We start from the raw sequence: 51,539 nt of genomic DNA, 5'->3' as shown, positions 1-51,539 counted from the left end.
GCTTTCTTATGAGTATTTAGGACGTCAGCATGTTGTAATAAACTACAGTGTTCATGTTCATGGTCAAAAAAAAGAAAAGAAACTAAAGTAAGAAGTCAAAAATATTTGTTGTTTGTAAATTAAAATTATATCCATTAAGAAAAACTAACGATATGTAACAATACTGTAATGTTAGAACAGTGCATGGATTAAAAATAAAAAAAAGAATAAAAATAAAATTAAAATTAAGACAATCTCAAATCAGTATTTTCCTTTTTAGCTATACCACTGCCGAAAAAAGGAGACGTCACACTGAACAACAGAGATTGAATTGACCCTAAAGTAGCAGAAAGATTAAACATTATGGCAATTCATAAACAGATCTTCAACCATGCATGTATGTACAACTAAATGTGCTGACATGCTTCTGAGACATTATACTGGTCCCAACAAAAACACACTAAAACTAAACATATAAAAACTAAAACTAAATATTTCTGAGAAACTAAAATAAGATAAACAAACGTAAGAAGTAACCGACACCTAACTAAATTAATTTTTAAAAAGTCAAAAATATATTTAAAAATTCTAAACTATAGAAAAAAACCCTGATGGAACGTGGAAAGAATTATTAGATTTAACATTTCTTCAGTTTTTATATCGAATAACTTGGGAATTAACATGCAGATATTGTAATTAGGATTATATTTTAGGAATGTATGTATTTAATATTGTATGTCCTCTCACACCAAGAGTATTAACACACCTGACAGCAGTCTAGTAAAATATCATGCCACCCCACGACTTCAGCTCAAAGTGACAAAATTAAATTAATAAATATATGTGTCCTGGTACAACTAAAGGTATATTTGTTTGGACAAATATAATGATGACGTCAAAAATAGCTCATAAGAGTTTAATTTAAGCTGATATCTAGCCATTTTCCATGGTTTTCTTGATAATAACCAAAATCATTATCAAGAAAGCCATGGAAAATGTCTAGATATCAGCTCTTAAATGAAACTCTTATCAGCTATTTTTGTTGTTTTCATCATATTTGTCCAAACAAATGTACCTTTAGTTGTACCAGGCTTTAAAATAAACAAGAAACTGAAGAAAACAAGGGTGGCCTAATATTTTTTTCCATGACTGAATATCAGCCACCAGTCATTAGTTATAGATTAATTTCTCCCTCTAAAATCAGTATCGACATCAGTCTCAAAAATCTCGGTCGGGCTTTTTTTTCCATGACTGTACATCTGAGACATTATACCAGGTTCCAACAAAGACAAACTAAACATATAAAAATTAAAACAAAATATTTCTGGGAAAAAATAAATAAACTAAGACAAGCAAGGAAAAATGTAACCAAACTAAAATTAAATAAAAATGTAAAATAAAAAAGAATGAAAAAATTCAGGTGGAGGTGAAAAGAACAATTAGATTAAACATTTCTTGATAGTTAAATGAAATAAAAATAAACATGCAGATACTGTAATTAGAGGATTATATTTTAGGATATTTTGGATGTTTTGCAGTGTCCTCTGTGCGATCTCACACCCAGATACTCACACACCTGACAGCAGAGCCTCCTGCCACCCCACGACTTCAGCTCAAAGTGACAAAATTAAAAATGCCACACACTCCAGACGCTGCGCCTCCAAAAAGCGGGGTGATCGGCGGGGTGAGTGAAAGGTGAGAAAACCTCAGCGAACTGGGTCACCTGTCTCAGATGCATCTCTGCACTTCCACTGCTCCCCCCCGAGGGACCTGACTCGGGATCCAGGTGAGGGTTGTCAACAGCTTGTGTGTAACTGGGAGCAGTGTCCTGTCAGCTCAAGGTGTGTGTGTGTGTGTGTGTGTGTGTGTTCTTGTACTTCCTACATAGTAAGGACCGGAACATGTTTTTAACCAACAGAGTGAGGACATTTTTGCAAAGTGAGGACATTTCGGCCGGTCCTCACTTCTTTAAAGGCTTTTTTGAGATTTCAGACTTTGTTCTAGGGTTAAGGTTACAAAAAAAAGATAATTAACTGAAACTGTATTGTGTGGTTACAAAACTAACAAAAATTATAGTGAAAATGTCCTTCATTTTCGTCTTTGTCAACTTTTTTCATACTTAATAAAGATGGATAAGACAAAGGAAATAAAGGCAAAATTTACTGTGACCTCTTTTAATCTCCCACCCTACAAATACCCTATTACAAAAAACTAAACTAAAACGAAAGCATTTCAAAAAATAAATACTAAACAAAAACTAGCAAATTCACTCTAAAAGCTCTTTAAAACCAACTGGATTTGAAAACAAAAATTCACAACAAAATTAAAACTAAAACTGATGAAAAATAAAAAACTATTATAACCTTGCAATTCACTGTATTGCATTCACTGTTCCAATGCGGGTCCTCACAAAGATAGAAGTACAAGAATGTGTGTGTGTGTTGGTGTGTGTGTGTGTGTGTGTGGTGGGGTGTTGCGGTTTTGTCTTTTTCCTTTACTTCACAAAGCACTTCACACCTCAGAGGGGGTCAAAGTCCAAACTAGCCTCAACCTGGTGCACCCACTGTGACAGAGCCACATGGGACTTGGATAATGTAACACACATACATATTCTTGAAGGTGCGACAACAGTTCAAATCCAAGCGCAAATAAAATTTACCGGGTGAATAAAGCTGATTTAATTGGAAATGACGAGGATCAGTACGTCAATCGTTGCCTTTATTCTCAAGTGAAAAGAACCATTTAATCTGCAAGTTATTCCAACAAAATCTTTTATTATACATTTGTGTGCATACCAGCCGATAATGAATGTGTAATTGCTTAAAAAAAAAGAAAGAAAGAATTTCGTCCCCTTTAAAAGTACTTTTAATCAAACCACTGAGAGCAGCTTTTGTCCCCGACACACACACATGAAATCATCATTGCAGAGGTTCAATCTTCACAAGTTTTCATTTGTCGTCTGGTGTCGGGTTAACTAGACAATCAATGTACAAAAATCATTCTGTTATTATGTTTGTGAATTTTTTTCTTTTCTTGTAAAAACAGTCCAAAAACACTACAGCGCTGGTGATTAATGACTTTGTAGATGCAAAACAAGAAAACAAACGTGTTGCATCATTTCTCTGGGTCACTTTAGTTTAAGGGGGGTAAAAGTAAAAGTAACCTTTTCCAAGTGCCCTTATTAATTACTTTTTATAGAGGTGATGAGACAGATCAGAGTATTTATATATCATATCACATTTTGACATCTACAGTCATGGAAAAAATTATTAGACCATTGTTTTTTTTTTCAATTTCTTGTTCATTTTAATGCCTGGTACAACTAAAGGTACATTTGTTTGGACAAATATAAAGATAACAACAAAAAAAGCTCGTAAGAGTTTAATTTAAGAGCTGATATCTAGACATGTTCCATTGTTTTATTGATAATAACCAAAATCATTATCAATAAAACCATGGAAAATGTCTAGAGATCAGCTCCTAAATTAAACTCAACTCAACTAAACTTGTTGTTATCATTATATTTGTCCAAACAAATGTACCTTTAGTTGTACTAGGCATTAAAATGAACAAGAAAGCAAGGAGAAAACAAGGGTGGTCTAATACATTTTTCCATGACTGTATGTTGATCGGAAAAAGATTCCGAACAACTTTAACTGCTCTTTCTCATTTAAAGTTTTCTTGTCTGCCACTTTTAACCCCTCCTATATCACTTCACGACACAATTTCAAGCTAAGACATCAGGATTTAGCCATAAAGTACCTTTAAAGAGATAGTTTGGGTTTATTAAAGTGAGGTTGTATGAGGTACTCTATCTTTCTCTATAGTCAGTAGATGGTCTGCACACCCCCAGTCTGGAGAAGCAGGCGTACCGACACAGTGAATCTAGGGCTGGGCGATATACATCGATACAAAAAATATATTGATATATTTTTAAATGCTAAACCATATCACATATATCAATATAGTTATTTTTTTTTCTTTCTTTATATATATATAAATGCTGCTCTTACTTGGGTTTGTCATATTTAGTTCTTTTGTAATGTTCGTTTTTCTTTTCTCACATGAATATATTTATTTCAGAAGAAGATTGGCCTATTTGATTTCATAGACTATTTATATTTAAGATATTTTTTTCATTTAAATGTGCACTTCATGAAGCTTTCATTTTTAAAAAAAGGTACTCCTGTTGTTATACAGTATTTATGTTAAAAAAACGATTTGAATAAAAATACTTGTGACATGTCAAATTTGGCTTTGACTGAACATTTGCTCTCACTTTGCGATAAAATGTCGGGATATATATCGTATATTCAGCCTAAATATATCGGGATATGACTTTTGGTCCATATCGCCCAGCCCTAAGTGAACCTGAACAATATCGGTTTGAGGCAACTTTCACTCTGTGTTATCAAACGCACTAAGCATTGTAAACAAATGTCCTTCGTCTGTTGGACGGAATATGTGAGAGAAACTTTTTCAAAGCAAGTCGGGAACTTTAATGAGCAATTGAATCCATTAGCCTCCATTCTGTGGCCAAACAATTTGAAGACTGTTGTTTGTGTGTAGCCACAACCAACTGTGGTATGATCGTCTGACCATATTTCTAGGACCTTGACTTCATCATTGGACCACGTCTGTCCACGAGACATTATTTTAAAGCTTGCCACTTCCTTTCCTCGTGTTGATTCTCAAAATTCCGTCCAAATTCGACCCAGCTCTGAGTTTCGGTTCGGACCGCATTCTGCCCTGAACTCTGGTGCACTCAGAAGCGAACCGAGACCCCCAGAGTCTTTTGGCGGACCTGAGTTCAACTCTTTGGTCCGCACCAGAGTTAGTTTGAGCGTTCACACCAGCAAAAACTAAGCAGACTATCTGACAAAACGCACAAGTTGGTTTTAAGCGGAGCAAACAGCTCAGGTGTGACAGCTCCCTATAGGAGTGTATGCTATATTTAGAATATTTTGAGTTTTACTTTGCCTTCAGACAGCCCTGTTGCTGTTATCTACTCTACCAGACTCCATTAACAAAACCGCAATTTTAACCTCACAGAAAACAGAATTTGCTCGTCAACCGCTGCCTCGATCTGTTAGCCAGTTCCTGTTATCACCATCTACTGTGACTATTGATAAGTAGAGCCAGACAGATACTATCGTGCCGCTATGAAAACGTTTTTTTACACAATATATAATGCAGAAGTAGAAATTGCCTGGCGCGATTTAGAAATGGAGTTAGCTTCATTTTTTCCATTCTTTTATCTTTTTAATAGTAAGCAATTGACTGAAACTGAACAGCAATGATGTTTATTCAGCTACTTATTTTATTCCTATTTCTTTATTTTATCAGTTATCATTTATAGAAATTGGCTGACAAAGTAATTCATGGTTTGTGTAATGTAAAGCTTTATTACATATATATAGTTAAATATTAGATATATCATTTTATGTTTGAGAAAGTAGCTGAGTGGTGAAAAATCAGAGCGAAATCCACATAAAAAAGGTCTATTTTTATTCCAGATCACAAAAAATTACTACAGTCGCGGAAAAAATTATTAGACCACCCTTGTTTTCTTCAGTTTCTTATTCATTTTAATGCCTGGTACAAAGTAAGGTACATTTGTTTGGACAAATATAATAACAACAAAAATATTTTCCATGGTTTTCTTGATAATGATTTTGGTTATTATCAAGAAAACCATGGAAAATGGCTACATGTCAGCTCTTAAATTAAACTCTTATGAGTTATTTTTGTCCTCATCATTATATTTGTCCAAACAAATGTACCTTTAGTTGTACCAGGCTTTAAAATGAACAAGAAATTGAAGAAAACAATGGTCTAATATTTTTTTTTCATGACTGAATATCAGCCACCAGACATTAGTTATCGATTAATTTCTCCCTCTAAAATCAGTATCGACATCAGTCTCAAAAATCTCGGTCGGGCTCCATCGATAAGCACCTCATACAACTCCACTTTAATAAATCTAAACCACCCCATCAAGCCGTTTCCTTTTATCTCCAACCCAAAAACACAAAGTTTCCATTGTTGTTTTGTCTCCTAACCTGTCAGTCTTCAATGCTACTTAGTGTAGTACGCGAGATCTACGACGCACAAATGACAGCAGATCTCATCTCAGGAAGAAAAAACTGATGATTTATCTGCCAAAGTCAAAACTTACAGGTATTTGGTGGTTGTTAATCTCCGACCCTGCACATACATATTTTTAATACCAAAGCTTAAAAAATGGAGGAGTCCAACATGACAATAGGAAAGCATTGCGCTACGGACAAAGATCCCCACAAAGAGGCTCCTAGTAGGTGTTGTTGGCAGTCAGTACAGACAGACAGAAAACAAAGAGAGGAACATGGCCTGTGTAAACTCGTGGGCTCGTCCAGCAGGAAGCTCGATTCTGTTCATTGGTCCATCCTCTTCGTGTGCTCTTCTTCCACTTTGGCCTCTGTTTCGTTTTTAGTCCCATCCAGAAACAAAATTCCAAAGTCCTTCCTGCTTCCCCTTTACTCTCCGACACATACACTCACTCTCACGCCCCCTGACCCCCCGAGTCCGAGCCCCTCAGTACATTTTCTGCCGGCTGGGCAGCACTGCCTCCTTCAGGAACGAGAACACGAGGAGGATCCCAGACCTCTTCCCCCTCTTCCCCTTGGTGAAGTAATTTGACACCACATCATCTAAAACATAGAAAAAGAATAGGTTTTTATACTGAACTGACACCTGGAAGGTAAGACATTCAGGACTGTAAATAATGAAGCTTTAATCAACGTATTATCTATTAAAAGAAGTCTTCACTACTTTTATCAGCATTGTAATATGTGTGGAATTGGACTCCAGCTTGTGTGATCTAAACATTTCCAATAAGTCCAAAAGAAAAGTATATTAAAAAAGATAGTTGTAATCATTTCATTCATAAATTCACAAGATGTTTTTATCTGACAGAATATTCTGCTGCAATCCATATTTGCTGCCACATAATTTTCTCTGCCATCAAATAACTAACGCACACAAAGGGAGGCGGGCACCTGTATTAACTGGAAATTGACGAGTCATATTCATTAAAGAATTTTTTTTTTTTTTTTAAACCCACTAATTTAATGCGATCAATCACTTTGTTCAAATCAAAGATTTCTATAGCAACAGACAGTCAAAGCTTTATTTGAAAACATCATTAAAAGCCTCAAATGCTGAGAGGGAAAGAGAAGAAGGGATAAATAATAATGAATAAAAAAATGTAATCTCCTTTTTTTTGTTTAATGTATTTCTCTGTTCCCCCTGTATTGACTTATAATACTAATAACTTACAAGTGACAAAAAAAAGAAAAGAGAAAAAAGCTCCAAGAAAATGTAATTAAAATCGAAATAAGAAGAGACTGGAAATATATACAATATGTAGAATATATATATATATATATATATATATATATATATATATATATATATATATATATACACACACAGTATTTAAGTTGTGCCTAAGGACAAATTAAATAGAGTATAAAGTTCCACACAGCAACAACAAATAAAGCTGAAAAAGTTATGCGCCCAACGTGGGGCTCGAACCCACGACCCTGAGATTAAGAGTCTCATGCTCTACCGACTGAGATAGCCGGGCTACATTAGCCCAGGGGCTAGTATTAGCCAAGCGGCTAGTATTACATAAAGTGCTAAACTTGACCCTTTTTCATTTAAGGACACAGCTTCCATTGCCATTACAATAAACTTCTAACATTACAGGTACAAGTCAAAAAATTAGAATATCATGAAAAAGTTTTTGTCCATCATTTCAGAAAGTGAAACTCATACATTATATAGAATCATTGCGCATAAGGTGAAATATTTCAAGCCTGTTTTTCTTGTAAGTTTGATGATTCTGGCTTAGAGATAATGAAAACACAAAACTCAGAGTCTCAGATAATTAGAATATTGTGAAAAAGTTCAATATGTGAGTCCTGGGTCAGTGGTGGTTTGGGGCCATGTCCTCTGCTGCTGTTGCTCCACTGTGTTTTCTGAAGTCCACAGTCAACATAGCAGCCATCTAGCAGGACAATTTAGAGTCTTCATGCTTCCACAAGCTCTTTGGAGATGCTGCTTTCATTTTCCAGCAGGACTTGGCACCTGCCCACACTGGCAAAGGTACCAAAAGCTGCTTCAGTGACCATGGTGTTACTGGGCTGGACTGAACCCCATAGGAGTCTATGGGCTGTTGTCAAGAGGAGGTCAGAAACACCAGACGCAGATGACCTGAAGGCTGCTATCAGAGCAACATGGTGCCGTATTAATGCAGTAATTCATACAAAAGGAGCCCAACCAAGTACTGAGTGTATAGAAATGAAGATACTTTTCAGAGGCCTGACATTTGAGTTTAAAATATCCTTTTTTTTTTTAAATTGAACTTATGTATGATCTAATTTTCTGAGGCAGTGAGTTTTGTGTTTTCATTATCTGTAAGCCAGAATAATCAAAAATACAACAAAAACAGGCTTGAAATATTTCACTCTATGTGTAATGAATCTATATAATATACGAGTTTCACTTTCTGAAATAATTGACAAAAAATATTGAACTTTTTCATGATATTTACATTTTTTTACCTGTATAAAATGGGTTTTGAAGATGTTTATTTTCATAAGAAGAAGAGGTCTAAATATTTCCTCCATTCTTGAAAATCCCTAAGCTGCTACCAATGCTCCAATCACATCAAAAACAATATACAGCTGAAGAAACGACAAGCTTACCTCCTTGTTGCATGGTGGACGGAAGCACATTTTCTCCCGCTGAGAGTGACACGAAGAAGGCGAAGGGGATCACCCACAGGCAGATAGTGAAGTATGCCAGCACCTTGATGCCAAATCAGGATTAAAGATGAGAACAGGAGACATTATAATTGCAGAAAATCCTTCCCTTATTAAAAAAAGCACTTTATTAACCCTCTAAACCCCTGAAATTTATGTTTTCTTTAAGAGATTGTTGAAAATTCAGTTTATCATAGAAAAAACAGGCACTAGTGCAACATTTGAATTTTCCCGACAGCCCTTAAAATTGAGATTTTGTCAAAATCCCTTCATTCTGCATGTCTCATTTTAAAATATCGCTAAAAATAACCCATTTGGAATAACTAGACTTCCTTTTAACTTCCTGATAAAAAAAACCATTAAATTCTGCTCCTCAGCTACACTGTGAAGCCATGATTGATTCTGCTGAGACGAACAGTCACGTGACAAATATTCACTGAAAATCTGTTTACACAGAGCTGAGGAGGAGAGGACAGGAGAGGCTGGAAAAATTTAAATAGTTAAATATGTATAGCATTTGGAGACCCAAATTTTTTCTCCAATATTAATGACACTTTTGAGTTTCTCACACTTCTAGCCATGATTGTGCTGATTCCATACAGCTGCAGGACAGAGGATGAAAAACAGTACATAGGATTATAAATCTGAGATGAATTTACCTCTGAGAATGGATAATACTCTTGTGCAAAGTATTGGAAGGCCATATAATGGTTCACCACCACCAACACTGGAGAGTGAAGACAAGGAGAAAGAAACAATGTTGGACAAGAAATAACAATAGGGGTGTTTCCATTACAGTCCAATACCCGGAATGAGGCTGGTCTCACTCGCCGAAACGCCCCTAATTTGAATATGAGCTGCCTTGAGCGGTCGTTTGACCGGACTTTTTTTTTTGCCCTGTCGTAGAGCAGGGCCCATTTTCTCCCCTGAAAAAAACCCGGTTGCTGATTGGACAGAACGCTAAGCAGGATGTGACGTAGTACTCGACACCAAAACAACACGCCATTTTTAAAAGAAGGCGAAGTAGCGAGTAGTCACAAGCGACAATGAACATAAACTGGAAAGATCTGCGCCGGCTTTTCACCTAGGGCGTTCATAGTGATCCCGCAAAGGCGTTATTTTCTGCCCTTTCATAGTGCAGTCCAGCATCGCAGAACGAGGTGCACAGTAGCACAATGCTAATAGGCTAACATTTAGCTCTATAGCTACTGCTGCAGGAGGTGTTCACTTAGCGATTCCTGTTTGTTTACAACAAGCACTGGACACTCTGTGCACAGATAGTGATGCCGGTTAATTCACGATCAGCGGTGGACACTTTGTGTACCGTTAGAGATGCTGGTTTGTTTATGATCAGCGGCGACGCTGTGCATAATTAGCCATGCTGGTTTGTTTATGATCAGCGGTGGACGTTGTGCACAGTTAGGGACAGTGGCCACAGTTGCGTCTCCCGTGTTTAATTCGTTGCGTATGTGACGTCACAGTCGAAACTGTCCCTAAGTGATTACGCGATGATCGAAAACCATACGTCACCGTAAATCCCTCTGGGGCCTTTTACTGTAACGGAGACACGCTGCGCGAGCGTCCATTTGAGAGGGCGTGGCCTAAGACTTTCCCAGCAGCCACTCTTTCCCCGAATGGAAATAATAAAAAGACTTTTATGTGCATGTCACGGTGCGTCACATATTTACCACAGGAGAGGATGAAGTTTGGGGAGCTCAGCAGTATGTAGGGGAAAGTCTGCAGGAGGCCAAAGTACACCAGGTTGGTGAAGAGGCCGACTCCCACCATCAACACTGGGAAGCCTTCAAAAAGATAGAGACATGCCAGCACACCTGTCGAGAACTGGACACATTCACACAAACAGAACACAGGAGCTGTTGTTAATATATTTCATTAGAGTATATTCTTAAAAACAGGTGAATAAAGAAAATGATGCAACGCTATTCCCACTTACTCACCATTATCATGTATTTTATTATTCGACTGGTGGCTACTGTATATTCTTCTATTAGTTCTGCCAAGTAGTACAGGCCAGCAGCTGGGAGAAGACAAACATTAAGTGATGAGCAACTAAACAGGAAAAACACAACAAAAAAACCCCACAGAATTCTCTGTCAACACAAATAACAGGTTTAAACTATTGATATTTTTTTTGTTTACACTGGTAAATTTATTTAACCTGATAGACAGTTTCAAACATCTATTTTTACAGGGCAACTTTAGGTGATTTTTGCATCTTATAATTGAAGTTTGAAGGCATTTACATACACAACCACACAATTTTATTTGTCCTCTTTATTGTGTTTTGTGTGTCACATACCTTTTATTTGTGAGCAATTTTATCCTCTGTCCCTGTTTTTTTCTGCCATGATTAACAATCAAATGTATTTATTAACATACAATTTCCAAAGGTTTCATTGAGCAGCTTTAAGCCGTTCATTTGTTGGTTGGCTGTGAGTAGGCCTGTCACAATGATTACCATATCGTTAGATATATTAAAAAGGGACAGTTTTTTTCTGGACTCGATATATTGACTTTTTGTGCTTTTTTGTGTGTGTTGTGTTTAAAGTAATGGTGCAAATGTTTGACAGGCAATACGAATTGCCAAAACATACCTATATTGCCCAAGTAGCCATTCCAGCTGTTTATGTGTTATTTCTCATTGCAATGTTATGTGAACAGAGTCTGAAAGTCTATTTTATTTGGTGTGGTTGTAGTTTATTTATGTTTTATTTATCTAAGATATTTTAACATTTCTTTTCCACATTTCAATTCCAATGTTTAATATTCTCGAGATTTAAAAATTCTTTGCTATGGAAAAGGATATACTTATTATGCTCGAATATCATTATAAAACTAAAAAAACATCGATACTATCGTTTATCGTGATAGTTTCTGGGAAAATATATCGTCCTAAAAAATGTGTTATCGTGCCTGGCCTAGCTGTGAGAAACCCTTTTGGAATCTGTTTGGAAAAGGGCAGACACTTTCAAAATCCACCTGGCAGGTGACTGGAAGAACCATCTGGCTATCACCATCTGAAACCACTCGGCATAAGAAAAGCCCTCAGTTCCGTTCTCTGCTCTTCTTTTAATGAAGACATACTCTTCTGTTGTGATAAAGCCGATTGTGGCATCTACGCCACATTTTCAGAAGTCGCCACCGCTGTTGTTTAGAACGAAAAGTTGCCTCTCTGTGTCCTCAAACAAACCCAAACAACACCTGTTCACGCGAGAAGCTCCTCAGACTGATCGGTCAGAACCTCTAGTTGTTTAACTCAAAGGTAGGAGCATATTGTGATCCTGCCATCCCAAAATATCACAAGAATGCAAGTTTAAAAATATTTAAACTTAATCTGACATTCATCTAGACTTAAATGATATTTAGGGTTCCCAAAAAAACTAAATGTGATTTGTTAATTTCAATAGCATGGTAGGGAAGATATATATGAAATATGCCACTCATTGCTATATTATGTTTATTACCAGGATGGTGATTTGTATGATATCTTACAGTAAATACCTTACCAAGGCTGCAAGTCACAATTAATTTTAACATTGATTAATCTGCCAATTGTTTTCTCCATCTTCAGGAAACATGTAGTTTCTCAAAGTCCAAGGGGATGACTTCATATCTCTTGTTTTGTCAATCCAAAATTTTCAGTTTAATATGATATAGAAGAGAGAAAAGAAAGAAATCTTCATATTTGAGAGGCTGAAACATTGCATTTTTCTGCCATTTTGCATGAAAAACTACCCTTATTATTACTTGAATATTGAAGTAGTTGGCTAGATGACCAATTGTTGCAGCTCTATACTTTGCTTTGAGGCATATCAACATTTTTCTTTAGAAATATCTTAGCAATTATCAGAAGATAGATGTTGCTCATCTTTATTAAAAGCAACTTTGAACTAAAAGTGGTATCAGAGGAAAAACTGATCAAAGAAGTAATAAAGAAGAGTGTGAATCTGACCAGAAATTCAAGGCCATACTTGACAGTTTTAGTGCTAAAGACGAATTTCAGTGTGCACCCAAAAGCTTCTGAGATTCAACATCATGCTGTAGTCAACAGCCAAGGCAAAGCAAAGAACACAGGACAAATAATATCTGGTCAGTTGAGTCACTCCAGTGAGTTCTTAAAAAAATACATCTGAAACACGGACATGACCCACAGTTACTGAGCCCAAACACTGAAGGCCAAACACAGAAAAAAAAGACTGTATGTCAAAACATTTATGCTAGGCACAGAGAATGTGAAATCTCACAGAGCAGAGGCTCATGGGAGAGTCAGAGCTTCATCATGCAAAGCCAATTTTCACTTTCCAAAAGATAGAGACAAAAAGAAAGAAAGAGGGAGAAGTGAAGTGACAGCAAACTGCTTTATGCGTGTCTGCGAGCTGGAAGACACTCGCCATAAATATGATATGACTCATTGCTGCTTGCTGGATTTATGAAAAAGAAAAGGACTAATAATAACACTGCCTTAACTAAGAATCTGATGAGTATCAGCTGATAAGAGGAGAAGAGATTATTGACAAGAAAGCAGCAGTGATTAAACATGCTCTTTCACCTCGTTTGATTACAGTATCAAACTGTTAAAATGTTACAAAGCTTATGGGAGGTAAGAAGATAGGGAAAGCTGCTATGTAATATAGTCAATGGTAATAAATCATGTCCATACACCTTTCTAATGAGGCAAATTACAAAAGGTTGTCAGGGGAGGAAATAAAATATACGTTTAATGGGGCAATTTTGGGTGATTTTCTTCCCTCAGGTAATTGACATTTGAAAGCACTAGAATATACAATCACAATTGTATTTGTATTTTGACAAAAAGGGTGTTTCAAAGCAGTGTAGAGATCAGAAATGCAGTTATTCAATTAGCAAAAATACAGATAAATACAAAAATAAAATAATCTCCAAAATGTCAATGGTTTTTCAAACCAAATCACAGCATGGATTTTCTATGTTGTTCCAAAGGTCTTGTTGTATTGATGCAATATTCTGGAGGGTTTTGGAACATTTTCATCAATTCTTGAGTTAAAAAAAAATACTAATAATGCAGCACTTGTGTAACAAATGTTATCAATCCAAAACAAATATGGGACATATTCGAACATGGAAATGAACTTCAGAAAGCCAAACATTAATGCTCTGAACCCAGAACTCATTCATAGGTTTACTTAATTATTTAGTCATTTGACCTGAACAACTAGGCCTGTCATGATTATTACTATATCAACTTATCGTTCGATATATATAAAAATGGACATGATGGTTTTTTAGACTTAATATATTGTTGGTTTGCATGTGTGACTTTTTGTGCTTTTCCTTGTTGTGTTTAAAGTAATGCTGCAAATGTCTGACAGGCAGTACGAATTGCTGAAAAAAACCCTATATTTCCCAAGCAGCCATTCCAGCTGTTTATATGTTATTTTAATAATAAAATAATATAATACATAATGATTATCTCATTGCAATGTTTTGTTAACAGAGCCTGGAAGACTATTTTATTTGTTTTTATTGTAGTTTATTTATTTATGTTATATTTATCTAGGATATTTCAATATTTCTTTACTACATTTCATTTCCAATGTTTAATATTCTCGAGATTAAAAAATGAATTGCTGTGGAAAAGGATGTACTTATTATGCTCCAATATCGTTCTAAAACTAAAACAACATCGATATTATCATTTATAATGATAGTTTCTGGGAAAATATATGGTCCTAAAAATTTTTATTATCGTGACAGGTCTATGAACAACTTGACACAGTACTGAGCTGCTTCTAAAATTAATCTTCAGGCTCACGCTTTCAGATGACGTCCACCACCTTTATGTTGCACATTTATATTTATATTGTTGGCCTGCTATCTCCCCCGAAACATCCACTGCCAACAACCCCCAATTCTCAATAAAAGCGGTGACACAAAGTGACACAGATAGATAGAGGTTGCCATATTAGAAAGCGCTCATACAAGATCACTCTCATCACCCACCTTTGCTTCTACAGCAAATAACACCCCGCAATACCTCAAAGACCTCCTTCCTACCCCTCACTCATCCACCTGTAACCTCTGGTCCCAAAGTATAAACCTCCTCCATCAACTCAGCACCATGGGAGGCCGAGCCTTCTGCTCCGCTGCCCCCCACATCTGGAACTCCCTCCCTGAACATTTACGACAACCCCAGTCTGTGGACACTTTAAAAAGGGCTTAAAACTTTTTCATTCAGGCAGGCATTTTTAGGTTGTCCCTGGATGTTTTTATGATTTTCTTTGCACCTTAATCTCCTCCTTTAGCTGTTTTCTTTAATGTACTTTATGACCTGTGTCTTTTTATCGATTGCTGATTTTAATTTGTCTGATTTTTCTCTTAGTCTTTTGTTTATTTTGTTTCTGGTTTCTGTAGCACTTTGATATTTCTTTATGAAAAGTGCTTTACAAATAAAAATAATAAATAAATTAAAAAAAAATAAAAAAGTGCCTTTTCTTGCTAATGCAGAGAATAAACAGCTAAGAACAAACAAACAGAGTGAGAGACCTGCCGGAGAGTGACTGGCACTAACACAGTTTGACAGCTGACAGGTGCGGCAGGTGTTACGTGGCCAGGTAACAAACTTGCAACGTGGACGGGTGAAAGTTTTAGCACATACTCCATAGATTGTTGCCACTGCTTGTGGCAGGCAGGTGGACCACATGTTAGCTCGCCAACGTGTCAACTCGACTGTCTAATGTAAACAAACCAAAATGCCTCCATGCTTGTTAGATTTGAAGATTAGATCCATGCTAACTCTGCCTCCTAAACCTGTTGCTGGATGCTACTTCATCTAGTAGTTGCTACACAACCAACATTATGAGCATATTAACCTTTATTTCCTGAGGCATTAATCAAGTGATTAGTTTTTATCGATAAAAGAGCTAAAGAGAGAGAACGCTAAATGCTAATTAGTAAATATTACAATCAGGAGAAGTATCACTTATAAACCATTAAAACTAATTAAAATGAAGACATCTAACCATAATATATCATTGTGAGTATATGGAATAGCTTGCATTATTTAAATATGTGCAGTAATTATCGTTGAGAAGTAAAAAAAATAAATAAAAAACAGCATCTTGTATTCGTTGCACAGAACTTCCTGTGCTGGAAAGCTAACGTTAGCTAGCTAAACAGGCTACCAGTATTCCGGCAAACTAATGCACGTAACTTTACTTTTGAGGCACAATATTACCATTTGCATTTGTATGTAATAGTTAATACACTCCCCAGTGCTAATACAGTCGCTAATTTGTAAAACGGAGCCCGGTTTAACGGTGCAACTTCAGCTGCTAACTCTGCTAGCATTAGCAAGCGAGCCTCCAGCTAACAGTTAGCTCTCTCAGCGGACACTTACCTATTGCTAGAGTGACGAAGGATATCTGGATGACTAACGACAGCCAGCTGAGCAAATAAATAAACCACATCTCTCTGCATATGAAACAACACACACAAAAGTATGAAAATAGTACAGAAAACAGCTAGCGGGCTGCTAACGCTAGTGCTGGAGCACCGGTCAAAGTTCCTGCCCGGTGTTTTCAGGAGGAGGCCCCGTAGGGAGAGGGGGGCTCTGTCTACAGCGCCCCCGGTGGCCGGAGGACAAGTGGCATAAAATGATTATTAACCCATAAGAACCTAGACCCAGTTAGCCTTAACCCTCCTGCCGTCCTTCCGGGTCAAATTGACCCAATCTGTTTTGACTATTCCTTCTTTCCTCCCTCCTCCTGCCTTCCTCTCGTCTTTCCTCCTTCCTTCCTTCTTTCCTCCCTCCTCTATCCTCCTTCCTTCTTTCCTTCCCTCGCCCCTTCTTTCTTTCTTTCCTTCCTTTCCTCCCTCCTTCCCTTCTTTTCTTTCCTCTTTCCGCTATCTCCTTTCCTTTCTCTCTTCTTTCCTTCCTCCTGATTTCCCCTCCTTTCCTCCTTCCTTCCTTCTTTCATCCCTCCCGCCTCCATCCCTTCCTCTATCCTCCTTCCTTCTTCCCTTCCCTCACCCCCCCTTTTCTTCCCTCCTTTCTTTCCTTCCTCCTTCCTTTCTGCCCTCTTTCCTTCCTTCCTCCCTCATTTCTGCCCTCTTTCCTTCCTGCCTCCCTCCTTTTCTCCCTCCTTCCTTCTTTATTTTTTCCTTCCTTTCTTCTCCTCCTCCCCTTTCTTTCCTCCATCCTCCTTCCTTTCTCTCTCCTTTCCATTCTTTTTCCTTTTCCTCCTCTCTTCTTTCCTTCCTCCATCCTTCTTTCTTTCCTTCCTTCTTTCCTCCATCCCTTTTTACTTCCCTTTGCGTCCTTCCCTCTTCTTCATTCCTTGACCCGAGGACAACAGGAGGGTTAAAGGAAAATGATTGGGGATATACTACAGACCAAGTGGACCACATAGAACACATTTATGATGTTTTAGAAAAAAGTATTACCACTAAATGTCAAAGATCTGTGATGTGACATAAACGATACATTGGGCGTTTATGGTATTTAACGTCACCCTGTTAAAATAATCGCCTAGCTAAATTTTTCAAGTTTTGCAGGAAACACAAAAAACTTCACCAAAAGTGTAACATATGACATTTATTGATCATTTCACTCAAAAAGGATGTAACAAAGGATGGCTATTGGCATAGTAATAACACTGTGTGTAAATTATGTAACTTAAGAGAAATAAATGACTTAGGCAATTTTTTGAACATGCCTTTGTGACTTAAGCAAGTTATGGTAACACTTTAATTTGTCTACATAAGAGTCACACAAGCCTGTCAGAAACATGACATGACAAGTATCATGAGCATTAATGTTACTTCAAAGTGTCATAAATGTTCATGACACATCCCATGTCATGTTTATGACACGCTCATGTCACTCTTATGTAGACACCTTTTAAATAAAGTGTTACCATATCTTGCTTAAGTCACAAAAGCATGTTCAAAAAATTGCAAAATTTTTTTTTTTTTAAATTTCCAAAAAAAATTATTTTGACTTAGGCATAATAAATCCGCTTAAGTCACACACTTGACATAGGCCATTATCTTAAAGGGGTAAAATCACATGATCTGATCAACTGAGGATGTAGACGATTTTAACATAGGTGGACGGAGTCATGAGGAGATGATTTAGCCAAAAAAAAAACAATTTTGACAAAAAATGACTTAGGCAATTATTTTAACAGTGTGCAATTATTGAGGCGACCTGCTGCATCTTATACAATTATAAGATAAGATACTATATATTTATCTAAATCTAGTTGTCACAGCAGCTCAAGGTACAGACACATAGATATCAAATACATCCAAAATCAAATCAAAATTAATTCCTATATCCCCAAGGGGAACTTCAGTTAGTCTGTTAGCTCTGTTAGAATGAGACAACCTGATGGTTGTAGGAGAGAAGGGTCTTTTTAATCTCTCCATCCTGCAAAGGAGAGAGCCTGGAACATGTTGACAGGTCATCTCTCCACCACCTCCTCCAGTGTGTCCAACATGGCTCCAACCACAGAACCAGCTCTTTAGACCAGTCTGTCCAACCGCCTTCATCTCTGTGTGTGATGCTGCTTCTCCAGCAGACTGCAGCATAAAACAACACACTACCACCACAGACTGATAAAACATCTGCAGCATCTTACTACAGATGTCCAGAGATCTGAGCTTCCTTCTTTTTGTAGAGAACATCTGTGTTTAGCAACCAGTCCAACTTATTATCCAGGTATACACCTAGATACTTATAACTTGGCACCACCTTGATGTCTACCCCACAGGTATTCACTGGCTGAAGAGGGGGCTTGAACCTGCGGAAATCTATGATCATTTGCTTAGTCTTTGAGGTGTTCAGTAGATCGTTCTTGGGAAAACAGAATAAAAGAACATAAAAAATAAGACATATACATACATTCTATACATATTCTATACATACAGGTGCATCTCAATAAATAAGAATATAATAGAAAAGTTTATCAGTATTTCAATTTAAAAAAGTGGAAATAACATATATATACATAATATAGATCCATTCCACACAGAATGAAACATTCCATGACTTAATTTATTTAATTTCTTCTATTTATAATGATTATGGCTTACATTTAACAAAGACCTAAAATTCAGTGTCTCAAAAATTTTTAATATTACAAAAGACCAATTTGAAAAAGTATGTTTAATATGGAAATGTTGGCCTTTGAAAAGTATGTCCATCTGTATGACTCAATACTTGGTTGGGGCTGTTTGACTTTAATATGTGAAATGGACTTTTCCATCATATTCTAATAAAGTGACCAGTGAGTGAGTATTTTTCCTGTTGCTAGCCTCCATATTTCAGGCAAGCAAGTATTTTATATAAATATTACATGCATGGGTGGATTATGACAATGGGCCCCTGGGCAGACATGCAAAAGACCCCACCATCTTCCCCACAGAGGACCAAAACACACAGAATTTATTGTTGTCTAACGTCTTTTTAATGCTGTTTTGTGTCTCCTTGTAGTTTTTACACATCTCTTCGTGGTTATGTGTCTCTTTGTAGTAAATTTGAGTCTTTTTGTAATTATTTTTGTGTCTCTTTAGCGTTGTGCGTTCCTTTTTAGTCATTTTATGCTTCTTTTCTTCACTACAAGTCTTTGTAGTTATTTTGTGTCTTTTTAGTAGTTTCTATGCGTCTCTTTTTAGTCGTTTTATGTTCTTTTGTGGTCTTTTTGAGTCTCTTCCTGGCTGGTATGTGTCTCTCTGACACTTTGAGCCTGTACCCGATAGGCCTGTTCAGTAATCCATCCATGATTACATGTTGCATTTGTAGGGAAATAACTTTCCCACCACCACAGATTATCTAAACTATATAAATACCAGGAGGTCAGCTGAGGGGAATAACACTATTGTCAGAGAGCAGAATGTTTCTTAATGTTTTTAACAGGATCTAGTTATTACAAACAGTTTATTTTTGGCGACATTTTAAATTATACATGTAGAATAAAGTGATTTTGACAGAAATATCACAATTTTGAGCTTCGTTTTGGTTACTTTTTCTAACAGAAACTTTCGTAACCTAGGACTATCGGAAAGTTCCAACTCCCACGATAATGCCTGTTTTTGTAGCCAAAGGAAATAACTTTTCCATCACCACAGATTACCTAAACTATATATATACCAGGAGGTCAGCTGGAAGAAATAACACTATTGCCTGGAATGCAAAGTGAAGTACTTTTCACTTTAAAAAAGCCTCCAAAAGTTATTTAAAGGCAAAAAAGAGAGAAAATCAGACTGTTTTATGGTGTTGTTTGCCCATAAATGTGCCTTTATACATGAAATTAGCTGGTTTCTCTCAATACGGCCACAATTATTTCAGGAATTGTTCCTTTGGTGGAGGTTATAGTTGCAAGCATAGATATTTACAGCCATGCTTCTTTTATTCCACAATTTTAGAAAGCTCAGGAGACACTGCGGGCTCAGTGCAAGTAGACGAATAGATGGATGGATAAGCACAGTTTGGTTGTTTGTTATGTTTGAATAATTATAAGAAGGCAGATAGTAGCTCATCTTTCACACAGACAAGCCTGAGACAGCGTGTTCTCACAGAAGGTATCTTGTTTAGGCTTTGTAGCTCATAGATACCCGTCTGTAACAACAACAAACACACACACACACACACAGAGTGTATCACAACCTTCGAAGAGACTTGATCAGCTGGTGGCCTGTCCATGTCATTGTAACTGGCCAATAGAATTCGGTTTACGTGTAAGTCCAACTTCTGTAGAAGAATGAAAATGTGAATTTTTACAGAAATCTGGGCTTATTCTGACTGGGATCCTACAAGAGCGATGTAAGTCTGAGTCCAGCACTGATAACTTTACCTTGTGACCTAATAAAAAGCATGCATCAAGACCAGACTTTTTCTCCAGTTGCGTTTACTCTTGGTCTTCCAATCAATGAATCTGAGATCCTTTACAATTGTGAGGACACTTACGGGAAGAGAGGACATTTCATCTGCTCCTCATTTCTTCAAAGGCCTGTTTGAGGGATAAGACTTGTTTTTAAGGCTCAGGTTTAAGTGAAGGTAAAGGTTGGAGTCAGGCAGGTAGCTGTGATGGTTACTGTTAGGGTAAGGGGCATGGGAGAAGTAAAAACTCTATTTGCATATATAATTTTCAACAAACCTGAGATCCTTTACAATATTACTATTACTATTGTCTCTCGTTTACACGCCCTTTATATCAGTATCAGTTTCAGGACCTCTTGTTCTGCTTTCATTACCTGTATATCTCCATCTCTCTCACACACACACACACACACACACACACACACACACACACACACACACACACACACACTCACTCTCTCTGGCTTTCACGTGCATTGATTCAATAACACTGAGGGGGCAGAATACATTACTGCATCCCAAAAGCTAACACCTTTGAGAGCGACTGAGGAGGATAAAAACAATAAAAAATGTATGCTGGAGAGTGAAAAGGCAGCCCTTCTAGTAAAAAGAGCTAAATAAAGTAAATATATAATGTGAAACAGTGTGAAGACACTAAAACGGTGTCGGAGTCAAAGGTGGGAGTAATTTCATCTTTTCAAATGCTTTTAACATAGGCAGATAGATAGATAGTGTGGTGTGAGGGTGTGAGGCTGGATGAAGTCACTCATGCATGCATGCACACATATATATACAGTATCTGTGTGGAAGGTGAGAAAACAAAAGGCGACCTGCTGCATTTAAGGATACTTTCAGGATCACCTGAGGCTCTTATCTCAACGACACCTCCTGGCTTCAGGTGTGAGAGCTTTAATGTGCCTAAATAAATGGCATCCGTACGCCAGATCACGCTTTAAGAGACAGACACCTCGGGGGAAAAGTGGGTGAGAGTATTCAAATAATAAAGTGTTTTTTTATGGCTCAGGGCTATTTTTCTTCTATATTCTGTAGCATAAAAAAACCTGCACTTAGATCAGACGAAATCTAAAAAGAACGACGTCGGATATTAAACACAGCTGAATGAGTTTCATTTCCTTTGACACGCAACAAGTACTGACTGTCTGAAGCAGACCTAGGTTAAATGGCATTTTCTTTAGCTATAAATGTGGGATTTTATGTTTGTTTTCACCTCCCGTCTGGTACTCCCAGGAGCATAAAACAAACATTAAGGACTGTTTTCTGATGTTATTTGACTCAGAGGTGATCACAAGTCAAGTCTTTATTTTAATCTATCAATAGAGGCCAAGATCAACTGACATTTTATTGTAAATGAAGACAAAAGCAATGCATTCATGTGTTATTTCAGTGCATTTGCAAAGATAATCGGTTCAAGTCAAAACAAAAGAGACATCCAGGAAATCACTCAGCAATAAAAAAGAATGTATTGCAGGTGCAGTTTGCTCAACAAACTCATCATCTTATTGAAAAAAAGCGATGACAGTTAGACTGCCGTGATGTTAATTTATTCAGTTTTCTTGGCTGATAATCAGGGCTGATGCTCTGATGCGAGAGTCTCTCTTCTCTCGGTTCTGTCTCAGCCTCCGGAGCACAGGGGCGCTGCTGCTCTCGCCGGCCCAGGGACCATCTCCTGCTGCTGGGACACTCTGTGGACCTGCCAGGGTGTCTGACCGAGAGATTAGCTGGTTAAGCACAAATTCAGACAATAACATACTGAAGGATATGAACACAGTGATGTGATAAAGCACTTTGTTCTGGGTTTTAAATATTTCAAAGGCAGGAATAGTCATTGCGTGCTGATCAGATGTTGAGCCTGGCAGTGATCTGATGGTTACTTTTAACTTCAAACCCTCTGAACCTCAGGCCGTTTTTGTTTTTTTGTAATCTTTTTACGTTTCACTCACTGTTGCCTCACTGCAATATATAAAGTCCTGCAGCTCTATGGAATCAACACAATCATGGCGAGGAGTGGGAACAACTACAAATGTCTTTTCTGCAGATTAACTCTAATAGTTATAGTAACATAAGTCATAGAAAATGAAAAAAAGCAAGTTCCATTTCTCTGTTAAATTATGTTTCTAAAAATAGAAATGAAATGAAATTTAAATATACAACATTTTTCCAAGTGCACTAAAGTGTCAAGAATATTAGGAAAAACAAATTGGGTCTCCACATGCTATACATGTTGAACTATTTGCATTTTTACAACCTCAACTTTCAACCTCTCCTGAAAACCCCATTTTCAGTGAATATTTGTCACGTGACTGTTCGTCTCAGCAGAAATATCACAATTTTAAGCTTCGTTTTGGTCACTTTTTCTAACGGAAACTTTCGTGACCTATGTCCCGTTCAAGGACTGTCCGGAAATTTCAAACTCCCATGATAATGCCTGTGTTTACAGTTTCTTTTTACGATCAACTGTGTGTTTTTGCCGATATTTGAAAGAAAAACTTACATTTCACCCACCATCCCACCGGCGGTACAGGTATGGTTGACTCTTGAAGTCATTAATAAATATTGATGCAATTACTTATTATTTATATCTTTACATTGTAAATAGTTGTTTACTGCTATAATAATGTTCTTAGCATACCTTTGGCCCTAAAAGAACCACTAATATGGAGACATGATACTCAAACAATTTCATATTAACCAAAACCCATTTAAATAAAAAGACATAGCGTAGTGACAGGACAGCGTACCCTGTGTTTGCTCCTGGTTGTCCCCCATCGCTCTCCTCCTCCTCTGGAGCACCTGCAGGAGCTCTGCCTCCCCAACATTTCGGCCAAGCCCTCGTCTGGATGGCACTCTGCGGAGGTGCTGACGTTTCATGTTGTCCTGGTGGTTTAAAGATGCGTCAAAACACAGTGGCTGGAAAGGCCAGTTATCACTCAAGGCACCAATGTGAGTTTAACTACATTACCAGCATTCCTTTCAACTCCACGATGGCTGATTTTCTGTTTTCACTCCTCTGGTCCTGCAAGAAAATTTGGGGATATTTTGGAACAACTGCTTTTTAATAAAAACAGAAAGAAACATGAAGATAACCGACCTTCCATGAGCTGTCATCCTCCTGTAAACAGAGAAATCAGGTGTCAGTTTTCATAGTTTTGTTTCTATAAACGTTCCTCTGGTTATATAAATGGAAAGACTGTATAAAAGAAGTGGATGCAGCATTGGGTCTGAAAAGTGAAGCCAATGCAGAATTGTCTTAAATCTGCATTCTTTCTGATGGCCAGGAGGGGGCGACTCCACTGGTTGCAAAAAGAAGTCCAACTGTACAGTAAATGAGAAAAAGAACCCACTTCTCACTTGATTTATTACTTCAATAAACATTTTACTACTTAGTTTATGGCATCAATCTCTAGTTTTAGGTCTTCTTCAACACAGCATGATGTTCATTTTGTAAATTATGGTCCCATTTGAGTAAAATACATGATAAAGCAGGTTTTGCTTTTGGGCGTGGCTACCTTGTGATTTACATGTTGCTATCTTGGCAACCTGTCAGTCAGAATAGAGGATTAGCAATGCATATCCATGGCAGTTTGTACATTTAAATGGCTATGAACTGTTTTTTTGGGTGTTGGTGTCGTGGTCTTAGAACTTGGACTTAAAGTGTGTTTTCATTTCAAAGGTATTTGTAACATTTTGGTTGCTGAAAAATGATTGGTGTCCGGTTGCACTAAAAAAAACTCTAAAGTAAGTTTCGATTTATGACTGTTTTTGGCTAGCCAAAATTAGCATAACTACAGAAAGTAAGTAAGTTAATTTTATTTATAAAGCGCTTTTCACAGGCAAAAAGTCACAAAGTGCTTTACAAAGGCATAAAACAACATACAGGCAAACACAGAAAAACACAATACAACAGGAAAACACAATTAAAGCCTAGACGTTGTTGACCAGGTACATATAGTCAAGTAAGTGCCTGTCTAACCTGTCTAAACAGATAAATCTTAATCTGACATCTAAAACAATCCACAGACACCGTAGACAGTAAAGGTGCAGGCAGAGCACTCCAAAGTTTGGGTGCTATGGATTCAAAGAATTATGAACATGAATTATGGATGCATCTTGCTAACTGGGCTAGCTAGGTAGCACTAGTGTTAGCTGGTGACTCAGCAGCCCTTTTTATACTCCCTCCGATCAAACACCTTAAATTTAATGTCAGTCCCACGCACTTGCCTTAAGACTCGGGGTAATCGAGCCTTTGAATCTATAGCACCCAAACCTTGGAGCGCTCTGCCTGCACCATTACGGTCTACGGTGTCTGTGGATTCTTTTAGATGTCAGATTAAGATATCTGTTTAGACAGGTTAGACAGGCATTTAGTTGACTATATGTACCTGGTCAACAACGTCTAGGCTTTAATTATGTTTTCTTGTTGTATTGTGTTTTTCTGTATGCTGTTTTATGCCCTTGTAAAGCACTTTGGGGTTTTTTTGCTGTGAAAAGCGCTTTATAAATAAAATTTACTTACTTAGTTGCGCAAAAATGCCGTAACGAAGCTTCATTCATACTGATTCTGCAGTGACGTTATATTGGCGTCCATTCACATTGCAATCCGGCACAAAGTGGGAGGAGACAGTAGTGTCGTGTAACAGAGCTGCAGCAGTACGTGTACAATAATCAACGGCAGCAGTGAGTGCATTCAAAACAATGCTGGTAGAAGAACAGCAAGTCAAGTTTCTCTCTGTAGAGAATCTACAGACTCAAGCAAAGTTGTTCTGCATTTTGCTGAACATGATTCGATTACTGACGGACTCAAGTGAGAGGCGTGTTTCTGATGATACGCTCCACTTTTCTTATTACCCGTGAGTTCGTCGCACAAATAACGTACGTCACATAATTTCCGTCTCCGCTGGTTCACATTGATCTTTCTTGAACAGTTTTGCCTATTTAACCCATCTGTTTCTACCTCTGAAGGCGATACAGAGCCGGGATCACTTGGTCCCCCCATCACACCTCCGGGACATTAAGATTGAAGGCGAAACGTCACAGAAGTGTAAAAAAAAAAAGCGTCTTTAAATGGCTGTCTGAAAGGGGCTACTGCATTTAACCCTTATAGCGTATTCATATACTGTCACTGCACTTTATTTATACTAATCTATTTGCACTATTTACTGCTATCTGCTGCTAAAACCTTTTGTAAAATGTATATTACATCTATATATATTACTGTACATATGCATTTTACTGCCTTTTTGCACTTCTGGTTAGATGCTAAACTGCATTTCGTTGTCTCAGTGTGTGCTCTGTGCAATGACAATAAAGTGGAATCTAATTTAATCTTGTCAAAATGCCAAACTTGAAGCTTTAAAACCCTCCACAAAGCAATGGATGACGTATTGGTGGCTACATCCTCTCCTTTTATACAGTCTATGTATAAATGCCTAGAAATACACCTGTATTATCTTGATGGGCCTCAGGACGATGCCTTTCTTTATCCTCTCCATCATTTCATCCACCGCTTTTGTCTTGATGTCCAACAAGGGTGCTGCTTCTTAAAGATGGATAAGGTAGAATTTAAGTGTTAAACCTCTCCGACTGAGAGCTTATTGTTGTGGTGTTTGTGGAGAACGCACTCATTTGTATTAAAATTATATAATAAAAGAACATCCAATAATCCAGGATATATGATCAATTCAGGATTCTTGTGACATTGTGAGAGTTGAATGAAAGGGAGACTTTAAGGCTCACTGTTTTGATCAGAGTTACAGGCTCTTCCTTTTCTCCTGCTTCTCAGGAAATCAGAAAAACTAGAGAGAGAGAGAGAGAGAGCGAGAGAGAGAGAGAGAGAGAGAGAGAGAGAGAGAGAGAGAGAGATTAGCTAGTAGCCTGTAAAAACCCTCTAAATAAGGAGTTAAACAATTGTGAAACTAGGACGCCCATACCTGGTGACGGCAGTGGAAGGAGGTGGAAGAGGAGGAGGAGGAGGTGGAGGAGGAGGTGGTGGTGGAACGGGAGCTGGAGTGGCATCCTCCTCTGGTCCATCTGATTTATTGGTTTCATCCTTTCTCTTCAGTGTTTCTTTTAACTGTTTCACTACAAAAGGAAGACGGTGAAACAATTCCTTTGTTCATAAGCTAAGAGAACCGTCATACACATACACTATTACACTGATCCATATTAACCCTCTTTCAATGTGTTTTTTACTCACTGTGCCCTTATATTTTACTGCTATATAAAAGTCCTGCAGCTCTATGGAATCAGCACAATCATGGTAAGAAGTGTCTTAGAAATGTTTTGTGCAGAATAACACTGTTATAAGGATAAATAAATAAATAAAGATCATAAGAAAAGAAAAAACGCAAGTAAAAAATTGGAGTAAATGCAATTTCTATATACAACACTTTTCATGAATATTGGAAAAAATTGTGTCTGCACATGCTATACATAATAAACTATTTACATTTCTTTACAACCTCTCCTGTCCTCTTCTCTCAGCTCTGTGTAAACAGGTTTTCAGTTAATATTTGTTACATGACTGCTTGTCTCAGCAGAATCAATCATGGCTTCACAGTGTTGCTGGGGAGCAGAATTTAATGTTTTTAACAGGATCTAGTTATTACAAACGCTTTATTTTTGGAGACACGTGTAGATGTACAATAAAGTGATTTTCACAGAAATATCACAATTTTAAGCTTCGTTTTGGTTACTTTTTCTAACGGAAACATTTTTAACCTATGATCTGTTCAATGACTGTTGGAAAGTTCAAGTTTTGACAGTAATGCCTGTTTTTACAGTTTATTTCTATGATGAAGGGTGTAGTTTTGGTGATCCTTCACAGAAAACTTGCATGTCAGGGTTCAGAGAGTAATAATAGTTTTAGGTGTAAAGCTGCTAACAATGCTTTTTAAATAAAATTAATGACATGTCTCTTTAGGTACACATGCTATTACATGACAGGAGAGGCTAGACTAGCTGGTTAGCATGCTAATTTCATAAGATAAGACAATACATAGATGTATTTTGACTTACTTCTTCACATTCTGTTGATAGTTCATTGTTTTATGTTTCAAACTAAAAAAACTTGACATATCTTACAAACTGCACCATTAATATCTTCTTAATTGACAATATTTTTCAAAATCACCACCCAAGAAACATTAGAAGAAATGTTCTCTTTCTTAGCATTTTTTTCGATGTCTCACTAGTGCTACTCAGAAAACCAGGGTTACTGAAGTAACCTATAGACATTAGCTACTTAAACACATCATTGGTGCTTTTCAGAGATTTGCAACATATAATGTAGAGTTTTATGGAGCAAGAAGCCAGTAGAAGAGATCCCACTTTGGCCTCCACATTTAACTATTTGGCCCTTTCTTTCAGGTATCATAAAGCATCTTCACTAAGAAATGTTTCCGCTACCTTCCTCCTGGAGCTGTGTCACAGAGCTGTTAGCTTCAGTCAGCTGAGCCTCCGAGGTCTTCCTCTCCTCCTCGCTCTTCTCCAGCTGTTCTCTCAGCTCAGAGAGGACGCTGCTGTCTCCCACAGCACTCTGACTCTGAGGGATGAAAGAAACAACAATGGACCATTTTGCTCTCGTGTCATTGACCATAGACTGTATAAATATAGGAATAAAGGCATCGAGTTCAGCATTACACTCATCGCCATCTTGTTTCCGAAAACTGGGAGCAGACCATATCTGGACTGTGGAGGAGTGAGAGGGATCTGATCACTGACTACACGCCTCTCTACACCTCAACCTGACTGATTCATGTTAGCATTAACTGGGATGTTAGTTTTGGCAAAAAAACAAGAACAAAATGTATGTTACTTACCTCAGAAAACTGAGCAGCGACTCCTTGGAGTGTCTGTTAGTCCAACCAAACGCTGAACAAGACATTTTTACTGAACAAAACATTCAAATAAACATTAAGTGAAAATACAATGAAAGGGTCAAAGTTATCAGACCAAACTGGTCTCTGTGTGTGTGTGTGTGTGTGTGTGTGTGTGTGTGTGTGTGTGTATATACATACATATATATATGTATATATATATATATATATGTATATATATATATATGTATATATATATATATATATATATATATATATATATATAGTGGATACGTATTGTTCTGCTTCTCATAATGGCCAAAATGAGACTTCTCACTTGATTTTTTACCTCCGAAATTTTTTTTAGGACAACACTATAGTCTCAATCGCTACTAAACAACTTGTTCAAGACAATTTCACATTAATAGTTCAAATAATGGCCCCAGAAGAAGCAGAAGCAGAACAATGCGTTTCCACGGTAACATGTCAATAAAGTTATATATAACTTTATATAGATATAAAAAAGGTTTGGTCTCATAACTTTGACCCTTTCACTGTATTTTCACTTAATGACAGTTTATTTGAACGTTTTGTTCAGTAAAAATGTCTTGTTCAGCGTTTGGTTGGACTAACAGACACTCCAAGGAGTCGCTGCTCAGTTTTCTGAGGTCAGTAACATACATCTAGTTTTTGTTTTTTGCTAGCCAAAACTAACATCCCAGTTAATGCTAACATGAATTAGCAGCAGCTTCTCTCAGTCAGGTTGAGGTGTAGAGAGGCTGTAGTCAGTGATCAGATCCCTCTCCTCCTCCACAGTCCAAATATGGTCTGCTCCCCGTATCGGAAACAAGATGGCGACGAGTGTAACGCTGAACTCGATGCCTCAAACAGGCCACAAACCAATGAGTGACGTCACAGTGACTACATCCATTATTTATATAAAGTCTATGATTGAAATGAATGGACTGAAAAACTTCTGCAGCCACCGTCAGTCACTTCCTGGTTTGCCTCATCCTCAGACCTTAAGCTTGATCATGACACGATCTTCCATCACATGTGCACACACCTGGTCCTGGTAGCAGCGTTGTATGTGGCTCAGGGCCGTGCTGATGCTGGATATCTGCTCCAGCGCCTGCTGCAGCTGCAGGCCGGTCTCGGGGCTCTGCGTCACGCTCTCTCTGCAGGCCGCCCTCTGCTCCGCCAGCATCTGACAAGAAGCAACGCAAATTCACCTTCTGACACCTCGAACACATCTTTTATGATTATCTGCTTCTATGAAAATGGAAAAAGAAATCCATTAATGACAATGAGTCACAATTAGAGGAAAGATTAAGTGAGATCTGAATGGCTGGTTGTTCATTTTCTTCCCCCAGGAGGTTGTCACGATGCAGAGAAAGTGTTTTCAAACAGAACAATGACTTGGAATCACTCATCAGCTTCGTCTGAAGAATAGCAACAATGCAAACAGGATGGTTCAGCTATGAGACAAAGCATAACCTTCCACACATTATGATAAGTGACTTGTGAGGAAAAATGAAAAATGTTGCCTTGATTCACTGAGAAAATTAGATTCTTCTGCAGTGTGATGAATAAATCCACCAGCAACTGTTAATAATAGTGGTTTAAAGCTAATAAATGAATAGAGTGCTACAAACAAAGAGTTAGCTTGGTAACACTTCCTATTGAGGTCATGTCTATAATGCATTACAATGCATTTTTACTCTTAAATAACTATAAATGTGTATAATTATGTATGACAGGTTATAATGCTTAATGAGTGGTGGACATAATATGTTATAAGTTCAGCATTTATAATATTTTTTATGCTTTCATGCAGAAATGACAACAAGAGTCTGAACCATTCTAACAGATTATAAATATAATAATAATAATAATAATAATAAAGAATAATGTCTTAAAACATTAATAACATGATGCAGCAAGACTTTGGGTTGCAATATATCAGCATTAACAATGACTTTGATATTTAAAGCATGAAATATTTATATCAAAATAATCCAGAATGTTTCCTCTCTGGATTGATATAGATAATTGACTTTAAAAAAATGTTATTCATGGTTGTTGTTTATTTTATTTTTCTGTTGCTTTATGACTAAAATGTATTGTGTGTAACGAGAGTGTCATTGAAAAAAAAATGTGACCTAGGTCTAAATGGATTATCCCCGTCTAAATAAAGGTTATTATTATTATTATTAATAATAATAATAATAATAATACAAAAGTGAAAATATAGTAAAATAAATGTTAATGTAAATAATCCTTTCATTAGTTTAATTTTGATGTACATTTGTTTAAAAAAAAGAAAGAAAAATATGAAATATAATAAAATTAAAGATGAATCTAACTGATATTTTTTATTTTTACATTAAAAAAAAGACAAAGATATTGCAATAATATTGTGGCTGAATATTCTTGTGGCCACGATCGTTGTGTAGTGAAACATCCTGAAGATACGATAACACAAATATGAGCAATATGTTTAATAAATATGTTAATAATGCTCCATAGACATTCATAGTAAGTGTTACCTTTTGTTGTTGTGCATGAGCTTGTGTGATGTTTAATGCTCCAAATACAGGTAGAAATATTGATTTGATTGTGGGAGTTATCCACAGCAGACAACATCAGACATACTGCCACAAATAATTAATACAACTAATTAAGTCGAAGTGTTCAACTGCAAAAACACATAAAAGCTTAAAAATTCTTTAAAAAAAATATCAATAAACCAATGCCAGTTTGACTTATATTCCTTTGAGTCCACAATTAAATAAAACATGATTATTATGAATTAAAAAAAAGAATGACAGAAATATTTTGTTTTTATTAAAGGTGTGTATATTTATGTGTGAAGATACACGTTTATGGTTATTATGTGTCTATATTATGTGATTATTATTATTTTCTGTATATTTTTGTAACAACTATACAAGTGCTGTGATTTTTCTTCAATGTATTGTTATTATTGTTACTATTATTATTTATTTAATTTATTTGTTGTTGTTTTTGTATTTATATCATAACTGTATCATCTGTTGTTTTTTGGAATAAGTAATTATGTCAAAATAAAAAAAGACATATTTTGTCCAACACTGGATTGACTCCCTGGCTTGCACACACAAAAAAAGGATTTATTTTTACTTTTGCAGACAAGCCCCTAATACGCTGACTGTAAGTGATGCACCTGAAAAAAAAAACTGTTTTAATTGTTGTTTTTTCATTATTATTTCTTTGCGAGCAATGTCCAAAAAATAATGTAATCTGTGTTTAATTGTAGCCATTAATTTGCGAACACAAAGAACATAAACTCATATTGTACCTGTATCTGTGACAGATTGTATGGATGCTTTACGAGGGCAGATTTGGTGATCAGACAACAGGAAGTGTGAGAAAAAGTGGTTTCATTTCTTTTTCGCTGTATGGACAAACCGAGGCGGCAGCAGCAGGTTTAGTGATCTCCGTTTCAGCACGCGGCGGCTCAGAGCTCCACGCTGCAAATTACACCGCTCTAATCCCGGGTTCTCCCTTCAGCAGAGAGCAATTTTCACACAGCAATTAGCACAATTATTTCATACATACAAACACACAGACACACAAAGAGACAAAGACACACACATTTAAAAAAAAAAAAAAAAAATCCTCCAAATTGTTTCCTGTTTTGAGGCCCTGCGTCATTATACCACCATGCATCACAGAGGAGAGGTGTGAATGGTTGGTGTTTTCAAAACACATGAAAACAGACAGCATACAAGAGGCATTCAGCACAGGGGGGTCTTTTACCATGAATTGAGAGTAAAGGAGGAGGGGGGGGGGGATTGTATGAACAGTTGGGGGTCCTTTTCACAGGTAAGGACCCCTGCGAGGCGGCCTATTGTGCGCCTGTCCAGTAAATGGAGGACGCTGCGCACAAAGGCGACAATTGCTATATGCTCGGCAAAACATAAAGGTGTCAGGCAAAGACAGGTTGTGCTTAAAGACCACTATTCTCCTTCAGCGGCAGTGATGGCCGCTAATTATGGGGATGGGAGGGGCGGAATGGGACGGGGAAAGGGAACAGAGAGGCGTTTTTTGAAAGAAAAGACCTTCATTATCGGAGCAGCTGGGGCAGCAGAAAGTGTGTTTGTGTGTGTGTGTGTGTGTGTGTTGGTGTGTTTTAAGTGAATTGGTGTTTTTACAGCTTGTGTGTCTGCTTTTGTCTCGTGTGTGTGAACGCCTCGCCTCAAAACACAGAGCCAGGATTTGACCAAAGTGTCATCGGTGTGAAAACAGAGAATGGAGACCCCTTCTCCTGTCCCGCCACATCAGCTGACAGCGGAAGTGTGTGTGTGTGAGTGTATAAGTGTGTGTGTGTGTGTCCAAGTGTCCGTCTGCTCGCCGTAGCCGCCCCGAAGGTCAACGCTCTAACACTCATGCTCCCTTCCTGTGGCACGACCTGTCACCCTCAGTATCTATAGGTGTGAAAGTATGACAAAATGTTTTGTGCCATGCAGAAAAGACACACACACACACACACACACACACACACACACACACTAACAGGCGTGCCATGCGCTCACACCTGGTGGGCGAAGACTTCAGCGTGCTGCCGGAGGTCCTGCTCTAGCTCCAGCTTTTGAGACATTTCTGTGAACTCCTCCGTGACAAGCTGGGAGACTGTGCACACACACATAACCACACAGAGAAAACACACACACACACACACACACAGAATTAAGTGGCATTTATGATGGCATTCATGATGTTTTTAACTGAGAAATTAAAAATGAAAAGTACTGAAGTGAATTATTGCTTAATAAATTAGTCTATCTGCAGAAAATGAACACAATTTGATAATCACGTCATAAATTCACTCAGTCAAGTGTCTCAATTATGAGCATTTGCTGTTTTTTTCTGTTTCATATTAAACTCAACATTACGTCCATTGTGCCCTGATGGCAGCAGAAATCTCAGAAATAGACTTAATTTGCAAAATTAATCCTTAAAATTATTTAAACCCACGTCAGTTTGATTGACATCCCTTTGAGTACACAATAAAAAAATGGATTTATTCAATAAAATAAATTCTACATATAATATCAAAACAACCCCAAACCAAACACTATATTCCCTGGATTTAAAAAAAAAAAAAAAAATGGTCTAGGAAATTAAATAAAAAATTTTTGACCAAATGTGGAGATTTGTGTTAATTGGGTGAAATTATCCTTTAAATAAATTTATGTTTTGGACTGTTGGTTGGATGAAACAAGAAATAGAAACAAGGAAAAAACTATTTACTGTTTTTTTTTTTTAGGTAAAAAATGAATGTCTCATTATTATTAAGGACTCACCTCGTTTGATTTTATTCATGGTTCTGCTCTGTTTGCTTATTTTCTTCAGTATGATCTCTTTCTCCCCGACCTCCAGAGCGAGCTGAGAGGAGAAGTCAGATAAGGAACATCAGGTGTGTGTGTGTATAAGACACACACACACACACACACACACACACACACACACACACACACACACACAGTAATGTACCTGCTCTCTGAGTTGGACCTGCTCTTTGGTGAGATTTTCCACTTGTTGCTCCAGTTGCAGCTTCTCAGCCAGCAGACCGTCCACTGACGCCTGCAGCTCTGACAGACAGACACACACACACACACACAATCTAATAATAAAAACATTAAAGGTATACTCTGTGTCAGTGCAGTGTCCGTTAGTACAGGCAGATGAACGAATTCCACGTTCCTGAGCGACGTGTTGCATCATCGGCCTGATTTTTACTGGTGAATGAGAGCAGAGCTCCGGTTGCTGGCAACATGAAAGGATCTGCTTTAGTACACAGACTGTAACAACACAAAGCCGCTAAAGTTTCAATTTAACCCTCTGAAACCCAACAAGCACGAGGCCATTTTTTCTTTTTGGCTCTTTTTACATTTTGCTCACTGTGGACTTGAATTTTACTGCAATATATAACATATATATAACACATATAAGTTCTGCAGCTCTATGGAATCAATCATGGCTAGAAATGTGACCAACTCAAATGTCTGCAGAATAACACAGTTATATCACAGTTGAATTTCTCTGATAATTTTTATTATTTTTTCTTTTCTTTTAAAATTGGAATAAAATGGAATTTATATGTACACACACTTTTCCAACTTCAAGTGTCATAAATATTGGAAAAAATTGTGTCTCCACATGCGATACATATTGAACTAGTTGCATTTTTACAGCCTCTCCTGTCCTCTCCTCTCAGCTCTGTGTAAACAGATTTTCAGTGAATATTTGTCACGTGACTGTTCGTCTCAGCAGAATCAATCATGGCTTCACGGTGTAGCTGAGGAGCAGAATTTAATGTTTTTAACAGGATCTAGTTATTACAAATGCTTTATTTTGGTGGCGTTTTAAATAAGACGTGTAGAATAAAGTGATTTTAAAATAAATCACACAATTAAAAGCTTCGTTTTGGTCACTTTTTCTAACTGAAAATTTCATAACCTATGATCCATTCAAGGTCTTTTGTACAGTTTCAAATAAAAACAATAATGCCTGTTTTTGCAGTTTCTTTTTACAATAAACTGTGTATTTTTGGTGATGTTTTAATGTGTTAATACATCATGATGATAATTTGGGGATTCAGTCTTGTTTGCTTCACGTTTTAGGTATTTATTTGGTTATTATTTGGTTTACTGTGCAGACAATAAAAGTGCCAGTTATCCCAATTTAACTTCTAATTCTGAATGAGGTGGATTCACATCATCTGTGTCTAACCTGCGATCTTGGCTTGGCTCTGCAGCAGCAGCGTCTCTTCGTCGAGATCAACCACGTTGTCACCGTTAACCAACGTGGGTTCAGACTCCGGGTCAAAGGTCACGGCAGCCAAATTTTCCGGCAGCTCGGGGATGAGCGGCATCAGCATCTGGCTCGCCCTCTTCAGGGCTTTGTTCTCTTTGGTCACCTAGGCAACAGAGGAGAGAATGGTGAGTCTGGAGGTTTGTGTTTTTCAAAGCGGACACGTTCTGCTCATTATCACATTCATACTTGTATTTTGGGGTTCTTCTAGAACATGTTTACATGCATTTATGTTAAAAAAAAACACATCATTTTTGTCATACGCTGTTTTAACGCCTGACTCTTTAAACATATGTTTTCTTTAAAAGATTCCCAAACATATGCCGTTTATCGTAGAAAGAAACTGTAAAAACAGGCTTTATAGTCAGAATTTGAACATTCCGACAGTCTTTGAATGGATCATAGGTTACAAAAGTCTTCCATTAGAAAAAGTAACCAAAACAAAGCTTAAACTTTTGACTACTTTTTTACATATTTCTGTCAAAATCACTTTATTCTACACGTCCCATTTAAAACTCAAAATAAACAGTTTGTAATAACTAGATCCTGCAAAAAAACATTTATTCTGCTCCTCAGCGACACTGTGAAGCCATGATTGATTCTGCTGAGACAAACAGTCACGTGACAAATATTCACTGAAAATCTGTTTACACAGACCAGAGAGGAGAGGACAGGAGAGGCTGTAAAAATGCAAATAGTTCAATATGTATAGCATGTATACCCCCCCCCCCCCCCCCCCCCCCCCCCCCCAATATTCATGACACTTGTGGGCACTTAGAAAAGTGTTGTGCATAAAAATTCCATTAAAAAAAGAGCCATTATAACTAAAGAAAAGATGATTGATCTATGATTACATAGAGCTGCAGGACTTATGGATTTGGTATATTTTTTAGTGAAATACAAGACCACAGTGATTAAAATAGGAAAAAAAAGCACTAAAAATGTTAAATGCCCTCCATCTTGGTCTAGAAGATTAAGCAAATATTCTCATTCTTCAACTCTGCACCATCATTGTGGCCGGGGAATGATGTAACGGACTGTAACAGCACTGTAGCAGCAGTTTCTACCTGAAGACTCAGTTTCTGTGTGCATTTCTCTGTAGACTGAGCACATTGACCAAAACAAAAAATTACCAGTTACCAGAATCTCACTTTTTACATTATTGGACGTTTAATTTCAACCTATTAGTATGAAAATGACAAAGGTTAGAGTATGTCTTTGACATTAAGCACATGAAGCTGCCTCAGTCTCATGTCAGGAGAGGAGAGGAAAGGTCATTAGGACGGAAAAGAAAGGAAAGGAAACAAAGGCACAAAAGGCATCAAGGAATAGAAAAGGCATACAAGGAAGGGAATGAAAAGGAAAGGACATAGGAGTGTAAAAGTGAAAAAAAGGAAAGGAAAGGAAAGGAATTGAAAGGAAAGGAAAGGAAAGGAAAGGAAGGAGGATAAGAATGGCATGGAAAGGAAAGGAAAGGAAAGGACACAGTCAAGGAAAGGAAAGGAAAAGAAAGGAATGGAAAATGAGGGTTAGAAATCAGAAATCAGGAATGACCATAGAAAAATGACCGCCACCACTTTAGTTAATTACTGAATCGTACTTTGACGGCCAGGGCCTCAGCACTCTCCCTGCAGGAGCGCTCTATCTGGAACTGCATCTCCAGGACATTTATCTCTTTCAGGAGCTGATTGGAAGCTGCAGATGGAAAAAAGGAGAGAAAGAAAATATGAGAGGAAATTCCAGATTATTTTAAACCCTTTCTGTGTAGTCTCCACCCCGCTTATGGTCCTGAATGAGGACGACCTTTTGATTCTCACCTTCCTCCAGGTCAGACAGTCTCTGATTGGCTTCATCCCTCTGAATTTCCAGGATCTCACACTAAAAAAAGAAGAAAGAGAACAAAACAAATCGATCTTTTTGATTTTATCTACATTTTATTCTCTCATCGGACGGTTGAGGCATCAAAATGTATTTGTCCTTTTTAATATAATCCAGTTTTTTTTCACTTAAAAAAAATGATTTGTGGATGCAAAATACTATGTATTCTCTGATTAAACATCCCAGATCTTTAAACCACAGGAAGCCTGTGCAAATTGTGGAACATCTCCATTTTTTTAGTTTCTGCAAGGTGACAGTACATCTAATTAAGCGCAATATTTAGCGTTATTTCCATATTATAGATTAGAAGGCAGCATTAATTAACCAGGTAATTTTCTGCCTGTCACTGATAGTGATACCTGAATGTCTCCTTCATCTTCAGAGGATAAATCACCCTCTCCGTCAGACTCTGTGGGGAAAAGGAAAACATCTTAAGGTCACAGAAGAGATGAAGTGACAAACAGTGAACAGAGAAGATGCTCAGCTGAGCGGCGAGATAATCAACAGTCTTCACTTCCTTTCAACGTGACTGCAAGAGGAACTTCACAAGGCTGTCTGAAGGAGGTTGGTAGAGGAATACAGGAAGTGAAATCAAAGAAGTGTCCATAAACCAAGTTTCACTTTCTGTGGCCTCTGATTCACAGGACTGAGAGCTCGGGCTTCTTAAAGCAGAAGTTTGACATTTAGGAAACTTGCTCCCATCATGAAACATTATCCCTATAATTTTTACACAGTACAGTACAGTACACTGTTTACCTTTCTAGCAGCAAATTCTAGGCTGAAAAATGAAGGCCAATGCAAAATGCCTAAAAGCTGCAGTTCTATGAATGGCCACCAGAGGCTGGCTCCAAAAACAAGTCGATCCTTCATGTTGATTCAACGTGTGTTGACTATTACGATATGATGTTTTCAGTACAGTTCATGTCAAAAGGCTGCTGTCAGAAGTGGGATTCGAACCCACGCCTCCAGGGGAGACTGCGACCTGAACGCAGCGCCTTAGACCGCTCGGCCATCCTGACATACAAGTTCTAGGATTCTTTAAAAAAATGGCTAAAACCTGCAGTTCTATGAATGGCCACTAGAGGCTGGCTCCAAAAACAAGTCGATCCTTCATGTTAAAATGCCTGACTATACAGCAGAAATATTTACAGCGTGCTTAAAAAACATCTAAATAGCAGTGTAAATAAATGTGAAACCATTTATTTAAATTTAAAAAGTCATACCCACTTTAATGAAGTTTGAGGAAGTGATGTTTTGTCTTTTAAGGACATTCAGTGTCTTGAAATACATTTTTATTGTAAGAAGGTGTTTGTTTATTGGGAGAAAATCTGTTTCATGAGTAAGCTTCTGCAAATATTTATCTCAAACTGGAACAACTACGTTCTGCTTAAAGGATAAACGGAATATTTTCCAAAATAAAAATGTTTTCACATCGTAATAGTCAACGTGTGTTGACTATTTCGATATGATGTTTTCAGTACAGTTAATGTCAAAAGGCTGCTGTCAGAAGTGGGATTCGAACCCACGCCTCCAGGGGAGACTGCGACCTGAACGCAGCGCCTTAGACCGCTCGGCCATCCTGACATACGAGTTTCTTTAAAAAAATGCCTAAAAGCTGCAGTTCCATGAATGGCCACTAGAGGCTGGCTCCAAAAACAAGTCGATCCTTCATGTTAAAATGCCTGACTATACAGCAGAAATATTTACAGCGTGCTAAAAAAACATCTAAATAGCAGTGTAAATAAATGTGAAACCATTTATTTAAATTTAAAAAGTCATACCCACTTTAATGAAGTTTGAGGAAGTGATGTTTTGTCTTTTAAGGACATTCAGTGTCTTGAAATACATTTTTATTGTAAGAAGGTGTTTGTTTATTGGGAGAAAATCTGTTTCATGAGTAAGCTTCTGCAAATATTTATCTCAAACTGGAACAACTACGTTCTGCTTAAAGGATAAACGGAATATTTTCCAAAATAAAAATGTTTTCACATCGTAATAGTCAACGTGTGTTGACTATTTCGATATGATGTTTTCAGTACAGTTAATGTCAAAAGGCTGCTGTCAGAAGTGGGATTCGAACCCACGCCTCCAGGGGAGACTGCGACCTGAACGCAGCGCCTTAGACCGCTCGGCCATCCTGACATACGAGTTTCTTTAAAAAAATGCCTAAAAGCTGCAGTTCCATGAATGGCCACTAGAGGCTGGCTCCAAAAACAAGTCGATCCTTCATGTTAAAATGCCTGACTATACAGCAGAAATATTTACAGCGTGCTAAAAAAACATCTAAATAGCAGTGTAAATAAATGTGAAACCATTTATTTAAATTTAAAAAGTCATACCCACTTTAATGAAGTTTGAGGAAGTGATGTTTTGTCTTTTAAGGACATTCAGTGTTTTGAAATACATTTTTATTGTAAGAAGGTGTTTGTTTATTGGGAGAAAATCTGTTTCATGACTAAGCTTCTGCAAATATTTATCTCAACTGCAACAACTACGTTCTGCTTAAAGGATAAACGGAATATTTTCAAAATAAAAATGTTTTTACATCGTTGAGTCAACGTGTGTTTACTATTACGATATGATGTTTTCAGTACAGTTCATGTCAAAAGGCTGCTGTCAGAAGTGGGATTCGAACCCACGCCTCCAGGGGAGACTGCGACCTGAACGCAGCGCCTTAGACCGCTCGGCCATCCTGACATAGGAGTGCTATGGTTTTTTTTTAAAATGCCTAAAAGCTGCAGTTCTATGAATGGCCACTAGAGGCTGGCTCCAAAAACAAGTCGATCCTTCATGTTAAAATGCCTGACTTTACAGCAGAAATATTTACAGCGTGCTTAAAAAACATCTAAATAGCAGAGTAAATAAATGTGAATCCATTTATTTAAATTTAAAAAGTCATACCCACTTTAATGAAGTTTGAGGAAGTGATGTTTTGTCTTTTAAGCACATTCAGCGTTTTGAAATACATTTTTATTGTAAGAAAGTGTTTGTTTATTTGGAGAAAATCTGTTTCCCGCGCAAAACATAATTCTGAATAGTTTTATTGTATTGTGACACGTAAAAACTCAAATTAAGAAGTTGGGGTATTTACTTACTTATTGTATGTCGTTCAACAAAACATCTCTTCAGCTTGTGTTCACCACAGACCTTATTTCAGGCTTCTAACCTCCAACACATTCAAAATCCTCACTGAGTTTGAGAGGTTAGCCCAGGGTGCTAAAATGCTAACTTACTTTAACAACTCATTCCTGTGGCGCCCTATATGTGTGGTCATGTACAGGACTACTTCCTGGAAGGCCAAAAAATTGTCATGCACTTAACCCCCAGTTTTTATGCAAATAAGCTAAACTAAAAGAGAAGTGAGAGTGATATTGATCTTCTCTACCTAACTTGGTCTGGAAAGTGAAGTAATATATTCCCCTCAATATGGTGAACTGTTGCTTTAAATCAAAGAATGAAGGAGATAACCAAATAAACATGACTAAAAGACTACCAAGATATAAAAAAAATATAAAACTTCCTTTTATTGAAGTGCACAAAACAGGTGCATTTTTATTGCTCATGAGAAATAATCTCAAAGAACTGAAACCTTCTGACTATTTTACAGCACAAGTGCACAACAAAAAACGTATTTAAAAAGTGAGAAGTCTGACTGAAACTGTCAGTGCGGGACTAAAACAAGTGTCTCAGCACCAGTTTACATCCTCATAATCAAGTCTTACCTTCTGCCACGCTGTCCTCACCTTGAACCCACATCCTGTCTGCACACTCTGTAAGTGTTTTATCTCCTCGGTACAGTAAACTATATTAAGCTGCACATTCCAGCACAAACAAAAACCTGCTTTCTGTCTCAGCAGCAGTCGGCTTATTCTGGTGGTATTTCTTCTTAAACCCTCCCCCACTGCCTCGATTTCAAAAAGAGGAAGTTTTTCCTCCCACTGGTCAAAAGGCCGTCTTAATAATCAGTGTAATGTGGATTTATCGCCCAATAAAATAATTTTCTAATGATTTTTTAAATACTAAATGTGAAAATATTTGCATTTTATTGTATTAGTGAGTTAGAGGACGAGGTCTTTGAACTTTTCCCCCCTTTTTCCTTCAGTGAGAAGAGGAAAATGTGGCCTCTGTCCATGCATGTGGTCTCTAAGGGACGACACTGTCTCTCCACTGCAAGATCAATGTCACTCAAGCAGCCGCAGCAAAGGCAAAGCTGCTTTTATTCCTCTATTAGCATCCATGCTCAGAGTTCACGACCCCCGGAACATCAGGCCTGCCATGGGAAACAAATTCTGGGGGATAATCCAGGAGATGATGGTGGCAGCAACGACATTCACATTCCTCCGATATGAATCATTTAAAAAGAAAACCGCAACTTTGTGCTTTACTTATTCACAAACCTTCGTGTAGGTTTATTTCTAACCTGCATTAGAGTGTTAGTGGTTGATTTACAGTAGGTTTTTATACAAGATAAGACAATATGGTAAACCTTTATTAGTACAGCAGCAAAGGTTGTACAAACAAGGGGTAAATATTAAATGAACAAGGGGGAGAATATAAAAGTATTAAAAAAAAAAAATAAAATTATATATACATATATATTTAATTTTTTTATTAAAATAAAAAATATATAATATAATAAAAATATAAATAAATTATTTATTTGTAAATAAAAATAAATAAATAATATAATTTCCAAATTAATTATTATAAATTAATTTTATTAATTACACAATCTCAATAATTAAGTTAATTTCAATAATTTGTCATCTTTTTTTAATTTTCAATCAATCAAACTTTACCCTCACAGGAGGAAAAAGTGCATGTGATGCGGACTATTTTCAGTTGCGGACGAATACACATTTGACCCTCCATAAATAATAAGTATAAGTAATATATATATATATATATATATATATATATATATATATATATATATATATATATATATAATTCTTTAGAACTTCACCTAACAATTATTTCCATTATCCATTAATTTGCCCATTATTTTTCTGATTAATGTTTTATCAAGATTGTCAAATGATATGTTTTATTCAACCAACTGCCCCAAAATCCAAATCTATTCATATTTATTTTTATGAAAGAAAAGCAGCAAATTATTATTTTTTAATAAGAATTTTTTTGGCATTGTGCTTAACAATCTACTTGTTTTAAAAGCATGACTAAGCTTCTGCAAGTATTTATCCCAAACTGCAACAACTACGTTCTGCTTAAAGGATAAACGGAATATTTTCAAAATAAAAATGTTTTCACATTGTTGATTCAACATGTGTTTACTATTACGATATGATGTTTTCAGTACAGTTCATGTCAAAAGGTTGCTGTCAGAAGTGGGATTCGAACCCACGCCTCCAGGGGAGACTGCGACCTGAACGCAGCGCCTTAGACCGCTCGGCCATCCTGACATATCAGTGCTGTGGTTCTTTACAAAAATCATTTTTGATGATCAACTAATCCATTAGTCGCCTTATTGTTGCAGCTCTATTATTGTTACTGTGAACAAATCCCTTTAAAGACCAGTCTGTAACTCAGGGCCTGCCTATTGGTTTCTACTGACATAAAATAAAGCTGAAAAACATAGTTTAATTCTTTAAAACGGGCCCAGGTGTTTCCTGAAACAACTGGTCGTTTTTATCAAACTTTACTCTAAAGGAGTTAAAGGTGCATTTTATTGGGACTATGTTCAGCTGCAGATGAATACTCATTTGACCCTCCATAGGTTCTTACAGTGAAATGACTGTATATGTGGGTTTGACGCCAAATAAGCAGTGCCAGGTTCATTGTAATGAAGTTATTGCCATTAAATTCAGAAAGTGAAACATGCCATGTTTAATAGCGGCGTTGAATGGCTGCTTATTCATTTAAAATCTACATTTTTTTTTAAATCACAGGCCACACGATTTCTTTATTCCCAACACAAACATGTGACAATAACTATTTTTGAAAAAAAACTGTGAAAATGGGTTTAATTTAAAATAATCAAAAGACCTCATTATTATAATTTTATGCTTTTTAAATCACCTTCAACATGCACATGGACAACCTGCACAGCTGAGGGATGAAAGGCTGCAGTGATGCACGCCAGTGACGTCCTTGTGATTTAATGAGTCTTTTTTTTCTCAGTGTGTTGCTCTCTTTACAGGCACCACCTGAGCACCAAAGCCTCCTCCAGCCTGTCAGCCCGACCTTTACTAATGATTCTTCACCGTGTTAATAAAGGTGAAATTGTCACTTAACATTAGCCGTTGTCTGGTGTTTCTTGCAGCGGGCACCATTGTTAGAAAGCTCCTCATTAAAACTGGGTCTTCAAATTCTGGTTAAATAGAGACAGATTGGAGAGCGAGCGGGAATAATTTATGAAACAAAACAAAGACTAAACAACACTGGCCTTTGGAATTTATGACACAAACAAAAGTCATAAAAGTCTGATGATAAAATTCCCAATCATACTGAGAAATGTCATATTATCTGAAGTAATCTTGTCTGTCAGGGACCATTTGTTTAGTTTTTTGACAGTAAGACACTTTCAGGCTTTAAAATCAATATGTAGTTTTCATTTCTGGGACCTCTGAACTTCCCAGAGGTTGCTAAAAGCTCCAAAACGTACAGTTAATTGTCATTGTGCTTAACAATCTACTTGTTTTAAAAGCATGACTAAGCTTCAGCAAGTGTTTATCTCAAACTGCAACAACTACGTTCTGCTTAAAGGATAAACGGAATATTTTCATAATAAAAATGTTTTCACGTCGTCAAAAGGTTATTGTCAGAAGTGGGATTCGAACCCACGCCTCCAGGGGAGACTGCGACCTGAACGCAGCGCCTTAGACCGCTCGGCCATCCTGACATATAAACCCAGAGTACTCACATATGTAGATAAACATAACGACAAATATGTATTTCTGGGTATTTAGTGGAAAAATACAGCAGTCAATAAAATTAAATGTATTTACTAGATCGAGTGTTATTCTTATCGATAGTTTGATAAAAAACGTGAAAAACATAAACATACATAAACACACGTTTTATCTTTCGTGACAAGGGCGCCGCCATCTTGCGGTATGATATGCTGTGACGTCACGGGGTTGGTTGGCTTCGCGGTCCTAAGGAGAGTCCTCTAGTCCGCATCACAGAGAGACGACAGAGGGGACGATGGAGACTGGCTAGCCAAAGGAGAAGAGAAGACAGAGGAAGGCCACTACTGTATTGTTCCAGGCTTTAGTCTGCTGGTCCGGCGGACCACTAGCTCGCCAAACTCAAAACTCTTCTGCTCTATGCGATCTTCCTCCAGAAAATGCTGACTACAGACGCTGGAGTGTTTTAAATTTCACCACCTATAACCTGAGCTCTACTGAGCGCACAACACACTCTGACAGTACAGGTAAAGTTAAGTCGGCAGGTATTAAGTCATCAACTATGTCCATACTCCAAAATAAACCGTATATCACAAACACAGCTCTCGGAATCTGCCCTCTTTGAGCCTCTTATTAAACACCTTGTAACAGTCTAGGTGTGCTATTACTGCAGTACCACATAGCGCCACAAGGGGGCGGCGCCTCTTTCCGCCTGGGTGTGTCTACAGAGCCGCCATGCTTGTTCACCATGCCTCTTCGCCAAGAAGATAACTCTCAGTATCAGCTGGTTTTGGTTGTGCTGTCTACTTACTACTACTCATGTATGATTAGTGAATGTAGCGCCGTGGAGACCTGGCTTTGTATGGTCGATGTTCAAATACTGTAGAATAAAGCCGCCGTGTGGAAAATCCCCATTTCTCTGTCTGTCGTCTCTCCAAGCTAGCCTGCTACCCGTAGCCTCTGCTAATGCTAACTGCTAACTCCCGTTAGCCTCTGCTAATGCTAACTGCTAACTCCCGTTAGCCTCTGCTAATGCTAATGCTAATGCTAACTCCTGTTAGCCTCTCCGCGCTCACGTTACACGCTTTCACCTCAAACGGCGGCCCTCATAAATACCCTCACCACTCTGAAACACTGTCCAAAGATGAACACAACATATCTGCAGCTCAGGATTGGTCTGAAATGACTGTCAAAAATTAAAAAGTAACCAAAAATAAAAAAAATTAATGAACATGTCTTACAACTCAAATCATTTAATTTAATTCTTTAGCCAGAGGAGCTCATCACAGCTGATGCAAACCGCCAAAGAAACAGTATTTCTTACCGTGACTCAGTCAGTAAGATCATCCTACGTCACCACATGTTGCAGGCTATGTTCTTGCGGGAATCCTTTACTCGGCCCAACTGCTTCAAATGCGTCTCCATGTGAAGTGGCAGATTTAAAAAAAAAAAAAAAAAATTAAGGAAAAAAAGCTTCGCCAACACGAACCAACATGATGGACAACCATTCACTTTTGGAAAAATATCTTACTTTTCAACAGAAGTATTGCCAGCCGCTAGCTAAGAAACCACTTGAGGGTGACCTTGGGTCACATGGGTTCATTTGACCCTTGAACCCCGTGTTCCGTTAAGACCCGCCCTATTCCGCCTCTGATTGGCTCTGACTCTGACAGCTCAACAACATGAACCAATAGTAGCGCCAGTATACCAAGTACATTATATTAATCAACATGGCGAATTTCCAGTATTTGAGCCTAGTCCTGTTTTTATATTCTAGATTCTATCATAATGAGTCTCTAGATCAGGGGTGGGCAATTCATTTTCCCAAGGGGCCACATGACCAATACCACGAAGGTTTGGGGGGCCGGACCAAAACTTGGAACTAAATTCTGCTCAATATTAATTTAATTGGTTTATAAAATACAGAAAATGATCTGGTTTTGAGCTGCTACTGATAAGAATACATGTTATGATAAGACTGTTAATGTGGAGTAAATCAAATATAGCAGTAAAGAGTAGTAAATACTCCTATCACTATATCACTTTTCCATTTATTTTAAACACGACTGTAAATTACATTTAGCAAGGTTCCTATTGTTTTTTTTGTATTATATAGCTGGTTTTTCATGTTTGTAAATTTTCTAGGTGTTTTACAATGTTGTGATGCTTTTATTTTGAAAAAGTGCCATCCAGTGCATTAAAAACTTACTGAAGTAAAAGTACACAAGTATCAGCATCACAATGTACTGAAAGTATCAAAAGTAAAAGTACTCATTATGCAGAATGGACCCACTCAGACCCACTTATTTATTCTAAATATATTATTGTATTATTATTATTGATGCATTTGTGTAAGCAGCGTTTTCATTTTTTCAAGGTAGGCTCATTTTATGAGGTTTAATTAATTAAAATAAAAATAAAAAGTCTAATCACTTTAAATTCATCATGTTTTTGTTAAATATTGACTAAGTATCTAAAGCAGCTAAATGTAGTGGATTAGAAGTATAAAGTTACATAAAATGGAAATACTCAAGTAAAGAGCAAGCGGAGTAGGAGTATGAATTATCTTAAATATTATTTACATTTTTTAAATAGGATTCCAGCCGAGAATAGCAAAACAACAATGAAGATCTTGAGAAATACATGAACAGAATTTAAATAGAGTAAAATAAGCAAAACAAACACAAGAGCAAAAAGTTACAGTGAAGTTGTAGCTGTGAATAATTAAATAAATATTAATGCAGTCAGTAATATTGTCTTTATTTGTAATTGCACAATTACGTTCCACTAAGATTAAAATGTAGCAATAATAAAGAACAAATTAAAAGGCACAATCCTAATCAAACTATTATATTGATTTTAATTGTTTTTTATAATAATTGAATTGATGTTTTTCCTTCATAGTGACAGAAAGCATGCTGCAGCTCTGGAGGACTGTCAAAAGAGAGAGAGAGAGAAAAGTAGAAGCTTCGGCTAAAACCCTGGCAGCTTGTCGTCTTTACATCCTCGCCATGATTGGCTCAGACACCAAACATGCCTTTCATCATGAAATTCTCAATCCTGGCAACCCCTCCCTCTTTTGCATCCACACATGGACTCCAAACTAAGCAGAGATTTAAAGATACACTATGCAAGATTTTACTATAAAGAAACTCAATGTATAGACTCTAAATCATCACTTATGACCCACTATAAGAGTGAAGCGGTGTCTGTATCTGTCAACATGTCCTCATACCTAAACGACTGAATAGATCGCTTGCTAAACAACAACTCAAAATGACACATATCGTTTATTTAATGCTGTAAAACAGTCACGCAGTCGCAGTTTTAAACACAGGCTGTTTCAGAAAAATGAACTACTACAGTTACAGTAATACAGCACTGTAATTCTGCATGTCGCGCCAAAAATAAAGCATTTGTAATAACATTCATTCACTGAAAATCAGTTTACACAGAGCTGAGGGGAGAGGACAGGAGAGGCTGTAAAAGTGAAAATAGTTCAACATGTATAACATATGGAGACACTTTTTTTTTCAATTATCATGACACTTGGAAAAGTGTTATAAATTCCATTTTATTCCATTTTTTTAAATGATCAAAGAAATTCAACTTGTGTTTTTCATTTTTTATGATTTATGTCATTATTACTGTGTAATTCTGCACAAAATACATTTTTGAATTATTAACTTTATAGCCATGATCAACACATTTTTGCATGTAATTGAATGCCCTGATAGCAATGCACTACTTGGTTAAGTTCAGGAAAATTATCAAGGCAGGTTGCAAATAACATGTAAGAGGTAAAAATATATAAATGTAAAAATACATTTTTATACTCAATATATTTGACGTTATCTCCAGTTTTACTTCGCCCATCACCATCAAAGAAAAACTGGCGTGGAGTTTCAGGTCAGTGCTTTAGAGGGAAGCTGACGGCAGGGTTCAACATTGCTTCATTGCTACGTCATGACATGATGAAAAAGTCATGTGATTTGATCACTAACAACAGTCTTCTGGGTGAAATTTCAGGTGTTTGTTTGACCCACCCACCATCCTCGACCTCTGTTATACTGCGTCACCTGCCATGGCATGAAATGACACACAAAAAGACAAAAATGCGTAGAGATAGCACGAGAAATTCACATTTTATTTATCCGTCATCTGGTGAAACCAGGCTGCAACCGTAAGCAACATATCCTGCACAGTGTGCCTTTAATGGACGTCTGGTTGGTTTATGACACCACAGCAGCAGCAGCGGCAGCATCTGGCTGCCTGATACTGGGAGCAGAGAGTTACGCGGATGTGACAGATCGTCTGGTTTCAGCGCCACTGATCTGATGTGTTTCTGAGCATGGTACAAAGAGGAGAAGCTCGTAATTATCTGCTAAAATCTACACGTGTGAAACAAGCAAAACAATCGAGTAAAAGATTACGCCACGCAGGAGAGCAACACAAACACACTCACTCACCTGCTCCGTCTCTGGCCTACTCAGCACTAATGACTGTGTGATTGGATTATCCGGGCTTTTAGCGGCACCACAGCTGCAGCTGACAGAGAAGCTAACCTGTAAAGGCCAAGCTGGGGTCAACGAGAGGTCAGTGGGGTCAGGACCCTGAAGGCCTCGGGCGGGGGAACGCAAGACGAAAGAGGGGTTTTTTTTATAGCGCAGACAAGATCCATGTTTCTGAGAATCCAGGGAGGAGGATGCTGGGAGGAGAGGAGGAGGGAGACGGGATGCGTTATGACAGCAGAGCCTCGCAGACACTGCTGGCCTCCCGGTGACTCCACTGTACGCTGGAAACACAAACAAACAGGGCCGGCAGGCAGCTCCATCCACACTCCTCTCTATCCCTCACACTTCCTCCTCTCTCCATCATCAAAAACGTGTCCGAGCCATTACGCTTTTGTCCAAACAAACCTCAAAACAGAATATCATTCCCCATGACCCCAAACTCTCCTTTAACCATCTGCTGGGAGGCAGCGGGGATTTGTTTGATTTTTTTTAATAAGCCCTTAATGTGATATTTAATACATGACATCACCACAGATTTAAAGTGTATTCCATGAGTCATTACTATGCTGACGTAGGAGTTGGAGACGTGAATATTTGAGGCTGCAGGTGTAAATGGACCAAATCAGCTGAGAATAGCAGTGAGTCAATTCCCTGCAGGGGATTTGCCTCTGCATTAGTTTAGACCCGAGGATGATGATCGAGTCTATTAGAGAGAGAGAGTAAATGACAATATTCTCGGCGTACATTATACAAAAATAACACAGATTCACACACTGATTCACCGAGCTGAGAATATTCACAAATGTGTGTCATCTACAGGGTTCAATTTCAGGTTCATGTTTGGATTTCGTGTTCTTCTTTACATGCTTTGATATTTTAAAAACATACTGTACTGACAGATACTGTGTCTGAATCCACCTGTGATCATTCACTGTCTCTTTAAGGTGCATTTCTGCTCTGATTGGTCAGTGTTTCTGGGTCTTCTGCGTCTCAATAATGACGAGAAAAAGATACGTCTTGTGCAAATACGATGTCACATTCTTTTCGTAATGGGAGCGATCGACTCTGCATCTGATTTGCTTATCCCAAATATTCTTAGACTAACCTTAAATCATCTCTCTTCTCAAAAATGGTAAAAAAGTTGACTTACTGTCACAAAACAATGAACAACCGCAAGTTATTTATTAATTTTTATTTTTATTTTTAAATATGGATAAAAACAGTAAATATCTATATTTAAAAAATATTTATATGTAGAATAACAACATTTTACTGCCAAATCTTTAATTTTTTTAAACGATTTCTCTGTATTTTATAAAAATATCTGAATTTCTGAAAAATATCTGCATTTAAAAAAAATCTGTATTAAAAAAATAACAACATTTTACTGCCAAACTTTTAAAACATTTTTAACATTTCTTTTCTTTTTTCTTTTTTCTTTTTTTTTTACATTAAATGTAAAGTTTTACTGTAAGAAACCAGAAAGTTGCCTTGATTTGACTTTTCAGCAATATGTTTTAATGTTTATTTTTACATATAATTCACTGTAATTTCACATTGAAGACCATGAAGCAATTGAGTAATACTAAATCATATAGTAATAAATTATTTCTGACCATTTCAATAAGTCAAGGTTCTGTGCTGCTGCTCTTGTGTTGGAAAAACTATCAAAAAATAAGTTGTTTTTTCTAAGAACATTTCTATACACCATTTGTATTTTTTTTTTTATTAAAAAAAACCATTACATCATCCATTCTGTGATTGAATATTTTCAACCAGGCCTAGAGCTTTTCATTTTTATGGATGCATGGACATCTTATAGGAAGACTGATAATTAATAAAATCCTGCAGAAGAGGATATAGAAGTTATAATGTACCATCATGTTTGTCCCTGCAGAAAAATCTAAATGTATCAAAGGTCATAGCTGCTGTAATTTCCTCCAACAGGAATTTGTGCTCAATAAGAAACTGTTCATACATACAAATGTTAACAATGAAGCCAATCTGCAGGCCGTCACAGCATTAAATAGCTGCAGCTGGTGGTTTTCCCCCCTGAGCTCTGTAGGTGTCACTCTAACTCTGTGATCTGCCACCTGTTGCTCTGCCACATTTCTTCAACAGGTTCCTCCAACACTACAGAGCTCTAAATCTTTATAACTGCAGGGTGGAAAGAAAATATTTACTTCACATCATGGTTCTTCATCACCCTGTCGGGGTTTCATTCTGTAATAATGACTCGCATGCTGTACGTTATACTGCTTATTAGATTAGGCTACACTGTATAAAAAGATAAACAATAGCTACTCAATAAAATTGAGGCAACGGATTGCACGCAATATTATTAATTAAATCTAACTACGTTACAAGTTGAGTTAAAAACAACTTAACAGGAAGTGCCTGTCAATTAAAAACGGACTAATTCTATTGTGTTGGATTCATCCAAAATCCTCTTGATTTAGAATTACATACACATAAAGATTATATTTAATGTGATCAAAATAAGTAGATTCTATCTCAAATATTTTTTATATTAAAGTTACTTAAACAATAATTTATTACAGTGTACTTAGTAAAGGAACTAAATATTTTTATACAGAATATTGATTCAAAAATGATTAAACGGATTAAAAAGTGATCTAATAGAGTCATAAATGATTTAACTTCATTTGAAAAATGGTTTAATTGATTTGATAATGATTTAATTGATAACAAAATGATTAAATTGATCGAAAAATAATTGTATTTATTGATATTTAAAAATGATTAAATTGATTCACACATCAATTCATTGATTTAAAAAATGGTTTAATTGATTCAACAATATATGTAATTGATTTAAAAATCATAATTAATAGCAAAATGATTTAATTTAATTTTTGAAAAATTGTTTCATTGATTTAAAATAAATTTAATTGATT

General features: G+C 37.1%; 2 protein-coding genes and 7 non-coding genes across 9 annotated transcripts; all 9 read right to left on the bottom strand.

Annotated features, from left to right (window-relative positions):
* Positions 1–3,968: 3,968 nt before the first annotated feature.
* Positions 3,969–16,530, bottom strand: tex261 (testis expressed 261). Its single transcript, XM_059355098.1, has 6 exons — positions 16,183–16,530; positions 10,745–10,824; positions 10,475–10,628; positions 9,446–9,513; positions 8,730–8,832; positions 3,969–6,668 (listed from the first exon to the last, which is right to left on the bottom strand). Exons 1-6 carry the CDS (start codon positions 16,250–16,252, stop codon positions 6,553–6,555), a joined length of 591 nt encoding a protein of 196 aa, XP_059211081.1. The 5' UTR covers positions 16,253–16,530; the 3' UTR covers positions 3,969–6,552.
* trnak-cuu (transfer RNA lysine (anticodon CUU)) lies at positions 7,534–7,606 on the bottom strand. Its single transcript has one exon. It is a non-coding gene; the product is annotated as a tRNA-Lys (tRNA).
* Positions 16,531–21,939: 5,409 nt separating the features above from the next.
* shtn2 (shootin 2) lies at positions 21,940–41,086 on the bottom strand. The gene is made up of 17 exons (XM_059354179.1): positions 40,961–41,086; positions 37,598–37,647; positions 37,178–37,238; positions 36,961–37,055; positions 35,280–35,466; positions 34,041–34,138; positions 33,851–33,932; positions 33,082–33,176; positions 29,569–29,709; positions 28,093–28,228; positions 26,616–26,766; positions 26,422–26,480; positions 26,127–26,224; positions 23,777–23,797; positions 23,648–23,701; positions 23,427–23,562; positions 21,940–22,390 (listed from the first exon to the last, which is right to left on the bottom strand). The coding sequence occupies exons 1-17, from the start codon at positions 40,992–40,994 to the stop codon at positions 22,233–22,235; spliced, it is 1,656 nt and encodes a 551-aa protein (XP_059210162.1). The 5' UTR covers positions 40,995–41,086; the 3' UTR covers positions 21,940–22,232.
* trnal-cag (transfer RNA leucine (anticodon CAG)) lies at positions 38,175–38,257 on the bottom strand. Its single transcript has one exon. It is a non-coding gene; the product is annotated as a tRNA-Leu (tRNA).
* Positions 38,740–38,822, bottom strand: trnal-cag (transfer RNA leucine (anticodon CAG)). The gene has a single exon. It is a non-coding gene; the product is annotated as a tRNA-Leu (tRNA).
* trnal-cag (transfer RNA leucine (anticodon CAG)) lies at positions 39,298–39,380 on the bottom strand. The gene has a single exon. It is a non-coding gene; the product is annotated as a tRNA-Leu (tRNA).
* On the bottom strand, positions 39,853–39,935 carry trnal-cag (transfer RNA leucine (anticodon CAG)). The gene has a single exon. It is a non-coding gene; the product is annotated as a tRNA-Leu (tRNA).
* Positions 41,087–42,578: 1,492 nt separating the features above from the next.
* trnal-cag (transfer RNA leucine (anticodon CAG)) lies at positions 42,579–42,661 on the bottom strand. Its single transcript has one exon. It is a non-coding gene; the product is annotated as a tRNA-Leu (tRNA).
* A 1,356-nt stretch (positions 42,662–44,017) lies between these two features.
* trnal-cag (transfer RNA leucine (anticodon CAG)) lies at positions 44,018–44,100 on the bottom strand. The gene has a single exon. It is a non-coding gene; the product is annotated as a tRNA-Leu (tRNA).
* Positions 44,101–51,539: the final 7,439 nt, after the last annotated feature.

The sequence above is a fragment of the Centropristis striata genome, chromosome 17, assembly GCF_030273125.1.
Source record: "Centropristis striata isolate RG_2023a ecotype Rhode Island chromosome 17, C.striata_1.0, whole genome shotgun sequence".
NCBI lineage: Eukaryota > Metazoa > Chordata > Actinopteri > Perciformes > Serranidae > Centropristis > Centropristis striata.
This window is presented reverse-complemented; position numbering and strand designations above follow the sequence as displayed.

Bases quoted from the DNA above. Each gene is read 5' to 3' on its own strand.
- tex261 (XM_059355098.1), bottom strand. From the start codon at position 16,252: ATGTGGTTTATTTATTTGCTCAGCTGGCTGTCGTTAGTCATCCAGATA. The intron at 8,833-9,445 runs GTAAATTCATCT...TTTGGCATCAAG, and splicing joins AGTATTATCCATTCTCAGAG to GTGCTGGCATACTTCACTAT. The intron at 6,669-8,729 runs GTAAGCTTGTCG...TCTATGTTTTAG, and splicing joins GTCCACCATGCAACAAGGAG to ATGATGTGGTGTCAAATTAC.
- shtn2 (XM_059354179.1), bottom strand. From the start codon at position 40,994: ATGTGGGTTCAAGGTGAGGACAGCGTGGCAGAAG. The intron at 23,702-23,776 runs GTCGGTTATCTT...ATTTTCTTGCAG, and splicing joins AGGATGACAGCTCATGGAAG to GACCAGAGGAGTGAAAACAG. The intron at 23,563-23,647 runs GTAATGTAGTTA...TTAAACCACCAG, and splicing joins TGGAGTTGAAAGGAATGCTG to GACAACATGAAACGTCAGCA.